This window comes from Jaculus jaculus, chromosome 12 (assembly GCF_020740685.1).
Source record: "Jaculus jaculus isolate mJacJac1 chromosome 12, mJacJac1.mat.Y.cur, whole genome shotgun sequence".
In the NCBI taxonomy this organism is placed as follows: Eukaryota; Metazoa; Chordata; class Mammalia; order Rodentia; family Dipodidae; genus Jaculus; species Jaculus jaculus.
This window is the reverse complement of record NC_059113.1, coordinates 14091153-14161991: the sequence shown is the minus strand read 5'-3', so window position 1 is coordinate 14161991 and position 70839 is coordinate 14091153. Positions and strand designations below refer to the sequence as shown.

The 70839-nt window shown below is 47.5% G+C and overlaps 1 protein-coding gene across 3 annotated transcripts; it reads left to right on the top strand.

The window, feature by feature from the left end:
- Positions 1-31815: 31815 nt before the first annotated feature.
- Positions 31816-68105, top strand: Entpd4 (ectonucleoside triphosphate diphosphohydrolase 4). Of its 3 annotated transcripts, none has more exons than XM_045131063.1 (13): positions 31816-31919; positions 41664-41773; positions 43119-43316; positions 44425-44630; positions 46808-46958; positions 47992-48095; positions 50017-50076; positions 50299-50453; positions 53474-53640; positions 56525-56849; positions 59094-59179; positions 60336-60497; positions 64468-68105. In XM_045131063.1, the coding sequence occupies exons 2-13, from the start codon at positions 41766-41768 to the stop codon at positions 64685-64687; spliced, it is 1842 nt and encodes a 613-aa protein (XP_044986998.1). In that variant the 5' UTR covers positions 31816-31919; positions 41664-41765; the 3' UTR covers positions 64688-68105. The 3 variants fall into 3 exon arrangements, with proteins under 3 accessions (XP_044986998.1, XP_044986999.1, XP_044987000.1); XM_045131064.1 differs by having other exon boundaries at positions 31828-31919; positions 41669-41773; XM_045131065.1 differs by having other exon boundaries at positions 31877-31919; positions 50299-50429.
- The last annotated feature ends 2734 nt before the right edge of the window (positions 68106-70839 follow it).

The window sequence follows — 70839 nt, the reverse complement described above, 5'->3', positions numbered from 1 at the left end:
TGTAAGACCGGGCGTGATGGCGCACGCCTTTAATGCCAGCCCTTGGCAGGCAGAGGTAGGAGGATCACCATGAGTTCAAGGCCACCCTGAGACTACATAGTGAATTCCGGGTCAGCCTGGACTAGAGTGAGACTGTACGTAGGGAAAAAAAAAAGAAAAAAGCAAGCAAACAAACAAACAAGCAATGTATCATAAAAATAAACATCATCTTTGTAAATAATAATTGTCCACAAAGCACAAAGACACTCGAGAAATATTTCCAGGCTGAAAGGCACATGCTGACGCCCGAGAGACAAATGAATAAATTTCTTTTCCATTTCACATCCAAACCCAGTGGTTGACATACAATGTTTTCCTTGTTATAAAACTTAGAATCGCTCACACAAAGGTGATCAATGACACATGCAAGAAGGTATATACAACTATGTAAACATGTTCAATATATGACTGAATATTTTTTTTCTTTTTCTGTGTGCCCCGATGATTCTCAGGTCTCTGCTCCTCCACGGGACTATGACAAATGCACACGAGCTCACAGTGCTGTCTATGTGAGTCCTGGGGCGCCATTGGAGGGTTTGCTCCGGCGCTCTCGGGCCCTCGGCTTTCCCAGGAAGGCTCCTCATTGCTGAGCCACATTGCCAGCGATTCTTCACCATCGCGGAAGCAGTGTTGGTTGATTTACTATTTCTGTCAGCCTTGCTTTGTTGTATGTGCTAAGGATCCTTTCTTCATAAATACATTCAGAATTAGAAGTCGTACACAGAGACTTTGCAAGTTACTTTCAAATACAAAACAAAATCCAGATGTCCAACACAAAGTCAGGCTTGAAAAGCCAGGGTTAAATATTTTGTTGTTTTTTTTTTTTCAAGGTAGGGTCTCACTCTAGCCCAGGCTGACCTGGAATTCACTATGGAGTCTCAGGGTGGCCTCGAACTCATGGCAATCCTCCTACCTCTGCCTCCCGAGTGCTGGGATTAAAGGCGTGCGCCACCACACCAGGCTTTTTTTTTTTTAAATTTAATTAATTAATTAATTAATTTAAGCAAGAGAGGCAGAGTGAGGAGCGGTGAGAAGGTGCACCATGGCCTCTGCCCACTGCCAACGAACTCTGGACACATGTGCCACCACGTGCATCTACTTGTACTTGGGTACTGGGGAATTGAACCTGGGTCCTTTGGCTTTGCAGGCAAGCACCTTAACTGCTAAGCCATATCTCCAGACCTATTAATATTTATAATTATTTGGTTTTACTTATTTCAGAGAGTATGGGCATGCCAGGGCCTCCTGCCACTGCAAACGAACTCCAGATGCATGAGCCACTTTGTGCATCTGGTCTACATGGGTAATGGGTAATCAAACCCTGGCTGGACAAACTTTACAAGCAAGCACCTTGAACTGCTGAGTCCCCCAGCCCCTATTTTGGCTTTAATTGTAACTTAAAAATGACTTTTAATTCAAGTATCTAAGAGCCAACATAAATAGGCATGGTCTTTGCTTGCAGTGGGGTAGTGTTGACTATATATACATAAAAGGGGACCTCTTGGGCTGGAGAGATGGCTTAGTGGTTAAGCGCTTGCCTGTGAAGCCTAAGGACCCTGGTTTGAGGCTCGATTCCCCAGGACCCACGTTAGCCAGACGCACATGGGGGCGCATGCGTCTGGAGTTCGTTTGCAGTGGCTGGAGGCCCTGGCACGCCCATTCTCTCTCTCGGTCTCTCTCTCTATCTTTGTGTCTTTCCTCTCTCTCTCTCTCTCTTTCTGCCTCCTTCTCTCTCTGTCACTCTCAAATAAATAAATAAAAACAAACAACAAAATTTTTAAAAAGGGGGGGACCTCTTTAATTCTCGAAGTACTTTTTCTCCCTTGCAGCTAAGTAGTAACTGTTTAGGTTTTCTTTTTATGACTGTTCTAGAAAATTGCTACAAATTGACATCTTAAAACAATGCAGCCAGGCTGGCAGACTAGGCCTATAATCTCACTACTTGGAAGGCTGAGGCAGGAGCGTCATAAGTTCAAAGCCAACCCTGCACATAAGGAGAGACAGTTTCGAAATAAAAAGTAAACCGAAGGCCAATGATATAGCTCAGTGGAAGGGTGTTTGCCTGGCAGATATGAAGCCCTGGATCAGTCTTCTCGACTAAGACAAAGCCAAAACTAAACCAAAATGACAACAGAAGCAATAGAAACAGGTTCCTGTCGTACAGCTCTGGAGGCCACTGCTGGATGGGTGGCACTGGGCTAAAGTCAAGGCCCTTGCCTGGAGGTCCCTTCTAGAAGCTAAGGAGCATGAGCCCCTTTGGCAGCCGCCTGAGGTCCTTGCATCTGGCTTACGTGGGTCTTGGGGATTGAACCTGAGTCCTTTGGCTTTGCAGGCAAGCGCCTTAACAGCTAAGCCATCTCTCCGGCCTTGAACTATGTACTTATAAGTGACAAAGTGGCTGCTGCTCACCATCTACCATGCCATGTCTCTCCTCGGCTAGGAGAGCAGAGGTCTGAGTAGAGAGCTATGTAGGCATCTCCACGTCATTAGTATGAAGACAGAGCGGACCTTTCTGTGTAGAACAGCTTTCAGTATAAAGTGCTGAGGGAAGGTGAAAGAAAAGAAACACGAGACCATAGGTGCTCATGGGCTTAAGAAAACACAGAGGGTCACGTGAGCTTGCCTGACACCTCTATATCACCCTGGTTGATCTGGCCATGTCAGTTCCTTTAATTTCAGTGTCCCTATCATTTATAAAATGGCATTGTAAAGTATATCCCATGTCACTAATTATACACAAGTAGTAATTATATACAAATCATGAGTATTGTAATATTGTAACCAGCTATCATGAGACCTGGTCAGGAGGTTAGAGACCTTCCATTCCTTGTCCAAACATGAGGGAAACACCTGGGGAAAAAAAAATTCAAGAGACCTGGCTGAGAAAAGACTTTGCAGCTAAATAATGCAGACATGCCCCCTGTCTCTCCCCGTCACTTCCTGTCTTTCCTCTATAACCAACACAGGCGCTTCCTTCCCTAGATCACCCAGTGGCCTGTGCCTGCGAGTCTGTGCCCAGGCCACAAGAAGCAAAGGCAGCTTTCCAGGATGAGTGAGTCTTCCAGCCCCAAAACTACATAAAGGTGTCACGGGGGTCATGGCTCAGAACTCAGAAATGTTGCTCATTTCAAAGGAAACTCAGTCTCGGGGATCTTGTAGAAGTGAAAGGTCTGAGAGTGGGCAGCTCACCTTCCCTGAGCATTCAAGATCTACAGTGAAAGCCGGGCAGAGCAGCTCATATTTGTGATCCCGGCACCCAGGAAGTGGAATCAGGAATCCAAGGTCATCCTCCACTACATAGTGAGTTTGAGTGCAGTTTGGATGAATGAGAGACTCTGTCTCAAGAAAACAACAATGGAGCTGAGCACGGTGGCGCACGCCTTTAATCCCAGCACTCGAGAGGCAGAGGTAGGAGGATTGCCATGAGTTCAAGGCCAGCCTGGAACTACATATTGAATTCTAGGTCAGCCTGGGCTACAGCAAGACCCTACCTCAAAAAAACCAAAAACAGAAAGAAAACAATCTAAAATGGGCTGAAAGTGAACCACTTAGCAGGATGCTTGGTCAGAACAGAAGAGTGAGGGTGAGTGAGTCTCTGCCCATTCACAGAGCGCAACAGAGCTCCTTCTTGTGTGTAGAGTTCTAGTCTTTTCTTTTCTTTTTTAACTTTATTTATTTGAGAGAGAAAGAGGTAGAGAGGGAGTGAGAATGGGCATGCCAGGGCCTCCAGCCACTGCAAATGAACTCCAGACACATGCACCACCTTGTGCATCTGGCTTACATGGGTCTTGGGGAATTGAACCTGGGTCCTTTGGCTTTGCAGGCAAGCGCCTTAACTGCTAAGCCATTTCTCCAGCCCTAGAGTTCTATTCTTAGTAACAAAACAATCTGTTTCAAAGGATCAAATCTCCATTGGATCTCTTTCCTCCCTCCCTTCCTCTCTTTCTTTTTTTTCCTTCTCTCCCTATTTCTTTCCTTCTTTCTTTCTTCCTTCCTTCCTTCCTTTCTACCTATCTTTCCTTTCTTCCCTTCCTTTCTTAATGCAGGGTCTTACTCTAGCCCAGGCTTCCCAGGAACTCACTCTGTAGCTGCAGGCTGGCCTCAAACTCATGGTGATTCTCCTACCTCAGCATCCCTAGTGCTAGGGACTAAAAGGGTACACATTGGGCTGGAGAGATGGCTTAGCAGTTAAGGTACTTGCCTGTGAAGCCTAAGGACCCATGTTTGACTTTCCAGATCCCACGTAAGCCACATGCACAAAGGTGAGGCAAATGCAAGGTCGCATATGCCCACTAGGTGGCACAAGCATCTAGAGTTCTATTTCAGTAGCTGAGGCCCTGGCATGCCAATTCTCTCTCTCTCTCAAATAAAATAAAATTAAAATTAAAATAATAAAAGGGCACAGTCCCATGCCTGGCTGCATTTGATTTTATTTTCTAGCTATACTCCAGCTGCTAATCCCTGGTCCTCAGTTACCCACCTTCCCCTTAGGTGAGGTATGTTCAGTTGAAATTAGACAAGTAAGACATATATACAGTCTCTTAGACAAATCCCCTCATTATACAGATAAGGAAACTGAGGCCCAGAGGAGTCGAGGGCGATGACTCAGCCTTCTTTTGTGTTCTCGTAAATGGCCAGGCCCACGATAAGGCTCTGTGAATACTTACTAACTGATGGAGCAAGGGACCAGTGGACTTTGTTTCCCACGATGCCAAGGAGGATCCAGATTTTGAAAGAAAGGGGGCAGGTCTGGGTGGATGGGGCTCTGGGAAGTTGCTTGCCAGCTGGGTGACCTTAGATAACATTTCTGACTTTTCTAAGCTTAGTTTCTTTGGCTGTAAGATGGGGCAGGAGGGAAAACAGAGAAATAAAATGTTAAGATACACGGAAGCACAGACACCTTGCTGTCTACCACCCCTGAGGCTGAGGAGCCATGCCTTAGAACAGCAGTAAATTCCAGTGGAAATGGGGAGGAGGAGGGGTAGTGAGGTCCTGTAGGAGACCTTAGGCTCATAGGGCTGTAAGTAGCCTCTGCCCCCAATCCCACTGCCAAGGCAGCACGGGCACCCTTCTGGCTTCTGTACACAGCGTCCTGTAGCAGGTGACCATTTTAGAAAACTCCGAGGCATCAGTCAATGTCTGTGTTGACTGGTTTCACCTGCGCACTTCTAGATGTGACTTGCCCCTCCCACGAGTCACTGTTCTTCCGGCAGCTGGTTCTTCCAGGGTGCTGAGCCTGTGACTCGCTACCGCTGCCAGCCAGATGCACACACTAAGGTTCAGCTGGGCTCAGAGATAAGAAGGGCTGGTGCTACCAGCTGGGTGGGCCACTCAACCAGGCGGTGTTGGAGGGGGCAACATGGACCTGGGTGTGTCCTGAGTTGAGTCATGTTGACAAAACCATGGGGGAGAGTTCTCAAGCCTGCAAGAAAATAATGACAAAGAGATAGATTAGGAGTAGGTGAGGATTCCCCATACGCAGGAGGCTGAGGCTGGACAAGCACAAATTCAAGGTCAGCCTGGAGGATTACGCAGTGAGACTATCTCAACACACACACACACACACACACACACACACACACACACACACACTGTCTAAGAAACTGAAGAACTCTCCCATCAGACGTCCTGAACAAAGATAGTCATGTCTAAGTGTTTGGTAACTTTACTGGGGACACATAAAAGAAATATCTATCTACCTCACACAGAGAGGGAGCTGTCACATTCTGCTTGACAAATAAATGGGGTTGGACTGCAGAGGTGGCTTAGCGGGTAAGGTGCTTGCCTGTGAAGCTTAAGGACCCAGGTTTGATCCCACAGGACCCATGTAAGCCAGATGCACAGGGTGGCACATGTGTCTAGAGTTCATTTGCAGTGGCTGGAGGCCCTGACGCACCCATTCTTTCTCTCTCTCTTTCTTTCTCCCTATCTGCCCCCCCCCCGTCTCTGTCTTTTTCTCTGTGTCTAAAATAAATAAATAAATAAAATATTTATTAAAATGGAGTTATTGGGTTTACTTACAAGAGCTTGGGTGACTCACAGGCACAAGGCTTCATCACTGAATTGTCGCGTCCCCAATCAATGTTGTATCTGGGTGGGGTTTTTTTGACAATTTTTTACATGTAATAATGTACTCTGATCATAATTCCTACCATTACCTTCTGTTGTCCCTTCTCCCTATTCCCCTTCCACTGAGCACCTCCTTCCTAGCTCTTCTACTTTTTTTTCTTGTGTGTGTGTGTGTGTGTGTGTGTGTGTGTGTGTGTGAGGGAGACTCAATGAGGATAAAGTTGCCTGCATAAGCACAGGAATGGGGTTGTTAACCAGAGCACATGCCGTTTTCCAGTAGCTACACCACCGAATAGTTTACCTCCCATATACTTTGGTATCTCTAAGAGTATGTATACTGGGGCAGGAGGAAGTAGTGACTGGAATCTCAGGGAAGGGTCTTGTGTAAGGATCTTGTCACCTTCCCTTCCCCTCTCCAAGAGGGAAGGCTAACATTCCCATTAACATAACCTAGCTATGTGCTGTGTAGTTCTGTTTCTCTTATTGTCAAGGCCTCCTGCAGGGTCCCAAGACCCCTCTCCTTCAAGATGGTCACCGTCATGTCAAGCCTGGAGGAAAAGCTCCTGGCGGTGTGGCCTTGGCTGACAGGTGAGGACTGTCAGGAGGCTGTCCTAACTCCTGAGGAGGATTCTCTGCCACATGTCCATCCTCTGAGTCACCCAGGCTGTCCGGTGTAAGGTTTGGGAGTGAGCAAGACCACACAAACCATTCCGAGGCAAAGATGAAAGCTTTTATTCAGGAGCAACACGAGCTGCCAGGACTGGCTCACAAGAGGGGCAGAGCCAACCTGAGATTGCAGAGAGTGGGCTTCATAGGGTTCTTCAGTGGAGGGAGGGAGGGGAGGTAGAGAAAAAGCTGAATAAGAAAGGCTCTTTTAGGGGAGATCTAGGAGAGCCAGGGTGTGACACCAGAACAGTGAGCAGGAGACTTAAGAGATAGATACGAGGTAGGAAACCACGACCTGGGGCATTGTTAGGCCAGGAAGGGATAATGGCTGGGCGGTGTCTTGAGGAATGTGGGTAAGTCTCTCTGTTGCCATCCTGCTGTCCTTGGTGACTCCGTTTTGGGAGCCTGTCCTGAGCTAACATCCTGGACCTCAGTTTGTCTCTGCAAGTGTGAGAGGACAGCAGAACAGGGACAAAACTCTGCAGAAGCAGATTCCACTGGCTGGAGGCAGAAGAAAGAAGCAACTGGGTGATAGGAAGGAAATAGACTCCGGAGTCCTGAAGACTCGGCTCTCACCACCGCCTCAGATCAGCCTCGTTTCCTCATCTGTGGAATGGGAATGCTAATCCTGCCTGTCCCCTCTGGCTGCGGCCCCAGGTTCTTCGTGTCTACTTCTAATCAAAGAATTGGATAAAATAAGACTGAGAAGGATAACTATTAAGTTATTATATTTATGGGGGGAAGTACAGAACCAAGGGAAGGAAAATGCATATAGCCACATAGTGTGAGAAGCCACGTGGAGGGCCTGGAAGAAACATACAAAGAGTTAGAGAGGAAGAAAAAGAAAGTACAAAGAGCTCCCTCGGAAGAGCCCATGTGGGAAGTGGGGTTCAGGGGGCTCTTCCCTCATCTCAGCCCAAGAAGGCTGAGACAAGGGGACCCTTTCCAGAACCTGGAGGTGCACAAGAGATGAATGGCCTCCAAGAGAAGTTGTCCACCCCTGGTAAACATACCCTACCTTTGGGCTGCCAGAGAGACCACTGATTGGTCTGGGCTAGGGGCTGTCTCAGGAGGAGGCCAGCCATAACGCCAAGTTCTGGGGGCTGAACTTGACCAACCCCAATGTTAGGATTAGATCCTAGGAAAGAAGACCTCCCTCCCAGGAGGCTGCAAGAATACTTTCAGGGGCCCAGTCACCCTAACTGCCTAACGAAGCTAACCTGACTCCTCACCGTCTGCCCAGAGGCAGCCATGAGTACTAGTTGTTCCTCATGGGGTCCTTCCAGAGTGCTAGGAGAATAGACAGGTAGAAGCCCTGTTAAAGGCCACAGAGTCACTTTTCTTCCAAAAGAGATTTTAGCCAGTTCTGACACCTTGTCAGACCACCCTGCAGGAGAGACTGAAGCCCAGATGTGTTAATGATGGGCAGGGCCACACCTTGACCAGAACTGCTTAGTCATGCATTTCCTGCCTTCTATGTAAACCAAAGATGGTCCTGAGGGTCACTGGACCCCTTTGTCTATTTTTCCCAATATGGCCACACAGGGGAAAAAAAAAAATCCCCTTTCTCTCCTTTTCCCCATTGCTTGTCTCTTGGCATATTGGGGATGAGTGAAGAACCTAGATTGTTGGGGTTGCCAGAGCCCACGATTTTATTGTTTTGTTTTTTTTTTTTGCTGTTTTATTTATTATTTATTTATTTATTAGAGACAGAGAGGGAAGCATTCCAGGACCTCTAGCCACTGCAAACGAACTCCAGATGCATGTGCCACCACGTGCATCTGGCTTATATGGGACCTGGAACATCGAGCCTGGGTCCTTAGGCTTCGCAGGCAAGTGCCATAAGCGCTAAGCCATCTCTCCAGCCTTACTGTTATTTTTTGAAGCATGCAGGCTCTTACTTAAAAATCTTCTGTTGCACACTGTTATCTGCCTAGCTCCTCTGTGGTTGAAGCATAGATTAAAAGCTCTTTTGTTGAGAAGGGGCATGTGTGTGTGTGTGTGAGAGAGAGAGAGAGAGAGAACTAAAATATCCGCCCCAGATCAGCTCATGGAGCACTTTGGGGAGACGGATGGAAAGTAATACTAGAAACAAAAGCCATAGCTGGTTTAAATCATGGCCTGGTGCCAGCAGGAGGAGAAGGAAACAATATTGTCACTCAGAACATGAGCTGAACCCTCAACCTACATCAAGACGATGATTGACAGCAAGGACCCAGGGATGGTCCATTAGATCTACTGCTACTAAACAGCTCTGTGATCCTGCTTAAATTACTTAGCTTTTGCTTGCAGCTTCCTCCTCTGTAAAATGAGGCAAAGGCACCTGTCTCACAGTGATGGGGCCTGCTGCTGAGCGCTTTCTACTTAACACATGGCCTCACATCGAGACTACTGTCACCCGTCAATCACTGTCAAGAGTGCTGAGCTGACAGCCTTGAACCAGGATGTCTGTGATGGGGCTGGGTGGGGAGGAGTGAGCTGAAAGAAGCGCTCTCCCTCTCTCTCCCTCCCTCTCTCTCTCTCTCTCTCTCTCTCTCTCTCCCTCACTCCCTCCCCCCCCTCTCTCTCTCCCTCTCCCTCCCTCTCCCTCTCCCTCTCCCTCCCTCTCCCCCTCTCTCTCTCCCCCTCTCCCTCTCTCTCTCCCTCTCTATTTCTCTCTCTCTCTCTCACACACACACACACTAGGAGAGACCCTAACCTGAGCTGGGCTGTTAGGACTCAGGCTACCTCTGAGAAATTGTAGTCTATGTGAGGGGGGATGGCCTGGGACTGGGGAGCCCCTTCTCTGGGCTGGGGCCGTGGGGCCCCTGAAGGACAGCACTTTATCAGTCTGTCTCCACCCAACCTCGAAAGGCTCTCCAGAGAGAGAGAAGCTCAATCATCACTCAACTTCTTTGTATTTTCAAATAATTCTACATTTGGTCCTGCTTACATATGTGAAAATGATCATTCTTGGACAAAGTGTTGGCAAAAAAAAAAAAAATAACATCTTACAAATTACCCTGTGACATGCCACCTGAAATAATAACTCGTATTTCAGATTTTAATGCTTTATTTTTATATGTTTAAGATAACATAGTGGTAATGAGATATGACTTTATTCTACATTTGCTTACTTCATAAATTTTCTTTGTTATAACAGATTTTATGGACACAGTTTGAAAGTTTTCCTTTGATTTTAACTAGATGCTGTGTTCTTCTCTAATCATTTCTCTATTGATAGACTATTTTCCAGTCTACATGATATTAAATGATGTCACAGTAACATGTTTATGATATACCATATTCTGTAATTTAGCTTATTTCCTAGGATTAAATCTCCACAATAGAATTCATATAGTTGAAGAGTGTAAACATTTATAAGGTATATATTCTTTAATACCGTATCAGAAACTTCAAAGAACTTTCTAGTTTTCTTCCTATAGTATATGTAATACATTGTCATTGTAAACATGCTAAACCACAGAGATGATATAAAGAATGGAAAATTATTAATAATCCTACCACCAAAACAACCACTTTGACCCTTTCATATGATGTCATCCCTTGGTTTCTGGCACACGGGGTGGTGCAGGAAGTTTCTCTGCATGTCCTAAAATCTACAACACCCAAGTTTCTTGTATAGTACAGCATTTGTATATGATTTATGCTCATTCTCCCACATACCTCAAGTCTCTCACAATACCCAGCATAATGCAAACACTATATAGATGCTGCACTGTGCAGTTTAGGGAACAATGACAAGAAAAAGTCTGCACGTGTTCAGTACAGATGCAAGCCCTTACCCCAAGATCTCCACTCAAGTTGGTTGAATCCACAGATGTTGAAATGTGGTTTTAGGGGTTCAGGAATAGAGTCCTTGAACCCTAAACCCTTAGTTCTTAAAATGTTTTTTAAAAAGAAAATATTTTTAAAAGAAAAAGGACTGGAGAGATGGCTCAGCAGTTAAGATGCTTGCCTACAAAGCCTAACAACTTGGGTTTGATTTCCCAGTACCCACGTAGAGCCAGATGCACAAAGTGACGCATGTATCTGGAGTTCATTTGCAGTGGCTGGAGGACAAGGTAAGCCCATTCTTTCTCTCTGTCTGGCTTCTCTCTGTCTCCCTCTGTGTGCATAAATAAATTAAAAAATATTAAAAAAAAAAAAAAGAATTCTTGAGCTGGGCTATAGAGTGAGTTCCAGGTCAGCTTGGGCTACAGTGACACCCAGCCTCAAAAAAAGGGGGAGGCTAACCAGGCACGATGGTGCACACCTTTAATCCCAGCACTTGGGAGACAGAGGTAGGAGGACTGCCATGAATTCAAGACCACCATGAGACTACATAGTGAATTCCAAGTCAGCCTGAGGCTAGAGTGAGACCCTACCTCAGAAAATAAAAAAAAAAGGTGGGGGGGCGCTGGGGTGATGACTCAGTGTTTAAAGGCACTTGCTTATAAGGCCTGCTGGCCTGGGTTTGACTATCCAGTACTCAACGCGAGATGCACTAAATGGCACATGTATTTGGAGTTTGCAATGGCAAGCGTTCATGGCTCACTGGTTCACCCATAATTCATTCTCTCTTCCTCTCTCTCTTCATCTCCCTCTCTCTTTTATAAATACTTAAAAAAATTAAGGAATTCTAAAAAGCGGTCTTAAATCACTACAAAATCACACACACACACACAAACATATGTCCATGGACATATATCATTTCTTTCTTATTTCCCATTTTCCAAGATTACAAGTGACCCAAAGGCAAATGCTACAGTGGCCATAAGGGTTTTGGTGACAGTCGCTAAGTTTTCAGGAGGACTGCAGGGAGGCCAGTGTCCTGAAGGAAGCCAAGGAAGGGCGGCTGAAGTACTCAGGTAGGAGGTAGAGAGCGCAAGAGCAGGCGCCCATGACAAGGTACACACTCCACGTGACCCAGTGACAAGTCATGCCAAAGGGAGTGAGGAGGGAATGCCATTAGAACCAAGGGTCCTGTTAGGGCTCTCATTTTCAAATGTACAGGTCCCACTGAAACTTGACCAAGCCAAAGATGGAAGAATTTTTTGGTTTGTTTTTGTTTTTTGAGGTAGGATTTCCCTCTAGTTCAGGCTGACCTGGAATTCACTATGTCGTCTCAGGGTGGCCTAGAACTCATGCTGATCCACCTGCCTCTGCCTCCCAAGTGCTGAAATTAAAGGCATGCGCCACCACACCTGGCTTGGAGGAATTTTTTTTTTAATGTTTTTATTTTTATTTACTTATTTAAGAGAACTAGAGAAAAGAGGCAGAGAGAGAGAGGGAGGGAGAGAGAAAGTGTGTGGGCGCACCAAGGCCTCCAGCCATTGCAAACGAATCGAACCCAGGTCCAAAGGCTTTGCAAGGCAAACGCCTTAACTGCTAAGCCATCTTGGGCCAGAGGGATCTGGGCTTAGCAGATAACTGAAGCTCAGGAGAGCTGCCAGTTTGGGCCCTGATGGGGTGTGGGCCACGGATCATGCCCCAGGAACTGTTCTACCCCTACCCTTGCCCCTTCTCTGCTGTCCTCTAACTCAGCGCCGCAGGCCACCCCTCCCCCCACCCCCACCCCCAGCGGCTTTAACCCCAGTGTCCGCCTTGTCCAGGCCCCACCAGAGGCCTTTCAATCTGAATGAGCCACATTGGAGAGCGTGGACACATCTACAAGAAGCAGAACACACAAGTCCCTCAAGCTGGTGGACAGGCCAGCGGTTCTTCCCAAGAAAACTGCTGAGCTGGGTGGGCTGCAGAAACAGCTTCGGGTTTAGGCACTTGTCTGTGAAGCCTAAGAACCCAGGTTTGAGTCCCCAGGACCCACGTAAGCCAGATTCACAAAGTGGTGCATGCGTCTGGAGTTTGTTTGCAGTGGCTGGAGGGCTGGAGTACCCGGCGCACCCATTCTCTCCCCCTCTGTCTCCCTCAAAGACTGGATTTGGGCTTAGCGGGGGTCACGGAAGGAAAGGCTGGCCTTGCTGAGCTTCCTGAGGTCCATACCACCCCAGTCCTCTGTCCCTGGAGCGTCATATGGAGGCATGCCTGTCGCGCCATCTAGCGCTAGGTAGTGGAATAACAGAGTTTTGGAAAAGCCTCTGCTCACCCCTTCAGTTCCCAGACAGGGTAGGTAGAAAGTTGAAAGAGGCATGGAGTTGTGTGACAACGGTTTGAAGGTAGTATTGAAGTTTAGGGGTGAGAACAGCTGTTGGAAATTATGAGGACAGACTCCCACGGGATGGAGAGATGGCTTAGCGGTTAAGGCGCTTGCCTGTGAAGCCTAATGACCCAGGTTCAATTCCCCAGTACCCCTGTTGCAGAAGGTGGCGCATGCAATACATCTGGAGTTCAGTGGCTGGAGCCCTGACCCGCCTAGTGTCTCTCTCCCTCCCTCCCTCCCTTCCTTCCTCCCTCCCCCCCTCCATTTGTATCTTTCAAGTAAATAAATGAAATAGATTTTAAAAAAAAACAAAACTGACTTCTGGAAGAGGGATGAAACTCAGTCTACTACAAGGCTCCGGACAGAATCAGCAACGGCTGGGACGAAAGCACTTAAAACTGCCGCCCGGAAGAAGCCCTTCTCCTGGGTAGAGAGTTCCCTGACACTAAGGTGTGTGAATTGTGATGGGGATGCCTCCAACCCAGCTGGAGCACTTTGGGTGTCTAGATTTAAATTCTACAACTTTATCCCACCATGGAGGTGAGCAAACCGTGAACCAAACAGAACAAAACCATGGGGTTTGGTCTTCGGACATAAGTAGGCAGACGCTAGACTTGCAGGTCACTGAAGGACGGACCCCGCCTCCGGTTTCACTGGTAATGTTAGAAAGGAGAACGTCTCCATCACTCATCCTCCATAGGGAAGAGCCACTTCCTTTGACCAGAGGAACAATCTCTTCTGGTCCTGGGTAGAATCTGTTAATCACTCGCCTGGTCAAGAGACCATACCTCACCTACAGACATGGTAAGGTGAGGGAGGAATCTTTATTCCCTTAATGAAATACTGTACTGTACACCCCCAAAATCCCCTCCCTTGAAGATCTTCCCTATGGAGACTTCCTAATTTTCTGAGCTCTAACTCATAAAGCGCAACTTTTCCTTTTTTCCTTACTTTCTCTTCTTTGGAGAAATCTGAAGCATGCTTATCCTGACACTTTGGGGCATTTCCACTTTTTTTTTTCTTAATTAATAAATATCCTTCGCCTTACTCCTCATCATCTGTGTGACTAATTTTTTTTTTTTTTTTTTTGTGGTCACAAGATACAAGAATTTTAGCTGGAGAGATGGCTTAGTGGTTAAAGGTGTTTTCTTGAAAAACCTGCTGGCCTGGTTTGATCCCTCAGTACCCATGTAAAGCCAAATGCATCTGGAGTTTGTTTGCAATGGCAGGGGGCCCTGGTGCACCCATACTTACTCTCTCTGTCTGCTTCTCTCTCTAAATAAATGAATAAATAAAATATTTTTTTGACAAGATAAGGGATTTGACAACATGAAAGCCTGCAACCCTTCTCTTCCCTTTTCTGAGTCCCCTTTCCTGTCTCTCATCACCCTTGTCTCAGGTCCAGGTGCCTTGTTCCCCCACTGCTGCCTGGACCCCCAGATCTGTCCCCCACATGGGGCACCTCTGTGACAAAATTGGTCCTCTTCTTTCCATACTCCAAGATCTAACATGGTTCACATAATGTCACCCTGGACATCAGAGTCTGAGAAGCAGAGCCCTGTTGGAGGAATAAACTTATTGCTAAACAATTTGCATGTTTCATATTAATTACTTTCAATGTGTTGTTGATGCAAAACACACAGCTCTCGCCTCAGAAGGGATAAGAGGGAGTTTATTCTGTAGCTAAATATGAATGACCATGGCCCGTGAATACAGATTCAGGTTACCCCAAATTCTAGGTCCCAACATGTTAACAATTTCATTAAGGTATTATACTTACAGAACAAAAGAGTCACAGATGAAGGCACTGTTTCAATACATCGTTGGAAACCTCAGGTAGGCGGGTTATAGCAAAGTGGGGAAATCTCTGTTTCAGGTGTTAGATGTTATCTGGTGGCATTCTTAGCCTTTGGGCTGGTGGAGCAGGTGGTTACATTCTGTTATAGCTGTTACTGTTAGTACATTCCACAAAGGGCTCAACTGATTACCCGACAGTCATAAGGATGTTAGGTCAGACACAAAGGTAGCCAATAAATGGCTACTGAGGGGCTAAAGGAAGCCCAAAGTGATTTGGCTCTGATCCTGCAACGTTCCACCTCTCTGTGAGCACAGGAGTTCTGTCCGTCCATTTGGCCTTGTTTTAACTAGATGCAGTGTTTTTCAGGAAGCTTAGCTCACGGTGTTGATTTTTGCATTTACTCTTTACTGTGTTTTGGTCATTCTTGTCTCTTACAGCCAGATTGTTAGAACCACAGCAGAAGTTTTAGGGTATAACCATTTTAGGTGTGGTTTGGGGGTTGAGACAAGGCTTCACATATCATGTAAGACCAGGCTGGCCTCAGACTCAATACATAGCCAAGGATGGCTTTGACCTCCTGGTCCTCCAGCCTCTGCCTCTGAGTGCTGGGATATACCCCCATATGTGGCCTGCTCTCACCTTCTGAACCCGCAAAAGAGTTAACATCGCGGGAATGAAAGAATAGTTAGTGAAATCAGTGTGCCCAAGCTACATTTGTGAGCTACTTTGATTTTTCTGCTCAGCATATGCTTGGAAAATGTCAACCTGCAAATCCCCATGATAGCCAAGAAGAGACAGAGGTGAATAAACAGAGCCTGGATCCCTCCGGAGGAGAAGGGAGACAGAGAGAAAGCGTCTTTGAGTGCTAGGCACTGTGTTACGTGCTATACCATGGTCATATTTGCCCATGGTCCCGTCAGGTAGAAGTTCCTAGTTTCACTTTAAAGACAAGAATACAGGGCCGGGGAGATGGCTCAGTGGGTAAAGATTCCATGTTGAAGCAGGAGTACCCGTGTTTGACCCCAGGCCCCACTTACAAAGCCAGAAGCTATGGTGGGTTTCTGCAATCCCAGCATGCTCATGGTGAGACAGGAGCCAGAGACAAGAAGATTTCCTCAGAAAGCCCTTGGCAAGTGCAGAGAAGGACAGCAGAGTGAGAATCGAGACAGATAAACCCCGCCTCAAAACAAGGTAGGAAGGCAAGAATTGCCCCCAAAGTGATCCTCTGACTTCTACACGCCCACAGTGCTGTGTGTGTATATGCACGTATGCGCACACACGTGCACACACATACACTATAAAAGGGCTTTGCACAGAGAAAAAGACACCAAACTTAAACCCAAATTAGCCTTCTTTTTGATTTTTTTGTTTGCTTCAGTTTTTTAAAAATATTTCATTTGGGGCCGGAGAGATGGTTTAGTGGTTAAGGCATTTGCCTGTGAAGACGAAGGACCCGGGGTTCAATTCCCCAGGACCCACATAAGCCAGATGCACAAGGGGTGCATGCATCTGGAGTTTGTTTGCAGTGGCTAGAGGCCCTGGCGTGACCAATCTCTCTGTGTGTCTGTCTCTCTTCTGTCTATCTCTCGCGCGCGCTGCTTGCAAATAAATAAATTTAACTTAAAAATGTTTTATTTATTTATTTATTTGAGAGAGAGAGAGAGAGAGAGAGGGAGAGAGACAGAGGAAGAGGCAGAAAGAAAGAGAGAATGGGCACACCAGGGTCTCCAGCCACTACAAATGGACATGTGCATCTGGCTTGCATGGGTCCTAGGGAATCGAACCCAGGTCCTTAGGCTTCACAGGCAAATGCCTTAACTGACACCCCCTTTTTAAATTAGCCTTCTTTTTGCTTATTAGTAAATAAACCCAGTACAACTTCAGAACAACTTCACGTTCAGTGTGAAAGATATTCTTTTCCTCTGGGGAACCCCAAGGCACCTCCTATCTCCCCTAGGATTCGCTCCAGAGACTAGAGCTAAATCCTCCCAGGTTCGTCCTGATAGGCCCCACGCTAAGGACCCAAGCGGCTGTGTCTCCTCGGGACAGAACTAGCTTGTGCTCGCAGGGGATCGTGACACTGAGAGCTGTCTAGTGCAGAAGTGGGCTTTCTTCTGGGCAGTGAGTGTCCAGTCCCTGTGTGTAAGCATTGGTTTGGATGCCCTTAGTCGGGGTTGTTACATAAAGATTCTGATATCCGCGTCCCGGTTGGCATCCCTCCCCGACGTGAGACGGAGTCCACCACCTGTCAGACCTCGCTGAGCAGACGCGCAGCGCTGGGAGCTCGCGCGCCCTCTAGTGGCAAGGGAAGCCACCAAACTCGTGGCTCAAAACAAAACCAAAAACCAAAAACAAAAAACAAAAGCAAAAAACCTAGTTGGTACCAAAGATCTGAAGAAGTGTTACAAAGTCCTGAATCCCAGGCCACCTGGACCCGTCAGAGCATCCCAAAAATGTAACCGGCCTGACAGGAAAGAAAATGTTCTAAAGAGACACTTGTACCCATTCCCTATGGCTATCAGACTTTGGAAACAAGGAACTCCAAGAAACTGGAATTTCCCCAGAAATCTCATTCTGTAAGAATGAAAAGGCCAAAGCCTGGTGCCAGCCCAAGGGGAAGCTAGTCTCCCCAGAAGGGGATTTAACACCATGAAGGCAACGTGTCAGACCACCTTGCAGGAGAGCCTGGAGACCAGTGATGGCTGGGACCACACCTTGACCAGGGCTGCTTGGCTGTGCATACCTTTGGCCCTCTACTTAAATCTAAACCTTTAATCAGGACTCCAAAGATGGGCTTGGTGGGGGTGGTCACTGGATCTCTTTATTCCTCTTCCCAATGTGGCCACAGTGAATGAATTTTTTTTTTTTTTTTTTTTTACTATTAATTTGGCTCTGTTAATTGGTTTATTGAGAATAGGTGGCCAAGCCTGGTATGTTGGGGCACAGAAACCTAGTAACAAAAAGAAATTGAGGGGCTGGAGAGATGGCTTAGCTGTTAAGGCATTTTCCAGCAAAGCCAAAGGACCAGGTTTGATTCCTCGGTATCCACGGAAAGGCACACACACGAGGTGGTGCATGCATCTGGAGTGTGTTTGCAGTGCCTAGAGACCCTGGTGCACCCGTTCTCTATCTGGTGCGCTCCCTCTCTCCCCCCCCCCCCGAATACATAAAATATTTGAAAGTTACCTGGGCGTGGTGGCGCACGCCTTTAATCCCAGCACTCGGGAGGCAGAGGTACGAAGATCGCCATGAGTTCGAGGCCACCCTGAGACTACATAGTTAATTCCAGGTCAGCCTGGACCAGAATGAGACCCTACCTCAAAAAACCAAAAACATTGAAAGTTACGGACCAGAGATGGGAAGACTCTGATAGCCCAAGAGCAATAGCTGCTGGGCACTCAGAAACAAACTCCGGCTACCTTAGTTTCCCTGTATGCCAAAATAAATTTGGAAACAGAAATTGGTAATGGAGAAAACGGCTTTGTTTACAGTCTAGGAAGGTGTTTCCTCTTCACATGCATCAGTTACACGGCGTCCCTGCCTTATAGGCTGAGGTGTCGCCGTGGTCACAAGAAAGGAAGCTCTCCTTCACGTGACACACCAAGAGCCGGTAATGGAAGCAAGCTGTGTTGTTAGGCACGGTAAACACTTAATCTTCTTACACGTCACCCTTTCCAGGACGAGGAGACAAATCATGCAGGGAGGCCACCATAAGGAGACAGCAGGGCCAGAAGACATTGTTTAGAGACACAACAAACAACAGCCTGCCAGGTCAGGGGGCCCGCCTGCTCTCAGGCAAGGGGGCAGGAAGCCAGCTGTCCACACACAGGGTGCGCACTCCCACATGGGGCCAGCTTTAGGAGGCCACACTGGAGCCTGGACCGACACCCTCTGGCTATGTGGGAAATGTGTCCACCATATTAAACACAGCCCAAAGGGGGCGGGGGAGCAACACCTGTTGGCACTGATCTCCGCAGCTGCCGGGAAGTTAACTGTGAAAGCAGATGTGCTGCGGCACGTGTGGTTTCTATGCTACTGTCTGTGAAGGCCACGGCGCACACGCCGGCCTCAGTTGCCCCGTGTGAGTCTTCCACGGCCTGCAGCTACCTGGGTTGTGCTAAGCCAAAAGAGGAAACCTTGGTTAAGCCCAGTCCCACAACATTTGAAACCCAAAGACACACTTATGGTGGTGCGCACACCAGGAACATTTTCTTTATGTGTTTAAATTTTTATTTATTTATTTACTTCTTTATGTGTGTGCGCGTGCGTGCCCGTGTTCACATGCCACAGTGTGTGTGTGTGTGTGTGTGCGTGTGTGTGTGTGCGCGCGCGTGCGTGCGCATGCCCATGTTCACATGCCACGGTGTGCGTGCGGAGGTCAGAGGACAACCTGGAGGTGTCTGTGCTCCACCTTCTTTGAGACAGGGTCTCTTTCCACTGCAGAGAAACCGCCAGACGGCAGAGGAGCAGCAGACAAGCTGGCCCACAGGCCTGACTCCTCTGGCTCGGCCAGCGTCCCATTGCCACAGGGACATTGAGTAACGGGTGATTGTGGCACTTCACATCCAGCTTTCCATGGGTGCTGGAGAATTGATCCTGGGCCAGGTAAACTTTGCAAGCAAACACCTGTAACCACTGAGCAATCTCCCTAGTCCCTCCTTTGATTTTTTTTCATGTGTATGTGCGTGCTGTGTACGTGTGCAGGTGTGCGTGCATGTTCACGTGTGTATGGGCGCATGGGTTCATGTGTATGTGGAGGAGGGAAGCCAACATTGGGTATGTTCTTCACCCATTCTTCATCTTTTTAAATTTAGTTTTTATTTATTTGTTTATTTTTAAATATTTTATTTGTATTTATTTATCTGAGAGAGAGATACAGAAATAGGCAGGTAGAGAGAGAGAGAGAGAGAGAGAATGGGTGCACCAGGGCCTCCAGCCACTGCAAATGAACTCCAGATGTGTGCGCCCCCTTGTGCATCTGGCTTATGTGGGTCCTGAGGAGTCGAACCTGGGTCCTTTGGCTTTCAGGAAAGCACCTTAACCACTAAGCCATCCCTCCAGCCCCCCTTTTTTTTGCGACAAGGTCTCTCACTGGATCCAGAGTTCCACCCATTCAGCTAGACTAGCTAGCAAGCAAACTCTGGGAACCCTCGTTTCCACCTCCCCACCTCTGGGACGCAGGCCGTTGTAGTCAGCTCCACGTCGCTGGGATGAACATCCCAACCAGGCACCGTGGATAGAGGGAAGGGTTTACTTCAAGCTTACAGATCCAAGGGGAAGGTCCATCAGTGGCCGAAGGAACTGGCTCCCACTCATGAGTCCAAGCACAGAGAGACACCCAACAGCCAGAGCCACAAGCAAACACCAACTGACAGCAAAACAGCAGGGAGCTGGCAGCCAGCAACGGGGACCCAGGCACGGCTCAAAGCCTCTCCGCGTACGTTTGGGCTGGAAAGCAGACCAGCCTTGGTGGCACATCCGAGTCTATTGGGAGACATACATGCAAACTATCATACAAGTGCAGAACACCATGTCCAGCTTTTTAAAGAATATTGTATTTTTATTTATTTATTTGAGAAAGAGAGAATGGGCACGCCAGGGCCTCTGGCCCCAGCAAACGAACTACAGACACATGAGCCACCTTTTGCATCTGGTTTACATGGGTCCTGGGGAATCAAACCTGGGTCCTTTGACTTTGTAGGCAAGTGCCTTAACCACTGAGCCATTTCTTCAGCCCCCATGCCCAGCTTTTACATAGGTAGTGGGATCCAAACTTAGGTCCTTGAGCTCACAAGGCAATCACTCTATCCACTGGGCAATCTCCCCAGCCCCACCAGGAATATTTAGAGAACCAAGCCAAGCACCTAACGACGGTGAAAGAGAGGCAGGCATGGTGGTGCACACCTTTAATCCCCGCACTCAGGAGGCTGAGGTCGGAGGGTTGATAGTGAGTTTGAGGCCAGTCTCTGGGGCTACAGAGTGGGTTCCAGGTCAGCCCCAGAGTGAGACCTTGCCTTGAACAAAACAAAACAAGTGAAAGAGAGACCTCGTTAGCAATGAGCGTGAGCTGTCCAGAGAGTATGCGTAGAGCTTGACTAGAAAGACGCTTTTGGAAATCTGTGGAGATTTGTTCTCTTGCCTCAACATACCTTCCACTGCCAACCCAGCTGGCACTCATCAGCAGTCATACACTGCTGGCTTTGCTCCATTCTTTTTTGCATGCCAGGCTCTCCCCTTGGCACTACACTTGCATCATTGCATTGAATCCTCACAGCAACTCAACAGGTAGGTAATATTATCTCCACTTTACCTTAGAGAAAATGAGAGTTTCAAAAACCAGTAGCATGCCCCAGGCCTCCTAACGTACAGTTCTTAGCAGCCCAGGTCAGGCCTCTGGGCATTATCATTGTCATTGAAACCTTGTGTCCAGTGAGATTAAGACATTCTGTAGGGGCTAGAGAGATGCTCAGCTGTTAAAGGTACTTGCTTATAAAGCTTGCAGGCTTGGGTTCAATTCCCCAGCCATCCATGTAAAGTTGAAAATGGGCATTCATTTGCAGTGGCAAGAGACATATGCACACACACACACAAGTATACACGTACAAATAAATGAAAAATTTTTAAATATTTTATTTATTTATTTATTTATTTATTTGACAGAGAAAGAGGGAGAGAGAGAGGGCACGCCAGGGCCTCCAGCCACTGCAAACAAACTCCAGAAACATGTGCCCCCTTGTGCATGTAGTTAACATGGGTCCTGGGGACTTGAACCTGGGTCCTTTGGCTTTGCAGGCAAATGCCTTAACCACTAAGCCATGTCTCCAGCCCTAAATTAATTTTAAAAAAATTCTCCAAATCCAGAAAATGAGGCCGGCTGCTTTCCCATCCCCACCACCTCCCCTCTACCCAGTCTCCAGCCTCCTGGGTGCTGAGTCAGGGTGCCACAACTGCTGCCCCTGCAAAGCCTCCCATAACTGGCTTCTGAGCTCCAGCTCTCATTTTTGTTCCAGTTCTTCTCTTCCCCCATCTTCCCCCTATGAGCTTCCCCCATGCGGCAGCTTCATACACCAGCATCCCCTGGAGGTTTTGCTGGGCTGCTTCCTTTGAAGCCCTGACTGTCTAGGTCACGAGCAGCAGCGGGCACTGCTGGTCCAGGGGCCCCACTTGGAGCTCCTCTGCTTCAGGCGCTTCTGTTTAATCTTGTCTCCCACTGTGGCCACCCTTGCCTTGAACATACTCTCCCCAATGCGTAAAGCAGAGGGAAGCCAGGCCGCACGGCAGTGTTTGCACAGGGTCTCCTTTCCCTCGATCGCTGACCGGAGCGAGGAGAAGGCGTCTCACTGACAATGCAAACACTCTCATCTCACAGTTCCTTCATCCATCTGCTGTGGTTTGAAAGGTTACCCTGCCCCCAAAGGCTCATGTTTCCCCAGCTAGCAATGCTATTTTGGGGGACGGTAGAACCTTCAGGAGGAGGGATCCTGGATAGCAGAAGCACGTAGTTGGGGGGGAACCTTTGCAGGTCATAGCTGCCCCTAGCTCTGACCTCCATTACCATCTGAACAACCGCCACCAATACACTGCCGCTGCCAGGCACTGGGCTGTTTTGCCACACAAACTTCTGAAGCCAGGAGCCAAAATTAATCTTGACCCCCTTAAGTTGTTTCGGTCAGCTATTTTACAGAGAGCATAGTGAATGTTAACTAACACGCCCCTCCCATTCTAGTAACTATTTGGACACCAGGGACTCAGAGCAGGAATGGTAAGATCTTAGTTCCTTGTCCCTATCATAAATCAAAGGAGGACTTCTGGACACCGATCCAGGTAATTCCACAGTCCACTTGCCCCTTTCTGATTCTGTGCTACTGGGGACAGTCACAAATGAGGGCTGGTCCCACTCTGTATTCAAGTCTCCTGACCCCACATGGGCCAGCACTTTGGCTCAGGTATCTTCCCGATCTACGCCAGGTGATTCACCTGGCAAAATCCCTACTGATCTCTCTCTCTCTTTAATATTTATTTGTTGATTTGCAAGCAGAGAGAGAGAGAATAGAGACAGAATGGGTATGCCAGAGCCTCCAGCTGCTGTAAACAGATACATGTGCCATCTGGTACATTTGGCTTTATGTGGGCACTGAGAATTGAACTTGGGTCATTAGGCTTTGCAGGCAAGCCCCTTAACCACCAAGCTATCTCTTCAGCCCCTGGTTCTTATTTTAACCCCCTGCCAGCTTCCTCTGCCCCCACAAGCTCTCTCCTCTCCTTGCACCAAAACAGCCAAAACACAGAAATTAGTCATGAGCTACTTCAGCATTCTTCTTAAACTCACGCCCAAATAGCCTTATTCTACATTCATTTTCCCCTCCTTCCCTCTGATCTCAAAAGAACTGGAGTTTTCAAACCCATAAAAAAATGTTATCTGGGGCTGGAGAAATGACTTAGAGGTTAAGGTGCTTGCCTGTGAAGTCTAAGAACCCAGGTTTGATTACCCAGGACCCACATAAGCCAGATGCACAAGGTGGCACCTATGCCTGGAGTGCATTTGCAACGGCCGGACGCCCTGACACATCCATTCTTTAATACATAAATAACTCCTTTTTTTGTTTATTTTTATTTATTTATTTGAAAGTGACAGAGAGAGAAAGAGGCAGAGAGAGAGAGAGAGAGAGAGAGAGAGAGAGAGAGAGACAATGGGCGCGCCAGGGCCTCCAGGCACTGCAAACGAACTCCAGACGCGTGCGCCCCCTTGTGCATCTGGCTAACGTGGGTCCTGGGGAACCGAGCCTCGAACCAGGGTCCTTAGGCTTCATAGGCAAGCGCTTAACCACTAAGCCTTCTCTCCAGCCCCATAAATAACTTCTTTAAAAGGGAGCGACTTCAGTCCCTTCTCTCTTACAGCCTCTCATGCCTTTCCTCATTCTGCTGTAGCACACGCCAGTCTCTAAACTTCTTACTACTAGCCAGTTCATTACAAGTTACCTATCTGTGCTATTCTCTTACAGGTAGTATATAAACAATGGATTAGGAAATGTCCCCGTGTTCTGGCATAAATCTAAAAGACCACCAAGCGAGGTCTTGAAAAGATATTTATAGCTATTACAATGCCGAAAATGCCCAGGCAGCCCACGTCTCCATCCACAGAGGGATAGATTAGTAAGATGGGGAATGTCTGTGTGAAGGACTATCCATCCTTCAGCCTTCAACAAGAACATCATGACCTACACTACAGCATGGATGACCCCTGCCCCCCACCCCGAGCATTATGCTAAGTGAGGAGACCTTTGCCAGAACTGACACGTGTGTATGGCTCCACCGGCCGTCTCCAGAGCAACGACAGCATCAGGACACAGAAGAATGACAGCTCCCAGCCGCAGGGGAGGGAGAAGGGGAAGTGCCTTCAATGGGGAGAGAGCATTAGTCTGGCAAGATAAACGTTCTGGAGACTGGTTGTACGTCAGTGTGATCATGCTGAACACTAGTACACGGTGCACTTAGAAAGGTGAGCAGTGTGTAGAGTTTGCCACAGTTTTGAAAGCGGCACCTTCCTTCCTCCTCCCATTTGTGAATCTCTTTGTGTCCTCAGCTTCCTTCAGAGCTCTTCCAGGGTAGTCGCAAGCATTTGTTAAGGGCAGAGCGAAGAGTATATGCACTTTTTCTTTTGCTGTTGTTTTTTCGAGGCAGGGTCTTGCACTAGCCCAGGCTGACCTGGTATTCACTATGTAGTCTCAGGGTGGCCTCGAACTCACAGCAAGACCCCCTGCCTCAGCCTGCTGGGACATGCCTGGCTGCAAGATTTTTTTTAAACTTTATTATTTTTAAAATTTATTTCTTTGAGAGAGAGAATAGGCGTGCCAGAGTTTCCAGCCACTGCAAACAAGCTCCAGACACATGCGCCCCCTTGTTCATCTGGCTTACGTGGGTCCTGGGGAATCAAACCAAGGTCCTGTGGCTTTGCTGGCAAACACCTTAACCACTAAGTCAGCCTGGATGCAAGTTTTAAGATGTTTATGATTATAAATTAAGTTAGACTGGTTACTCAAGATTTATAATCCCAGCTGCTCAGGACGCTGAGGTTACTGAGCAAGTTCAAGGCCAACCTGAGCCACTTAGTGAGACTCTGCCTCAAAATATAAAGTAAAAAAGAGGCTGATGTGCTAGCTTCAGCAGTGCACACACTAAAAAGAGGGATGAGAATGCAGTTCAGTAGTAGGCAGCTTGCTTGACCCTAGGTTCAATCCCTAGTACTGAAAAATAATAACAAGACTACACATTCTGTGTGTGTGTGTGTGTGTGTGTGTGTGTGTAGGTGGTGGTTGAATCAGATGTCCACCATAAGTCATGTGTTTTGAATGCCTGGTCCCCAGCTAGTGACAATTTGGAAAGTGGAGCCTTGCTGGAGGAGGTGTGTTGCTGGGGATAGTCTTTGGGGTGTTAGAGCTAGCTCCCCCTTGCCAGAATTTAGCTCATACTCTTGTTTCTGTTTTCCACTTGCTGTGGCAAGGAGGTGACACTCAACCTCTGCTCTACTATCTTCTCCTGACATCATGAAGCTTCCTCTTGAGACTAGAAGCCAAAATAAACCCTTTCCTCCCATCAGCTGTGTTTGGTCTGGTGTTGGGTTCCAGCAATGAACAGGTAACCACAGCAGTGTGTTTCTAATAAGAAGAAATATTGGTGACACAGTGTGTTCCTCTAAGACAAATTGCAAGTTGGCAATCAGCAAGGCCCAAATTTTGTCCCAAAGCAATGCCTTCCCCATTTCACAACCATTTCTCTAAGCTTCTGGAACCAGCCCACACCCTCACTCAGCAGGACAAGCTTCCTACCCTGGAGGCCATCACGCTAGGCATCCCTGGATAGCCACAGAGCTGCTCCAAGGCACCTGCAGGTCACTGACTGACAGCCTGGCATTTACAAGAGGCCCACACTTGGTTTTCTGCCCTGTGGTCTTGAAATTCTGAGCTATTCTTGGACAGGACACCTAGCCTCATTCCACACTGGGCAGGCAGGTTAAGCAGCAGGTGTCAGGCAACCACACTCTCTTGAGGAAGGTGTGAATCTCTGGAGAGATTCGGGGTGTTCTCTCCCACCCCAGTCCTTTCAGGTCCCCTCTCCTGCTGCCTGGAGCAGGAAATGCTTTGCAATACCTGCTCTATCTGGATTCCTTCTGAAGTCTTCTTTGGCAGTGTACATGCCATCTTTATTTCCTGCACAGCCTTCTTTTATATTATTCAGTAACAATGTGATGAGCACCCCAAAACCCACCATCCAACTTGGAGCCTGAACATGGACAATTACCTAGATAAACCTATGTGCCCAGACAGGAAACTTTGCATACTGGTAATTGCTTACAAGCCCCACAGTAACTTGTTAAGTCTCAAAAGAAGGGCTGAGGGTGTTTGGTTCATCATTATATTTTACCCTGAAGTTACACTGCGGTTACCTTCTTGTTCCTGGGATAAAACACCTGGCCAGGAGCAACTTATGGAAGGAAATGGTTTTGAGGGGGGAGACTCATGATGGCGGGGAAAGTATGCCCCAGCAGGCAGCGGGAGCATCACAACGTGCCAAGCAGTGGAAGAAGACATCTGAGTGAGCCAGCTCTCACCACCCAGCAGGGCAGGACTAACCACCCCCGGAAACACGCCTCATCTAGCAAGGCTCCAGCTCCCAAAGACTCCACCACATGAGGACCATATAGAAGGCGTAATCACAAGCGTGTGAGGCTAGGGGGAATACTGCACATTCAAATCACCACAGGTTAACAAAAAGGCTGATACATAGAAGACATTATTAACTTAAAAAATTGAAATGTGATTCTGATAAAAAACAATAAAATGTATTATCTTGACCACTTTTTATTTATTTTTTATTGACAATTTCCAAAATTATAGACTATAAGCCATGGTAATTCCCTCCCCCCACTGTCCCCTTTGAAACTCCACTCTCCATCATATCCCCTCCCCCCTCAATCAGTCTCTCTTTTATTTTGATGTCATCATCTTTTCCTCCTATTGTGATGTTCTTGCATAGGTAGTATCTAGGCACTGCGAGGTCATGGGTATCCTGGCCATTTTGTGTCTGGAAGAGTGCATTGTTCCTTGGGCTCTTACATTCTTTCTGCCACCTCTTCCTGAGCCTTGGAAGGTATGATAGAGATATTTCAGTGTTGGGCACTCTTCTGATCATGACCACTTTTAACATACATACTTTTTCCCACTCAAGCCCCATTATTATTCCTTGTGTCTTCTTTTTTTTAATTTGAATTTTATTTCTGTATTTGAGAAACAGAGGCAGATAGAGTGAGAATGGGTATTCCAGGACCTCTAGCCACTGCAAACAAATTCCAGACCCATGCATCACCTTGTGCATCTGGATTTATGTGGGTCCTGGGGAATCAAACCTGGGTCCTTTGGCTTTGCAGGTAAGTGCCCTAACCACTAAGCTATTTCTCCAGCCCTGCTTGAGAAAACAAGGACCCAGACAGGTATGTGGGGTAATGTCTCAAGAGTCACAGAAGCTAGTGACAAAGCCAACTCTGGCATTTGACTGGGCGAGTGGACTCAGAGCTACACTTCTGAAGCAAAGATAAGCTAGTTTTACAGTGTCCTTGGAGGAGGCTCTGGGTGACTGGAGATGAATGGTTTTCAGTTCCTCCCATAACAGCAGATCCAGTGCATTCACACTGCTGAGCAACAGAGCCCAGGAACTTTATTGTTTTTTGTTTGTTTGTTTGTTTGTTTGTTTGATTTTGGTTTTGCAAGGTAAGCTCTCACTCTAGCCCAGGCTGCCCTGGAATTCACTATATAGTCTCAGGGTAACCTTGAACTCACAACAATCCTCCTACCTCTGCCTCCCAAGAGCTGGGATTAAAGGTGTGTGCCACCATGCCCAGCTTTTTGTTTCATTTTTAAAATTTTACTTATTTGTGTGGTGTGTATGAATTCCAGGTCAGCCTGAGCTAGAGTGAGACCCTACCTCAAGAAAAAAAAGGGGGGCTGGAGAGATGGCTTAGTGATTAAGGCACTGGCCTGCAAAGCCAAAGGACCCAGGTCCAATTCCCCAGGACCCACACAAGGCAGATGCACAAGGTGGCACATGTGCCTGGAGTTCATTTGCAGTGGCTGGATGCCCTGGTGCACCCATTCTCTCTCTTTCTCTCCTTCTCTCTGCCTCTTCCTCCCCTCCCCACTCTTTTTCTCAAAATAAATAAATAAAAATATTTTTTTGAAAAAAAGAAAGTTTGACAGAGTCTTGAATTTTACTGATTTGTCAGTATCATGACTCTCAGGTACTGCATAGTGAAAAAAGGGCCTTCTACTTTTTATATTGACTTTAAGACTAGGCATAACAATCTACTCTATGCTGTATTACTCATGTGGTCTACTATCTCAGATACTGACATTTTTTTTTTAATTTTTATTTATTTATTTATTTGAGAGCGACAGACAGAGAGAAAGATAGAGGGAGAGAGAGAGAATGGGCGCACCAGGACTTCCAGCCTCTACAAATGAACTCCAGACGCGTGCGCCCCCTTGTGCATCTGGCTAACGTGGGACCTGGGGAACCGAGCCTCGAACCAGGGTCCTTAGGCTTCACAGGCAAGCGCTTAACCGCTAAGCCATCTCTCTAGCCCAGATACTGCCAGTTTTGTTCCAGATTCCTGTAGGATTATCAGCAGAAGAGGACTGAACTATGGCTCCACGCTGTCACCTTCAGCAATCCGAGGAGTTCCACTAGACTTTTAGGGATCTCAATTCTGAGCTCTGACACAGGAAAGAATTCCACAGAGAGCTGGCACGAAGCCAAGTTGGAGGTTTGATTTTTATTTATTTTTGGTGGTGGTGTGGGAGGCAGGGTTTGGGATGGGTGCATCAGAGCCTCTTGCTGCTACAAGTGAACTCCAAAGACCAGATGCATGCATCAACTTTATGTGAGTATTGAGGAATTAACTGCTGTGTTATCATCTCCCTGTCCTGGAGACTTTATTAAAGATAGTTTAATACAAGCTTAAGCACAAGTGTTAGGCAAAGAGAAGGAGTGCTCAGAAAGAGAAGAAAAGCATGCCCAAGACCATGGATATGGGCTCCTCTAAGGGACAGAGCAGCATTCAAGTGTCCTGGTGGTGACTAGAGACAGGACTTTAAAGTCCTTTTGAATTCCACTGTTCAGTGGGTTTCTAGGGGCCCTTCCCTCTTCTATCTCTGTCCCTTCTTGATAATTGTGATTTATCAGCGGCTCTGGAGATGCCACAATCTGAGGAGATAAAACCAAGAGCCACCAGGTTTGCACAGGGATGTAAGATACAACTTTTATGATAAATGAGGCTCCAGGTAAGATTATTGGGAAAGTGTAGGTTTACAGCTAGCTGGGAAAGAGAACGTCCTTAAACAGTTGTTAATTGTGCTAGACTTCTTGCTTCTCTGCTGGTGAGAGGATTCAATCAGGTCGGGGGCTCTTTTCCCTTCTCAGGTCACCATAATTTCCCCGTCTTCTATCTTGCCTCAGAACAAGGGTCTGGATCTCCAGACCATACACAGACGCTTCAGAAATCCATCTTCAGCCATTACCAATCCTTAAATAAGGGACTAAAGTCTCAGAGGGAGAAATTGAGGGCAGGAACTAATTAGGAGATGAAGGGGATGTGAGGATGGAAGGGCCCCTTCACTCTCCTAGTTCTGATTTCTGATTTCTACAAAACAAACCAGGCCACTTGTCAAAGGACTGTGGTCCCCTTCTGAGAAGCATCACACCTAAGATTGTTAAAAATTGGGAGGCTGAGGTAGGACGATTGCTGTGAGTTCTCCAGTCAGCCTGGGCTGGAGTGAGACCCACCTCTAAAATGACAAACAGGCAGACAAACAGACAAAAATGGCCCGAGAAGGCTGGGGAGATGGCTCAGCAGTTACAGATACTTGATTACAAAGCTCACTGGCCAAGGTTTGATTCCCCAGTTCCCACATAAAACTAGACGCACAGAATGGTACATGTGTATAAAAAAGTTTGTTTGCAGGGGCATGTGGCCCTGACATGCCCTTTTGTTCTCCCTTCTCCTCCTCCTTCGTCTTCTCTGATTGCAAATAAATAGACAAAATATTAAAAATAAAATACTCAATTTTAAAAATGTCCAATGATCTGTTTCATTTTAGTTTTAAAGTTTGTTTTCATTTTTATTTATTTTTTAAACACAGAGAGAGGAAGAGAAAGAGGGAGAGAAAGAGGGAGAGAAAGAGGGAGAGAAAGAGGGAGAGAATGGGCACACCAGGACCTCCAGCCACGGCAAAGAAACTCCGGACTCATGTGCCACCTTGTGCATCTGGCTTATGTGGGTCCTGGGGAATGGAACCTGGGTCCTTAGGCTTTCCAGGCAAGTGCCTTAACTGCTAAGCCATCTCTCCAGCCCCAATGAACTCTTTCTGAAGTCCAACCTTCTTGTGACCTACATATAAGTAAGGGTATCTCTGGTCAACATGTTGGTTTGTTTTTGTTTTAATCTCTACTAGCATTGTAGATTTTCATACTGTTGAGTCTTGTCTCATGACCATGAAAAGTAAGGCATTCTGATAGCAAGAGGTGTGTAAAACTGAGGTGGCAGATGTCCATAACCTAGGTACTGGAATGGAGAGATGGCTTAGCAGTTAAGGCACTTGCCTGTGAAGCCAAAGGACCCAGGTTCAACTCCTCAGGACCCATGTAAGCCAGATGCACAAGATAGCAAATCCATCTGGAGTTCTTTCACAGCATCTGAAGGCCTTGGCACCCCCATTTTCTCTCCCTCTCTCTCAAACAAATAAAATAAAAAGGGTTTTTTTAAAGAATCTAGGTACAGGGTTGTAACGTTTGCTGCTGTCTGGCTAAATGTATATACTATGCTCACCAAACTGCCCAGTAAGCATTTCTCTTAATGTTTATATCCATATATTAATGCTACTCTCACTTTTGGTTAGAGAAGCTTCTCTTTTCAGATGGCAGTGACCTTGGGATGCCTCAGAAAGCACCATGGTGCTGAGAAGTGACAGAGGAGTGCTCAGCAGTGAACTATCTCTGGCTCAGGGTCCACTGCGGAAGAGGTAGCAGAACGAATGTAAGAGCCAAAGGAAGGGTAGGACTCCTTACAACGTGCTCCTCCAGACACAAAATGGGTCTGGATATCCATGACCCCACAGTGCCTGACACTACCTACACAAGACCATCATAATAGGAGAAAAAGCTCCTGACATCAAAATGAAAGAGAGACTGATTGAGAGGGGGAAGGGGTATGATGGAGAGTGGAGTTTCAAAGGGGAAGGTGGGGGGATGGAGGGAATTACCATGGGATATTGTTTACAATCATGGAAGCTGTCAATAAAGAAAGAAAGAATCTAGGTGCACCTGAGTAGAGCTCCCCCTCACACGCAGGCTGTGTGGCGGACTCCTCAGACTGACTGAAGTGTCATCTGGAGTTTTATTTCTTGCCCGTGCGTTACAAATCCGGTTGCACAATATCATCAGGAAGGGTAGATGGGTCCTAGACCAACCTGGACTCTGTCTTAAAATGTGCAACTGTCAGTTCTAATCCCGCATGTTTTTACTTGGTAAGCCGAAAGGTGGTAGGCCTTGTATGAGAGGCTCAGAAGGTTAAAGGAGAAAGCGCTCCTAACCTCGGAGCCATCTCTCCAGCCCGCACCTGCTGTCTCCTTGCAGCCATCGCGTCCGCGGGGGCGAGGGTGAGTGCAACCGCTCACCTGGCCACCTGGGCAACAGGGACAGTCACTGGCAAACTTGAAAAACGTCTAGCATTCAGCAACAAGGCCCAGGTCTGCGTTCGGCTCTGTTACTTCCACATCCCTCGGGGACGTGAAAGAAAAGGTAAAGCCGGGCTGAGGCGCACCTTTGGGCCACCACCTCCGGATTCCTGGGAAGCCAAACGGCGGCGGCGCCCGAGCGTGCAGGAGGCCTGTCAATCATCCGACAGGCCCCGCCCCCGCGACGCGCGCGCTCCCGCTGCCCCCCCCGTCCCGTCCCCTGGCGTGCGCGCTCCGCCGGCGGCGCGCGCGCTCCCGCTCACCCCCCCCCCCCCCGCACCCGTCCCCTGGCGTGCGCGCTCCGCCGGCGACGCGCGCCGTGCGGCTGCCGGAAAGGAGCGGAGCCTCCAGGGAAGCCGGTTCCCGTCAGGGTGATGCTGCGCGCTCGCGGGGCCCCGCGCCCGGTCCCGGGCCTGCCGAGCAGGTGAGGCCGCCTTCCCGGAGCGGGGAAGGGGTGGACCGGCGGCCGCGGTCGGCGGGAGCGGCGGGCGGGCCGGGACGAGCCCACCGCCGAAGGCCGGGTCCTCCGCAGCGCCCGCGGTCACATCCGGGAGCCCTGCGACCCCCGGCGGCAGGTGCACGTCGCGGTGCCCACGCGGCGTTCCGCCCCCGGCGCTCGTCCTGAGAACGGATCGTGGCCGGGAGAGGCGGCCTGTGGTCGGGGCTCCTGCCTTCCCGCCCCGCGAAGTCCTGCTGGGACACGTATCGCATCCTTGCTGCGTCGCTCTGCTTTTAGGAAGTTTCCTGTTAAGATTTCTCCTTGGGAAAAACGGAGCTAATTGGGCGGTAGAGGGATGATGCACAGTTCTGTTTCTTAAAGAGTCACCCCTGGACACCTTTTAAAGGGACAGCTCTCTAGGATATGCCCCAGGACACCCCCACTCCCAGACCCCGTTTAGATGGACACAGGAGCCAAGGACATAGACATCTCTAGGAAACAAAATAGATGCTTTGTGATTTCAGGTCTGCATATTGGAAAGCAAACTAGAGAATCCTAAACTAGACACTCAACTCCCACCTTAAGTTTACATTAGTTTTTTTCATTGTATCTCGCTTTTATGTGAGGGAAAAATACCTAGTTCTCCAGCCTTGGCAAGGCCTAAATTCATATTCTCTGTGTTATATTTTATCTTGCCTTTGCCTCTGGTTTGCTAATTCGCCTTCACACATTCGCAGAATTATGCTGATTTGCATATTTCTCTGCCTACCTTAATATTGATTGATTACCTGTTTTTGTTGCATAGTGAGTCCCTGACTTAAATCCTTTCCAGCCCTGGGAGGAAATGTGTGATCTCAGGCTCTGAGAATGTGATCTAGGAAGGAGAGACAAGAAATGAAAGTTGATCTAAGGATTTATCCTTCCTGTCTATTTATCTAGCAGGTTTGTTTAATATAGATAACCCATGAATTCAGAAAAGATTCCAAGGGTGGGAAGACCTTAGGAAGTATGTAACAAGTTAAATCTTGATTTTTTAAAAAAGTTTCCCCATGACCTTGAAAGAAGTAAAATACTGAGAGTAGGGTTTCGGGAGGAAGTAGCCTTAGTGAAAGCCAGAGCAGTCATAAAAGTTGTGTGGGAGAGAAGAGACCTATCTTGCCACAGAACAAGATGTGATTTGGGAGCTAAGAGAAAACCGGTTGTTGGGATGGAGTGGGGACATTTAATGGACTACAAGCGTCAGGTGCTACATGGAGAAGTTAGTACTGATCTACAACTTCCAAAAGGTTTTTTTGGTGGTATTTTGAAAGCAGTATTTTACAAAAAGGATTTACAATCGAGGCAGAAGTGACCCACCACAAGATCAGTTTTGAAGTAATGATGTCTGCTGTGGTCATCCTCAGTGGGCGGGATGTTTGATGAAGAATTAGCAGGACATGCTGCTGGAGTTACTGCTCAGCAGTTAAAGGAGCTTGCTTGCTCCTGGTGGTGTGGGTTTGACTCCCCAGCACCCACTTAAAGCTGGATGCAAAAAGTGCTGCATGCGTCTGGAATCCCTTTCAGTGGCAAGAGACCCTGGTGTGCCCACACACATGCAAATAAATATTTTTAATTAATGAATTTATTTATTTGAGAGAGAAAGAGGATGACAGGAAGAGAGAATTGGTAGCCGGGTGTGGTGGCGCACGCCTTTAATCCTAGCACTTGGGAGGTAGAAGTAGGAGGATCACCATGAGTTTGAGGCCACCCTGAGATTACATAATGAATTCCAGGTCAGCCTGGGCTACAGTGAGACCCTACCTCGAAAAAACAAAAAAAAAGAGAGAGAGAGAGAGAGAATTGGTGAGCCAGGGCCTCCAGCCACTGCTAATGAACTCCAGATGCATGCACCACCTTATCCATCTGGCATGACTTGGGCACTGGAGAATAGAACTCAGAGTCCTTAGGTTTCACTGGCAAGTGCCTTTAGTGTGAGCCATCTCTGCAGTCTGAAATAATTATATTTTTTAAATTATTTTTAATGAGAGAGAGAATTGGCTCACCAAGGCCTCCAGCCACTGCCGTCAAATTCCAAACGCCTGCACCACCTTGGGAGCATGTGCGACCTTGTGCTCTGTGTCACCTTGTGCGTCTGGCTTGCATGGGACCTGAAGTGTCGAATACAGGTCCTTATGGGGCCAGTGCCTTAGCTGCCAAGCCATCTCTCCAGCCCCTAAGTAAACATTTTAATGAAGAGAAGAAGAACTGGTAGGACTTAATGAGTGACGGAGCGTTGGTACAGCAGAAGTGCGAAGCAAAGCTGAGCGTGAGACGTTGTCAGGAGTGCAGCCCGCTTACGCCTGCAGAGTTTGAAAGTTGGTGCTGTGGCATGATTGTGACTTCCTGATTTTAATGACAGGGCTTTAATAAGCTTGAGATACAGGACTGGAATTTGAGGAAAGTCATTTTGGGGAGACTGCAGAGCTGATGCAGGAGAAGGGTGGAGAGAAAACCGTTCAAGATGAGGGCCAGAATGTCACAGGTGATTGGTAGAGGATGGAGGAGCTGGGTCTGAACTTGAAATTTAAAAATAAACATTCTGTGTGAATAGTGAAGACAGTGCTGATCACAAGTACAGTTGCACGCATTACTCAATCGCTTCAGTGCATCTTTCACCATAGCTGAGTCATGGTGGCTTACAGCAGCCCTCAGTGCAAAGCTTAGACAGTTACATCTTGCAAGCTCTGCCAGTATTTGCACGAGTCCTAGCTCCCTCCCGTAATCCTTTGATAGTTAAATGATCTTTTTTTCCTATTATTTTTATTTTTATTAGCATTTTCCATGATTATAAAAAAATATCCCATGGTAATTCCCTCCCCCCCCCAAAATGATTAATTTCTTAAGATATTTTTATTTCTTTGCAAGCAGAGAGAGGGGGAGATAGTATGCATATGGGTACACTGGGGCTTTTTGTGCTGCCAGTGAACTCCAGATGGCATGTGCCACCTTCTGCATCTGGCTTTATGTGGTACTGGGAAATCAAACTCAGGCCAGCCGACTTTGCAAGTGGTTTGGCCCCTGAGCCATCTCCCCAGCCCCAAATGAATAACTTCTGAAGCACCCTTAATGTTAGCTTGCCGTGTCTCTCTCAAAGTCAGGCTGTCGGGATCTAACCTGTATGTGATTGTTTGCATTAAGAGTTCTGTGGTGGTTTCTCTTGATTGTCAATGTAATTGGATTGAAAAGTGCCTGAGATGAGTAGAGTGTACTCCTGGGTGTGTCTGTGAAGGAGTTTCTGTAGAGGATTAACTAAGGGGTAAAGACCCTACCTTGAGTGTGGGACACCATCCCATGTAGGCTATAGCACTAGCCCAAGCATTCTTTCTCCCTGCTTCCTGACTACTATGATGTGAGCTGCTCTGCTCTTCACACTCTCTGAAATCATGAGCCACAATCCGTCCTTCTTCCTCAAAGTCATTTCTCTCAGGTACTTATCCCAGGAATGGAAAGTCTGACTGACACGCACCTGCTTCTCTGTATCTTGCATTTTCCACCAGAGTAGCCATTTCCCTTCACAGTTGATTTTTATTGTCTTCATTGATGGTCTTAAGTCTATCCCTGAGAGACTTTTCACTATTGGCCTTAAGTCTGTCACTGACCCATGGCCAGATGGGATTTATTCCCCTGATGACTGTTCAACTTAGGAGCACCCCACCAGCTAAAACCATGAAGGTTCGAGAATTAGGACTTTTTAAAATGTGGCAATTGTAGTAGTACAGTTACCAAGAGTTTGTCTGCCTCAGCTTTGCCGCTAAGATTCCTTGATACAAGGACAATTGGAATTTACTTTTTTTAAAATTGTTTTTATTTTTGAGGTAGGGTCTCCCTCTCGCTCAGGCTGACTTGGAATATACCATGTAGTCAGGGTGGCCTTGAACTCATGGTGATCCTCCTACCTCTGCCTCCCAAGTGCTGGGTGGGATCAAAGGTGTGCGCCACCATGCCTGGCTTTTTTTTTTTTTTTTTTTTTTTGAGTTCATATTACCATATTGTTGGCTGGGTAACAATCAGCTATATGTTTGTTCTGAATAAAAGCAGTTAAACAATTATGAATTGCCCTTTTCTGTCTCTAAAATTTTTTTGACTTATAACATCTATCCTTTTTGTCAAAATCCTAATATATATCAAAAATAAAGTCCTAGCGGTCGTGGTGGCGTACACCTTTAATCCCAGCACTCGGGAGGCAGAGGTAGGAGGATCACCGTGAGTTTGAGGCCACCCTGAGACTACAGAGTGAATTCCAGGTCAGCCTAGACTAGAGTGAAACCTTACCTCAAAAACCAAAATAAATAAATAAAGTCCTGAGGCTAGCACTAGTTCCCCCAAATTGACTGAGTATTCGGTGCCCATGCCTGAGGTGTTCCTTTGAAATGTACTCTCCTTCCCCGCCCCCACCCCACCTCTCCCACCTCCAGCTTCTTTCCCGTTGTCAGTAGCCTTCTCTGTGCTTGGCTCTGAGCTCTTCCAGCAAGAGTCCATTGACTTGAACCTTGTCTGTACTTGGTCTCTTGATCATTTCCTGGGTATTAGTATTTTCTCAATGTCAGTCCACTAGAGTTCAGTTTGTTATTCCTTCTCTGCTTTTACATTAGATTACCAGTCATTAAAAGCCCTTTCTTGGGCTAGAGAGATAGCGTAGTGGTTAAAGCACTTGCCTGTGAAGCCTAAGAACTCATGTTCAAATATCCAGGTCCCACATAGCCAGACACGCAGTTATACAGCATGTAACGTCGCACATGCGCCACAAGGGGCTCACACGTCTGGAGTTTGTTCACAGCAGGCTGAAGGTCCTGGTGTGCTCATTCTCTCTCTCTGCCTCTCTCTCTTGCTCTCAAAAATAAAAAAGAAGGCCTTTTTTCCCCCAGGATCAGTTCATCTTTCATGTCACCATTACCAACATTTTCTTTTTTTGTTGTTGCTGGTGTTTTTTCAAGGTAAGGTCTCACGCTAGCTCAGGCTGACCTGGAATTCACTCTGTAGACTCAGGGTGGCCTCTGATGACGATCCTCCTACCTCTGCCTCCCGAGTGCTGGGATTAAAGGCATGTGCCACCATGCCCGGCCAACATTTTCTTTTCTTAATTTCTTAGTTCAACTATCACACACTTATAATTGATTCTTGAACATATTCAGATTGGAGTTCCTAGGACATGGGTTTTTAGAATAGTCTTTTGTCATATTTCCAGAAGAGGCAATGCCATCAGCCAACGATAGCTTGTTAGAAGTAGGTCTGTGGTTTGTTCTGGTGATCAAATGAGGATATGCCCTTGGGAAAACATAGGCAAGCCCAGAGAAGAGAGTCCAGAGAGCCATGTGTGTGATCACTGCGCAGATAGATTCGGTTTCTCTCCATTTTCTTCTATGCATACTGCAGTGTTTTCTCTTAATATATGTTGGGTATCTTTCCATGCCAGAAAGCATATTGTGCCATCACCACCTTTAGTAGTCACACTGCGTTCCATTGCATAAGCACACCCTGTTTAATTCTGCCCACCCCCCACGATTAGCATGTCTGTCTGAGTCTCTGTAATGGTTCTCTTTGTTTCTGAATGCTGGGAATGGGACCCAGGGTCTTGCATGTGCTAAGCAAGCACTCTTCAAATCACAAGTGTTTGTCACCTGAGTTTGGGGTACATGACACAAATTGGGTACCACATTAAACTTGGAGCTTATTATTAAAGTGATTTTCCCCTTCATCGAGTAGGCATGATTAATACTTCTACTCTGCGGGTGTGTATCTTTTAATTTTTACGAGTTGGGTTCATATCTTATGTTCATCTTTATAGCTCCCATTTCTAGCCAGTCGTGAAACGACTGGTTCATAGCTTGTGTAGTTGGCGCTGGTCCTTGGGGAAACCGTAGCAGGCAGTCCCTGCCCTGTGGGGTTTGCCATGTGACGAGGAGGTAACCACAAGTGTAATGCCATAGCCCACTGCTGGGATGCACAAGCCCTCGGGGGCCTTGGGACTGTGGAAGCTCTCAAGAGTCATGTTCCATGTGTGTCCTGAGGGGCCCAGGAATGCCAGCTGACAGACACCCCTCCCCCAGAGGGACAGGCTGAGGAATGAGAGGCTCTTCAGGGATCAGGCTTCACAGCTTGCCCTCTGTAGAGCTCTGCTGGGAGGCGAGCACCAGAGGAGAGGCAGGGCTTGGTCAGTGCTGTCCTAAGTACTTCCTGCGGTGACGTCACTGTCCTTGGCTGCACTGGCTGACACAGAGGCCACATGTGGCTTCGGAGGAGCTCTTGAGGCCAAGGCAACAAAGAACTTAACATTTTTATTTAAACATTTTATTTGTTATTATTTGCTGTACTTAGGAACTGAATCTAGAGCCTCGCTCTTGTTAGGCAAACCATCACTGAGCTTTTTAATGTTTTATTTTGAGACAAGTTCTAAACTTCTCACGCTGCCCTTGAAATCACTATGCTACTCAGGCAGGCCTTGAACTTGCAGTCCTTCTTGCTCAGCCTCCCAAGTAGCTGGAATTATAGGCCTGCACCACCAGGCCTGGCTGAAAAGTTTTGATTTTGTTTAATGGCTGTTAGCTGCTCTGTGAGCCACACAGGACTAGTTCACAAGGGCCCACTTTCTCATCTGAGGGTAGGACCTTTTCCCTAGTGAGAGAGAAAAATTGGGGACCAGATGCTGCCCTTGGTTATGAAAGCTCATTCTAGTGTAGAGGTCTTAACCCCCCTCAGCCTCAGAACTTTGAACCCTGTCACCTAGCCAGGCCTTTCCCATAGGTCTGTGGTGGTGGGACACAGCAGTTAACCAAGCCAGCCGAAGCCCAGCTCTGTGTGACATGCATGCTGGAGGAGGAGACAAGGACAGGAGTGAGCATTGCACACTCACACACAGGACAGGGCTGATGGTATGGAACTGTTGCAGTCAGGTTTGCATTGCTGGTAGAAATCACCCAACCAAGAGTAGCTTCTGGGAAAAAGAGGTTTATTTTGGCTTACAGGCTCGAGGGGAAGCTCCATGATGGCAGGGGAAAACAATGGCATGAACAGAGGGTGAACATCACCCCCTGGCCAACATTAGGAGGACAATAGCAACAGGAGAATGTGTTAGACACTGGCAAGGGGACACTGACTATAACACCCATAAGCCTGCCCCCAACAATACACTGTCCCCAGGAGGTGTCAATTCCCAAATCTCCATCAGCTGGGAACCTAGCATTCCAGAACACCTGAGTTTATGGGAGACGCCTGAATCAAACCACCACAGGAACCCACACGCGAATCCCAGTCCTACCTTTCGTTAGCTATGACCTTAGACAAGCAATTTAGATCTTTTCTCATCTGATCAAGGTCATGATAGCAGTCCCTACCTACAAGGGTGTTAAACTATAAAGCATTTGGAGCAGAGCCTGATGCATATTTAGCACCAGTATTTAAAGTATTTAATAAAAGTAAATGCTTAGGCTGGGCATAATGTCACACACCTTCAACCCAGCACTGGGGAGGCAGAGGTGGGAGGATCGCCGTGAGTTTGAGGCCAGCCTAGGCTAGAGTGAGACCCTGCCTCACGGGGGCGGGGAGTAATGCTAGAAAGAAAAGCATAATCCCAGAAGTCAGCTGGGTGGAGGGTATGTTTATATTTACCGATCCCTGAGAAGGGACATTTGAGGGAAGGGGCAAGACCTGCAGATCCCTTCCAAGCAGAGAAGCAGCCAGGCACAGACGCAGAGTGCCTGACTTGTTGGAGCCTGCAAGGGCCGCCCATGTGGCCGGAATGCAGGGAGGACAGACGGTGAGGTCAGTGCAGAGCAGGTGGCCAGAGCCTGCGGGCTGGAGATCACAGTTAAGCTCTGGCATTTGTTTGACGTGCATGGGGCCACTGGGGACTGAAGTAATGTGATCAGGGTTCTTACTGGAGAGGGGTAAGTGTCAACTTCAGAGGACAGTCCCCACCTGGGATGATAAGGAAGCATTGGAGGACCCCTGGGTGGGACTTCAGGAAGAGGGCAGCAGGTACAGGGTAAGAACCTGGCTTGGGAAGGGATATGATGAAAAGGGATGAGTTTAAACTGTCAATTCAGAAGACACAGCTCTCACCTAGAAGGACATAAGAGGTAGTTTATTCTGGAGCCAAGTATGAGTGACCATGGCCTGGGAATATAGATTTAGGTTACCCCAATTTCATGAAGGTTGACAGCTACAGAACAAAAGAAAAGTCATAAATCAAGGCACTTTTCAAATACATTGGCTGACCATCAGCAGGCGGGTTACAGCAAAGTGGAGCAATCTCCACCATAGGTTCTAGGTGCTATCTGATGACATTCTTGGCCCTTGGGTTGGTGGAAGCTGGGGTCTGTTAGTACATTTCAGAAAGGTCGCATCTGATCAACTGATACGTTCAGTCAGACACAGCGGTGGACAGTACATGACTCTGTGGGGCTAAAGGCAGCCCAAGGTAATTGGGCTCTGACCCTTCACCATCCCGTCTCTGTGGTCACAGGAGTTCTGTCAGTCCACTCAGCCTTGTTGGAAGTAGTGCAGCAGATGCATCGCTTTTCTGGGAACTTCGGTTCACACAGCTGAAGTTAAATGGAAGGACTCTGAGCTGGGTATGGAAGAGGCCTGCAGGCCGCGGCGGGCTGGACTACTTTCTGACTTGAGCTGCATAGTGGAATGAGACTGAGCGAATAGAGAGTGGGGAGTGCAGTTTTAGAAATGCAGCCATGGCCCGGCAGCACTCAGGTGGAGATACCAGGGGTTGAAGGTGGCCTTGCACATCACCAAGAAGAGGAGCTGGGGTTGTCGGTTGTCTGATAAGTGCTGCTGCCATCACGCAGCTGACTAGGAGAGGTGACTGAGTTAGAGAACAGACTGGGCAGAACCAGTAACTCAGGAGCAAACAGGATTGGTACAGGACCAGGAGACACAAGGACCCTGAGCAGGATTCCAGAACTGGGGAGCGGTCCCAGGCAGGGAACTCAGGAGAGGCCAGAGACATAGAGCAGTGCCCTAGACCAGGACAAGGAGAACTGGAAGCCGTCCTCCATCCCCAGCAGTTGGGAGGAGGCTCTGGGCTTGGTGATGTGAGGGCTGGGGCCAGAGGAAGAGAATGGTGGAAGTGACCGAGAACTGCGTAGGAACATAGACTTTATTTCTATGCACAAAATGCAAAGCAAGGTGCTAATAATCACATGTCAAATGAATAGAGACTTAAGATTCCCATTGAGTTGATCTCTGTATGATCTCCTTCCTTTCCCCACTCCAAATCCTCCTTAACATTTCAGTACTATAGATAAACTTAAGACCTGTTAGACATCCTAATATTTTGAGGTCATAGAGATGCTTAGAGTACCAGACTCCTATAGTCTGTCAAAAAAAAAAAAAAAAAGCCACAGCCGGGCGTGGTGGCGCACGCCTTTAATCCCAGCACTCGGGAGGCAGAGGTAGGAGGATCGCCAAGAGTTCAAGGCCATCCTGAGACTACATAGTGAATTCCAGGTCAGCCTGAGCCAGAGTGAGACCCTACCTCAAAAAAAAAAAAAAAAAAAAAAGCCAGAAAACAAACAAGAGGAATATTCGGGTCAACAGCAGACTTTCATGGGGCATCCTGAGAAGGGCTCTGAGCAGGCAGGTCAAAAAGATGCCTACCTTACAGACTAGGGGATACTTAGGGGACAGTGGGAGTTTTCTTTGATTTGTTTGTGCTGTTCTTGATTTTTCTTACTCTAGAACAGGAGAGCTCTAACTCCATGAAGACCCCAGCCCAGGTTCTGTCATTGTGTGTGACAAGCACCGACTCCCACAGCATTGCCTGGCCACGGGCCTTTCACTATGGGGAGGTGAGTACTGGGCCTCATCATCGCCCCATCAGAGCTGAGATTTTGGTGCTGAGAAAAATGAGTCACAAGGGGAAGAAAAAAAGATCTAAATCCCCGAAGTGTTTGAAGCTGTGTTCCATTAATTAGTCTAGCCTCTTTGGTCTTCCAGGACCCAGTGGGTCACCTGCCACAGAAAGAGTCTGATAACTGTGGGGTTAGGGTTGATTGCAGCGACCTGAGCCTGCACGTCATGACTGCATGGGCGGACATTAGGGGAGGAGAGCTGCCTGAGGCCTCTGAGGTGCAGAGGGGATGAGAAATGACAAGGGGGAAGTTTCATTGTGTTAACAGCAAACCTCCAGCAAGGGATTTGAGCCCGTGAAGCAATCTTCAAAGCAAAGAGGATAAAAATTGACTGCAAAATAATCAAATTCCTATAAAATGTAGTGCTTGATGATGATTGTAGAATGTACCTCTCATTCCTGACTAAACTGGAGTTTCCTATTCCTTTGTAGAAATGTCGCAGAGGAATTTCTCTAAAAACACTAGACATAACAAAATTCCCTCACGGGGGTTTTGGTAAAAGATACCATTTTCTCCCATGACTGAGTCATCTTGGAGAAATTTGCAGAAGTGCATGTCAGGAGCTCTCACTCTGCTATTTCCACATGCATGCCCACTGTTTTGCCCACTGGCACTTACCTACTGGCACTTACAGGCCTAGTTTACAACAAGGATTCATCTATCCCCACCTCTCCTTCATTTTACCCTCCTTAAACTGAATTTCATTATAGGTTTCTGTATTTATCTGATATAACTTATGAACTATGTATAATTTCCTTTTGGAACAAAGCAGTGTAAGGTAAAAATCTGTATAATGACCTCAAGAAAAAAGAGGCTGGGAGATAGCTCAGTGGTCCAAGGTGCTTGCTGGCCTGGGTTCGATTTCCCAGCTCCTATATAAAACGCCAGGTGCAGAGTGACCTCTGCATCTGTGATCCCAGTTGCCTATGACAGTGGGAGGCAGAGCAACAAGAGCCCAAAGCTTGGGCAAGCTAGTGTGATGTTTAGGTCTGGTAGTTGATAGTAGCAGAGACCCTGTCTTGAAGAAGGCGGAGCACAGACGCCTCAGAGTGGTCCTCTGACCGCCACACCCAAGCTATAGTGTTCATGTCCACACATACACAAGTTTCTGAGAAAAGGGGGAAATGCAAAAATGTTGTAACCATCAAGGCCTAATTCTTGTGTATACCATTTTAATAATGATGTGTCCCTTTGTGAAATAGCAGCGTAGTGAATTAGAATTGTTCAGGTGAGGCCAGTTCTCTTCAGAGCATTTAAAGTTTTTGTTTCCTTGGAATTTCAGGATCGGCATTTCCTGTCTTTTCCCTGCTTCCTGGCATTTTAGCATCTCTCCAGCAGGCTGTCCTCGAATTCTAAATACCAATTTACGCCAAATTATCGTCATTAGCACCCTGGCGGCTGCTGTCTCACTTTTATACTTTTCTGTTGTCATCATCCGCAATAAGTATGGGCGGCTATCCAGAGACAAGAAATTTCAAAGGTAAGAGAAAGATGATTGTATTCCACAGGGAATACCTCTGGCTGACCTTGATTAGGCAGCTGTAGCAGAACACTGGGGCACTCACAACGAGCAGAAATGTGGTTCTCATAGCTCTGGAGCTTAGGAAGTCGAAGAGCGAGGTGCCTGCAGAGCTAGTGTCTGGTGAGGGCCCTGTCCTGGCTCACAGTTGCCCTGTCTCACTCGGCCCTCACGTAGGGGGAAGGGGTGGGAGCGCTGTCCAAGGCCTTCTTCCTCTTGACCTGACAGTTCTGTGCAAAGTGACAGAGGACAGGAAAGACAAGACCACTCAGCTCCTGCACTGCCACTTTCTGTCTAGGTTAGGATGTTAGGGCTGTAGTCTGCTGACTATAGGCGGTATGAGAAATTAAGTTGGCTGGGGACATGACTCAGCATTAAAGCCATTCGTTCCCCAGTACTCACATAAAGCCAGGCGCACTAAGTGGTGCATGCATCTGGAGTTAGCTTATAGCAGCAAGAGGCCCTAGTGTGCCCATGCCCTCTCTCCTCTGTCTCAACACAATTGATAAAATATACATATAGATATTTTTGGTTATTCAAAGTAGGGTCTCAACTCTAGCCCAAACTGACCTGGAATTCACTGTGTAGTCACAGGGTGGCCTTGAACTCATGGTGATCCTCTTACCTCTTCCTCCCAAGCACTGGGATTAAAGGCCTGTGCCACCATGTCCAGCTGTAAGTGAAATACTTTTTAAAAATTAAGCTGTGTAGAAGCGATTGACAGATGGCCACCAGTCCATCTCATTAGAGTCCCAGGATAATCACTTAAACAGGAGCTCCTCATGGCTGATATCTTGGGCCAGCTTCTCAGTTCTCTGTACTCTGCAGAGTTTGCTCTTAGAGCCCATGCGTGAAGGCCTGTCCAGGGTGGTGAGTATGTTCCTGAAGTTGATAGGCCAGCACCACTCACTTTGTCTTCTGACTTACCACCTAGCCTTGGGGGCTGAGGGTTCTCCAGAGTGATAGCACACGCAGCATGAGGTCACTGACCGGGTATTTATACATTGCTTCTTCTCTGTTGCAGTAGGGTGATAATTCCATTTAACTAACCTGGGTGTTTCTAAACAAGGTACCTGGCCCGAGTCACTGATATTGAAGCTACAGACACCAACAACCCCAACGTGAACTATGGTGTCGTGGTGGACTGTGGCAGCAGCGGGTCTCGGATATTTGTCTATTGCTGGCCGCGGCATAATGGCAATCCTCATGATCTGCTGGACATCAGACAGATGAGAGACAAAAACCGAAAGCCGGTGGTGATGAAAATTAAACCCGGTACGTGAACGAGACAGCTGAGGACATGTGACCACACACTGCCTTTTCACTTCCTTCCCTGTGTCCACACTGTCTTCAGGCTCACACTGGGGCCTTTTCTGTCTGTCCTGTGTATAGTGGCCAGCTCCTGATAAAGCATGGGGCCTCAGGCTTGGTGGCTGCTCAGGTGTTGGCCACTCAGCCCCCACACTAGTGGCCATTATCAGAAGGGTTTTGTTTTCCACCTGGAAGCTCTTTATCTCTGTCCTTAAAAAGAAGACATTTTCTGATAGCTTACAAAAATATATTGTTTGATGCCAGGCTTGGTGGTACACACCTTTAATCCCAGCACTCAGAAGGCAGAAGTAGGAGGATCACCATGAGTTTGAGACCAGCCTGAGACTACATAGCAAATTCCAGGTCCACCTGGGCTAGTGTGAGACCCTACCTAAAAAAAAAAAAAAAAAAATTATATATATATATATATATATACACACACATATATATATATATTTTTACACACACACACACACGGACACGGACACGGACACACTTATATATGTGGCTAGAGAGATGGCTTAGTAGTTAAGGCATTTGCCGGTGAAGCCAAAGGACACAGGTTTGATTTCCCAGAACCCACATAAGCCAGATGCACAAGGGGCACATTTATCTGGAGTTTGTTTGCAGTGGCTAAAAGCCCTGGCATGCCCATTCTCTCTCTGTCTGTCCCTTCTCTTTCTCTCTGTGCTTGCAAATAATTAAATAAAAATTAGGAAAAAAAATGTATGTCTTTTGAATATTGGCATATGTTTATGATACTAAAAAGTTTTCTATCTAGATATATTCATCTTTGTTTGTGTAGTATTGCAAAGGCAGGTGGCCTGCTACTGAGCTATATACCCAGCACTCTGTTTTTTATTTTCAGTCTCACTAAGAGGCCCAGCCTGGCCTTGAGCTTGTGACCCTCTTGCCTTGGTCCAGTTATCTATTTACCCAGATATATTGATAAGGGTGACTTAAAGGGAATTAAAGGAGTCAGTAGCCAGCAGCAGGGTGAGCTCAGATGGGTGAGAGCTCATCACTGTTGGGGCTCTGCATAGACTAGCAAGTGCTTATCTCTGTTGGGGTTCTGCATAGACTAGCAAGCGCTCATCTCTGTTGGTTCTGCATAGACTAGCAAGTGCTCATCTCTGTTGGGGTTCTGCATAGACTAGCAAGCGCTCATCACTGTTGGGGTTCTGCTAGAAAGGACTTCTGTGGAGAAGATAAGTGAATGGACACACAGGAGTTGACCAGGTGAAAGGGGTAGGGAAGAGGAGGTTCTTCCTGGTACAGGGCAAAGGCCCTAAGGCCAGAGTAGGGTACATTACTGAAGTGTTGGCTCAGTATAGCAAGGTGAGAGGAAGGAACCTAGGAGACAAAAACGGGCCAGTGTGTGGCAACTGCTTCTCTAGAGCTGAGCTTTGTCTTGGTGAGATAAAAGAGCTGCAAGAGTTTGAAACCGAGAAGCCACATCCTTGGAGTAGGGCATGGTGGGCTGAAGGAGGCTGGAGGGTAGGGTATATTATGCCAGGCCAGCCAAAGGTGGTGGCGTCCCAAAAATCAAGTTGATGGGAAGTGAAAGGAATCAAGGAGAAGTGGTCTGTGGAAAGCAGACACGTGGGGGATCCAAGAGGGACTTGATCCATGATGCCAGCCCTGGCTGATGTAGGTAACAAGCAGGAGAAGCAGGTCTTCAGTAGAGCTCAGTTCAGACGTGGGTGTGTCGTGTTCTGGGTTGTCCGTGAGGACACAGCAGCAGTGTACAGCGGACATTCACCACGAGCTCATCTGAAGGCTGGAAAGGAGCAGTGGGGGGCGGGGGGAGGCTGGTAGCAAGATCTGGAGACCTGTAGTATGTTCAGGGTATGCCATCAGTGTGCTGGAGCGTGCCCACGGAGACAGGTGCATTTCTCAAAACAGGGATGAGCTCTTGTGAGGGGCACAAGATAGGTGCTCCATCGGGTTTGTGCCCTTTGATAGCAGAGAAGAAAGGGGCATTAGGGCTGAACCCTTCATGCCCTGGCAAGGTCTATAGAAGCAGAGGAATAGAGGAGACTAGGAGATACAGAGTACAGGTTGAATTTCCCAGATTCACCACACGGAAGAGACATACTATAGCAAAATGAGCTGTTAACGGGCTTGTCCTGTTCCTCCAGGCATCTCAGAGTTCGCTACCTCTCCCGAAAAAGTCAGCGATTACATATCTCCACTTCTGAGCTTTGCTGCGGAGCACGTGCCACGGGCAAAACACAAAGAGACCCCTCTCTACATCCTCTGCACAGCTGGAATGCGTGTCCTTCCTGAAAGGTGATCCTCCACAAGGGGCAAGGGTGGCCCTTGGAGGAGTGGCTCCCTCTCTCCTCTCCTCTCCTCTCCTCCCCTCCCCTCCCCTCCCCTCCCTGTGGGCGTGTGTGTGTGTGTGTGTGTGTGTGTCCCTCATAAATAAATAAGCTAGGCTGGGCATGATGGCCCACACCTTTAATCCCAGCACTTGGGAGGCTGAGGTAGGAGGATCACCATGAGTTTGAGGCCACCCTGAGACTACAGAGTAAATTATAAGTTAGCCTGGGCTACAACGAGACTCTACCTCAAAAACCAAAAATAAGTAAGTAAATAGAGCTGGAGAGATGGCCTAGTGGTTAAGGCCCCTGATGGCAAAGCCAAAGGACCCAGGTTCAGTTCCCCAGTATCCACATAAAACCAGATCCACAAGGTGGCACATGTATCTGAAATTCGTTTGCAGTGCCTAGAGGCCCTGGTGCACTTATTCTCTCTCCATTTGCCTCTTTCTCTCAAGTAAATAAGTAAAATATTGTGAAAATAAAGAAACTGCCAGGTGTGGTGGCACACACCTTTAATCCCATCTCTGGAGGCAGAGGTAGGAGGATCTGTGAGTTCAAGGCCACCCTAAAACTACATAGTGAATTCCAGGTCAGCGTGGGCTAGAGCCAGACCCTACCTCAAAATAAACAAATAAATTAAAAACTTTTAAAAAGCAATAAATAAACTCTTCAAGTCTAGTCTAGTCCCAGAACTATTCCCTTAGGCAAAACCTACCAAATAACTTTTAATTTACTTATTTGTGGCTATAAATTAGGAAGTTATCATTTAAAAACTCATAAGTTTTATTTAAGTATAATAGTTATAGTTTTATATGCAGGAAGCACATAATTCACAGCATTTGTTCTTTCAAGAAAATCAATAAATTAGGTTTGGTTTTGAAATTAAGTATTTCATGTAGGGTATGCCTACATGAAATACTTTTTGTTTTGCTCTTCTTTCAAAACCGAAAAATTGTGAGTGTAATTTTGACTTGTACATTTTGGTGTTGCTTTAACAGCCAGCAGAAAGCCATCCTGGAAGACCTTCTGACTGATATCCCCGTGCATTATGACTTTCTCTTTTCTGACTCCCATGCTGAAGTCATTTCAGGGAAGCAAGAAGGTGGGTATCTTGGCCTTCAACTTGAAATTTTGGAAGCTTGTCTTTTAAATCCTCCCCATTTTCTCCAGTGTATGTTTTATCAAATCACTCATTGTCAACATTTTAGAAATCATAGCCCTGAAATAGTATTTTAAAATAACTTGGTTTCTTTTTTTAAATTTAAATTTAATTTAATTATATATTTATTTTGATTTTTTTCAAGGTAGGGTCTCACTCTAGCTCAGGCTGACCTGGAATTCACTATGTAGTCTCAGGGTAGCCTCAAACTCATGGCAATCCTCCAACCTCTGCATCCCAAATGCTGGGATTAAAGATATGTGCCACCACACCTGGCCATTTATTTATTTATTTGTTTATTTGTAAGAGAGAGAGAGATTGGGTATGCCAGGGCCTCCAGCCACTGCAAGCAAACTCCAGACACATGCACCACCTTGTGCATCTGGCTTATGTTGGTACTAGGGAATATAACCTGGGTCCTTAGTCTTTGCAGGCAAGTGCCTTAACCAAAGCCATCTCTCCAGCCCTAATTTAGTTTCATTTATTTATTTTTTTATGAGAGAGAGAGAGAGAAAGAGAGCGAGCGAGCGAAAGAAAGGGCACACCAGAGTCTCCAGCCACTGCAAATGAACTTGAGATGCATATACCACCATATGCATCTGGCTTATGTGGGTTCTGGGAAATTGAACCCGTGTCCTTAGGCATCGCAGGCAAATGCCTTAACCACTAAGCTATCTCTCCAGATCCCTGACATAGTTTTTTATTTGCCTTATTATTCAACAATTAAAGCCATTAAAAATATTCAGTTTGTCTTTCCCACATATAGGAACATGTTTTGAACACAGAGTGGTAAAAAGGTGTGTGTTCCTTGCTCAACTGATCCTAGCTTTTTAGACTATGATAAGGGCTGACTTGCTGGCCAGGGCAGTTCTTACCTTTGGTATACTGAGAGAATACTAGTTCTGATGGGAAAGTGATTTCTCCTTGAGCCATGAAATGGCTTGGAGATGTGTCTGCTTGCAATGGAGAGGCTGCTGTATAATACTTATTCCCATATCACCTGTCACTCCAGCAAAGGCTGTAGAGAGGCACTGAGGGAAATTGTTAAGAGGTCACTTTTAGTGCCAAAAGGAAAATAAGGAAAAATAGCCTGAGATTTGGAAATGAGTTCCCCCTATCCCCACCCCAACTGCAACCATCATGGAAGCATTGACCCTGGAACTGCAGGTCAGGGGATGGTTCTACATGGGGAAGAGGGGGTATCTGGAGAAGGAGGGAAGGAGCACAGGTCAGGCAGAAGGTGAAAGGTGTCACTCATGTAGGTAGAAGGACAGCACTGCTGGATCATGGCCCTGCGGGAAGGTGGTGGTGGAATTAAAGTGGGACAGGTCTTGAATTGTCAGCCCTTGAGTTTGGAATTGTTCTGTAGCCTAGGGTGGAGGGTTTGCCGGGGAGGATTGGGAGGTGGCCTAAGAGGACTGATGAGACTGTCACCTCTTTATAATAACATAATTAAGGCAGTGAAAAATGGAGACAAGTTAGGTGCAGGAAATGTTGAAGATACAAGATCAGGCTTGGCCTGTGACAGACTGTGAAGGAGAAAGGAAAGATGAGAGGAAGATAACTTGGAACTTCAAAACTGGCAATTGATAAATTTAACTACATGCAAAAGTGAAACCTTTAGCATGTTGAAACTAGCTCCCAAAGAATTTATATTTTCAACATATATAACTGATATAAAGTATGAATAATAACTTGAGAGTTCTTAGAATAGCTGTAGGAAGAGAACAAAAACAGTAGAATTGTGTTTAGGTGGTACTTTCACAGGTGGTTATGGATTGAAATAAATGAGATGCTTGTACAGACAACCTTGATAAGAGACTTAACAATGTAATGTTTCTTGATTTTGCTCTGAACTGTCCAGGTGTGTATGCTTGGATCGGCATTAATTTTGTCCTTGGACGGTTTGAGCATATCGAAGAGGGTAAGTCATGTCTCCAACTCCCGAGACAAGGAAACTATAACGATAATTTATGTTCAATCCGGCAGCCAGAAAAGGAACTGAGTTTTGTGAGGTGGTGTGGGAGCTAGAGTGCAGTCTGACTGCCGGGAGGGAGTAAGCCGGCTGGTCCTGAATCCAGAGGACCCCTCACACGCCCCAGTGTCCTGCATGCTCTCTGCTCAGTGGATCTTTCTTCCTCTGCAGACGACGAGGCCGTTGTGGAAGTTAACATTCCGGGTAGTGAGAGCAGCGAGGCCATCATCCGCAAAAGAACAGCGGGTATTCTCGACATGGGAGGCGTGTCCACCCAGATAGCATATGAAGTCCCCCAAACCGTAAGCTTTGCCTCCTCACAGCAGGTTATTATCTGTACAAACTGCCTTCAGTTTGGTTTGGTTTCATTTAACATGTCTCCATCCATTTTTGTTTTGTCTCCTGAGTGTGAACACATCTGTACTGTGCTTGCTGAGGTCTCACCTTCTCAGCCCCGGAGGAAAGAGGCGGGAGCTTGCGGCGGGCCCTGGCTAAGCTCATTGCGTTTGTGCATTGAGCCCAGCTGGTTTGTTTTCTGAACTTAGAGGTTTTCTGTTATGTCTGTGCCAGTCGCATGCTTGAGTTTTTGTTCATATTTTCTTTTCAGTTACTTCTTTTCTCAACAGGCTTTAAAAGCATACAATAGCATCAGGTTTTTAAAGTTATAATTGAGGGATTCCTTTGTTTGAATTTTTTAAAATTTAAATTTGGTTTCTTTTTCTTAATGGCTCAGTGGGCTTTGAGCTTTCTGGAAAGAATTACATTTTTTTTGAGAGAGAGAGAGTGACATGCTAGGGCCTCAGCCACTGCAGTCAAACTCCAAATGCTTGCACCACCTAGTGGTCATGTGTGAATTTGAGCCTGCCTCATGTTTATGTCTGGCTTATGTGGTATCTGGAGGGAGAATGAACATGAGTCCTTAGGCTTTGCAGGCAAGCCACTTATCCACTAAGCTATCTCTCCAGCCCAAGAATTACATTATTTAAAAAATGTTTTTGGCCAGGCATGGTGGCACATGCTTTTAATCCCAGTGCTTGATAGGCAGAGATAGGAGGGGATCACTGTGAGTTCAAGGCCATCCTGAAACTAGTGAATTCCAGGTAACCCTGAACTAGAGTGAGACCCTACCTTGAAAAACCAAAAAAAAAATTTTTTTTTGTTGTTGTTTATTTTAGAGAGAAAGAATATGGACATGCCAGGGACTCTAGCCACTGCAGATGAACTCCAGATGCATGTAGTACTTTGTGCATCTGGGAACCGAAACCTGGCCATTATTAGCTTTGCAAGAAAGGCCCTGTAGAGCTGGGCGTGGTGGAGCACACCTTTAATCCCAGCACTCAAGAGGCAGAGGTAGGAGGATTGCAGTAAGTTCAAGGCCACCCTGAGACTCCATAGTGAATTCCAGGTCAGCCTGAGCTAGAGTGAGACTCTACCTCAAAACAAACCTCCCCCCCACCAAAAAAAAAAGGAAGAAAAGAAAGTGCCTTTAACCACTGAGCAATCTCCCCAGCTTTAAAAATCAAATTTTGAACTCATGGTTCACTCCATATTTCCTTCACATTCAGTGCTCAGCCAAGGCCTGTGTCCTCAGCAGGTTGGGCCTTGTGCAGAGAACCCCAGAACAGTTTCTAGTTCTGTTTCTGTCCCGTTGTAAGTCAGCACTAAAGCCTGATCTCCTACCTTGTCTGCCAGGAAGTAGAGACCCAGCCCTGGGTGGTGGTTCAGGGTCAGGCTCTGGAGGTAGACAAAGCCTAGCTGGTGTCATCACTGTTCCTCCTCGTGGTGGGACCTCATGCAAACCCTGAAACCTTAATTCCTTTGGGCCAGTTTCTTCATAGGGTTATTGAAGGTTCCGATGAGATAGAGCACATCTGATGTGCTGCCAGGCATCTGGGTTGTGCCCAGTAGATGTTACTGCTCTCTGTGTTAAACTCCTTAGAAAGATGCTTTGTACACTCAAGAATCCGAATCTGTGTGTCCTACTTTCTACCCCAGACATGCCTCTGGAGATCGCTGTTTACGTTTCCCCTTCAGTAAAAGGAACAAGCACATACAAGGAAGTTTAGGAAAAACAGTGAAAACTAAAGAACTGGAAACTCTTCATGGCTTTATCATAAAAAAAGAAACAAACAAACAAAAATAATCTTTTGTTGTTGTTGTTGTTTTTGAAGTAGGGTCTCACTGTAATCCAGACTGACCTGCAATTCACTGTGATTTCAGGGTGGCCTTGAACTTCATGGAAATCCTCCTACCTGTGCCTCCCAAGTGCTTGGATTAAAAGTGTGTACCACCATGCCTGGCCCCTTGTTATTCTTTTGATGAATTTATTTTCATTCTTTTTAAAAATATATTTATTTTAGCCAGGTGTGGTGGCGCACGCCTTTAGTCCTAGCACTCAGGAGGCAGAGGTAGGAAGATCACCCTGAGTTTGAGGCCACACTGAGACCATATAGTGAATTCCAGGTCAGCCAGAGCTAGAGTGAGACCCTACCTCAAAAACAAAACAAAACAAAAAATTATTTTATTTGTTTATTATTTGAGAGAAAGAAAGAAAGAAAGAGGAAAATAGATTAGATAGATAGATAGATAGATAGATAGATAGATAGATAGATAGATAGGGCTCAATCCACTGCAAATGAACTCCAGATGCATATGCCACCATGTACATCTAGCTTACATGGGTACTGGGGAATTGAACCTGGATTCTTAGGCTTCGTAGGCAAGTGCCTTAATTGCTAAGCCATCTCTCCAGCCCCATTTTCATTCTTTTTTGTTTGTTTGTCTGTTGTTTGTTTTTTTGAGGTTGGGTCTTGCTCTGGCCCAGGCTAACCTGGAATTCACTATATAGTCTCAGGCTAACCTTGAACTCACAGCATTCCTCCTACCTCTGCCTCTCGAGTGCTGGGATTAAAGGTGTGCGCCACCACTTCCAACCCCATTTTCATTCTTTTCCCCCCTGGCTTATAATTTTTAAAACTATAGTAGTTATAGTTTTACTGTTTGTATGGATTTGTGTCCTTTATTGAACAGTACATGAGCATGTTCCTGTGTATATGAGTGATTACTGTAGTTAACCTTTCCTGTGTGAAACTGTCCGGCCATCTTGGTGTATTGAGACTTTACTGTATAGGTCTGTTTGCACAGCACAGGTTTCTGTGGGTCAGGGTAGGAGCAACATGACTTTCTCTGGGAAATCATAGCACCACCACGTGTGGCACTGCACATGAAAGTCCCTCAGTCAGAATTGTAGGGCTGAGTTATGGAGGAGTGCTGCTCTGTTCAGACTCTATTAACAGGAGCCAGAGTTGCTTTAAAATACTGAAATGTATCATCCTTGCGCTTGCAGGAGGAAGTAGCTAAAAACTTACTAGCCGAATTTAACTTGGGATGTGATGTTCACCAAACTGAGCATGCGTACCGAGTCTACGTGGCCACATTTCTTGGCTTTGGTGGTAATGCTGCCCGGCAGAGGTATGAAGACAGAATCTTTGCCAGCACAGTTCAGAAGAACAGGTATAGCACCGTCTCCCCACGGCAGACACTCAGGCCTAACTCTCTCCATCAGAAGCAGGTCCAAGCCGAGCAGCAACAGCACAGGCCCCTAGTAGCTTCTCACTACCTACCAGCCGAGCTGGGAGAAGGAGTGTGCGGCCCGTACGATCCTGCCACCAGCTGTCTGTCCACCAGGCATCAGAGGAGGTGCCCACGTGGCCCACACCCCTCTCTCTCTCTCTCTCACTCCCCGTTTTCTCTCAGACCTGCATCTCCCCTAATAGAGTGGAAACATCTCTGTCAGACCATAGTCTGGTGTGGGCCTGGAAGGTGCTACTGCTGATGGCAGCCCTCAGGTCAGGGACACTGTCAGTGCAGTCCAACGTGCTCTTGTCCTCAGGACAACGCCAACAGAAGATGTTCCAGAGACCTTGGACACCAGTAGATGAAAGTCATAGTGAAGGAGGTTATTCAAAGTTAAAAAATTAGTTTACGTAAAATTCTGATGTAAACATTATGTAAGACAAAAGTACCATTCTTATCAGCATAAATGTATTTTGTTAGTTTAATTGTGTAACAGTTATTTCTTAGAAATATGTTCATTAAAAAGAAAAGTGGAAGCTGGGCGTGGTGGTGCACACCTTTCATCCCAGCACTCGGGAGGCAGAGGTAGGAGGATCGCCATGAATTCGAAGCCACCCTGAGACTCCATAGTGAATTCCAGGTCAGCCTGGGCTAGAGTGAGACCCTACCTCGAAAAACCAAAAAAAAGAAAGAAAAGAAAAGTGGTTTGAATGAATTGAAACATCAGAATCTGGTATTATGTAAGATATAATGTTATGTTAATTACTGTCTCTTGATTATTATTTTTTTCAAGGTAGGGCCTCACTCTAGCCCAGGCTGACCTGGAATTCACTATGTAGTCTCAGGGTGGCCTTGAACTCACAGTGATCCTCCTACCTCTGCTTCCCAAGTGCTGGGATTAAAGGCATACGCCACCACACCCAGCTTCTTTTGCTTTTGCTCTTTTGAAAATTGATATCTAGAACATTTATTATAATTATTTTATAGTAATTTTAAATAGAAATATAAATTATATTTGAATCTTTGTAGATTTACCAAACACTTTGTAATAAAATCCTGATTTTACTAACTGGTTTTATTACCAATTTGAAAGGTAAAAACCTCTGTATAAGGCATTGTTCAGTGTCGCTTTTGTTGCTTTTTCTTGGGGAGATGGTGTACAATGATGTGTCTGTTGTACACATGGGTGTGTGGAGATCAGAGGACAGCTTAAGGCATCCACCTCATTTAAGGCGGCTCTGTTGTGCACCGCCTGTGTGAGCGCCCTCTTGCTGCCACACTGAGTTATAGACGCTCTACGGCATCTGGCTTTAGTGGGTTCTGGGGTCCCAAACTAAGGCCCTCACAGTGCAAAGCAAGTTCTGTATCCAGTTAGCCATCTCCCCGGCCCTCTGCCCTCTGGGGTGTGCAAGTGGGACAGCTGAAGTAGTGGCATCAGGCACACATCTGACTACCCGTGCACTTTTGTAGGACTTGTAAGTGTTTCACATGTCATGAATTAAGCCTTAAAATTCATAGTTATCTCTATCGTTTATAGTAGTGGTTGAATTTTTAAATTTTTTATTTATTTGCAAGCAAATAGAGAAAGGAGAAAGACAGAAAGAGAAAGATAATGGACAAGCCAGGGCCTTCAGCTGTTGCAGATGAACTCCAGATACATGCACCACCATATGCAACTGACTTTACGGGGGTACTGGAGAATCGAACCCAGGTAGTTAGACTTTGCAGGCAAGTGCCTTAGCCACTGATCCATCTCACCAGCCCTGAAGTAAATATATTTTATGACCAAGACCTTTATTAATTCCATTCAAGTACTATGAGTAGCCCTGACCTGAGGAATACATGACTTGTTGATCAAGAAGTGTTGCCAGTGGTGAACAGTGAAGTCTGTAGTTAACTCCTCACAATTGAACGCGTCAGGCCCACGTGAGTTAATGATGTCTGACCCCCACATTCCTTTCATTTCTGTGAGATTCTTTTTCTGTTTGATTGTTTGAAAGTACATACTCTGTAGGAAGACAGACTAATTCCAGGAAGTCTCCCTGGGTGGTGACGAGTCTAGTGTATTTTAGCTAACAAGATGAATGGTTCTTTTCCCTAGGATCCTCAGAGCCTGTAGCATATAAGCTGCTGTCTGCTGCCATGGGACCAGTAGTTGACTAATACTAATAATCACAAAAGCAGATGAAACAGGATTATAAAAAGAGACTTAACATTAAACACTGTGTTTTCACTCCCGCGTTCACTGGGCCATCTTCTCTTGAACTCAAGCTCTTTTAGAGCTCTGTCCTTTGCTCCTCATACACTGCAGTCTCATTGAGCCGCCAGAGTGGCTTTCTTAAAGAATACCGATGTCTTTTACATTTCCAAAGCAGTTTGGTACCACATTTTTCTAGAATTTACTAATTCTCCCATTATCTGATCTCACCCACACCTAGTTGACAGTAGTTTTTTAGTAATGTGAATGTGTCATGTTTTTCTAAAACATCTAACTTGGTTTTTCAGAACCCGTTGACTTCTTTTTCACAGTTCTTGCACCTGTTTCTCCACAGTAGTGGGGGGTACGGGTGGGGACCACACAGGTGCAGGTGTCAGGCTTTGCTGCCACAGTCACAGTGTCAGGTGGAGCTTAGGGACAGGTTGGTCTCTGTTGCTGTGTGGGTTGTGCGTGGCTGCAAGAGGGATTGGATGCCACTTCTCCACCCTTGTTTTTGGAACCCTTGTGTTCCCATACACCGAGCGACCCATGATAGCAGAAACGCCAGCTTGTCCCAAGCAATGTGATGCCAGTCTCATGATTCGATGGTTCTTTGTGCCACAGGCTTCTTGGTAAACAGACTGGTCTGACTGCTGACGCCCCATACCTGGACCCCTGTTTGCCCCTGGATATTAAGGATGAGATCCAGCAAAATGGGCAGACCCTGTACCTGCGAGGGACAGGAGACTTTGACCTGTGTCGAGAGACCCTCCAACCTTTCATGAACAAGACCAATGAGACGCACACTTCTCTCAGTGGGGTCTATCAGCCCCCAATTCACTTCCAGAACAGTGAATTCTATGGCTTCTCGGAGTTCTACTACTGCACTGAGGATGTCCTGCGAATGGGGGGCGACTACAGTGCTGCTAAGTTCACGAAGGCTGCAAAGGTGAGGTGACCTGCTGTCACATTGCTGGTAGAAATCACCTAGCCAAGAGCAGCTTGTGGGGAAAAAGAGGTTGATTTTGGCTAACAGATTCGAGGGGGAAGCTCATGATGGCAGGGAAAACGATGGCATGAGCAGAAGGTGGGCATCAACCCTTGGCCAACATCTGGAGCAACAGGAGAGTGTGCCAAACACTGGCAAGAGGAAGCTGACTGTAGTACCCATAGGCCCTCCCCCAACATACATGGACTCCTGGAGGTGCTAATTCCCAAATCTCCATCAGCTGGGAACCTAGCACTCAGCACACCTGAGTTTATGGGGGACATCTGAATCAAACCACCACACCTGCCCAGGGGACACTTGTGCCCCACATGCTTTGGAGAGACCTGTGTGGACCGGCAGGCCTGCCCTCTTGTCACGCCAGGAGAGACGGATGTACAGTTGTGTCCAGCACTTGGGTATCTCTTTCCCTTTGGTTATGGGGAGGGCAGTGGTCTCAGAAGAGGGCAAACCTACCGTGAGCTAACTTCCTCTCGCCACTCCACTGACTACACTGTTCACCCGAAGCCTCTGCGTCACAGTCTCGGGTTATTTGGGGACTTTGCCTTGTTTCCCAGCCCTTCCAACAGCCTTCCCACTCCCTTCGCTGTCAGGTCGCGACTATACTCTTGTCCCCTGCCTTTCCACCAGTGTGTTCCTAGGCTCTTTCAGAAATGTCCACCTCTCATGCCCTTGAAGTCTTGAGAACCTCCGCCTTCTACCCATGGCCCACTGGCCTTGCCATTCATGGATGAGCCCACCATGCCATATTTTACTGCTTCATCCCAAAGAGCAGTCTTTTAAAAGTTTTATTCATTAATTTATTTGACAGAGAGAGAATAGACATGCCAGGGCCTCTAGCGACTATAAATCAACTCCAGACACATGCATCACCTTGTGCTTCTGGCTTTGCATGGGTACTGGGAAATTGAACCTGGGTGGTCCTTTGGCTCTGCCAGCAAGCACCTTAACCACCAAGTCATCCGTCCAGCCCCCAGAGTGGTCTTTTAAATCATGGCCACTGCCCGCTTACCTGCTAAGTTTCACAGCTTCAAACAAGCTACCACCTTCTCCCCATTTTCTGCCTCCTATTGTTCCATCTTGGTAAATGGCATCACCAACCGTCCAGTCCTGCCCCAAACCTCTCATGGCTTTTGTAACTTTCTTGTTGTTTGTTTGTTTGTTTTGCAATGCTGGGGATGGAGCCAGAGCCTTGCGCATGCTAGGCAGCTGTTCTGCCGCTGAGCTATATCCCTAACCCCTCAGCGTCTCTGTCCCTCCTTCAGCCCTCCTGTGCAGCCATGTGACAGTGAAATGTCTGTCCCCTCAGAGACACTCCTCCATCCTCCCTGCTTCTGTCCTGCTGTCACTGTTCTCGTCAGGCCTCTGCTGCCAGCCCGATTGCAGAGCTGCCCAGCTGCTCCTCTTGAGCCTTGTTCTCCCAGCGTTCGCTCTCCTCTCTCCCACGAGGTCACGTCTGACACTTGTGTGCACGCATCCCACCCCCGTACTCAGAAGCTTCGTGCAGCAAGACCGAATCCCGTGATCTTACCTCTTCCCTACCCAGTGTGCTAATGGCCTGGCGGGCACATGAGAGCCCTTGTCTGAGTTTGCTCTCTGGGGTTTCTTCATTCCTGCTGCTTCCTCTTCCTGACCCCTCCCCCAGGTTACCGCCTCTCTCAGCCTCAGTTTCTCCATCCTGTGGAGAGATAGGAGTCAGGTGTCCCTTCAGAAGAAGCACAGTGTGCCCTGAGCTGTTAGCATCACCCAGCTAACGTCAGGAGGAAGAGGGCCCTTGCCTTCTGCCAAGCACCAGAGTTTTCCAGACCCAGCAGGCTTAAATGGTGCTTCACTTTGCTGAAGTTTATGCTGGTACCAGGCTTATAGACAGACCTTAAATAGGTTCAAAGAGGTCAGTGTGGGCAGGACTTGAAGATAAACCATGAACACTGCATGTACTGATCAGTGGGTCAGTAAGGCTCCCTGAGCCCCGTACTCATTGTCGATGGATGTGACCAGCGAATCCTTACTGAGGACCCTGTGTCTCACACTCACTGTGCACAATCCTTACCGAGGACCCTGCGTCTCACACCCACTGTTCACAGACATATGTGAGACTTGTGTGTTTCCTATGGACACATTTATTAAGCCATTTGTAAGTGAAGAAAGCCTTTAGCAGTGATTTACCTTGGGTGAAATTGCTTTCAGGATTATTGTGCGACGAAGTGGTCGATCCTGCGGGAGCGCTTTGACCGTGGACTCTATGCCTCGCATGCGGACCTCCACCGGCTTAAGTAAGTAGTGAAGAGCCGAGCCCCGCTCCCCGTTTGTTTTTCTCAATCAGTTTCTCGCTCATCTGCCCTTGGCCTCTTTCAGTGGGACAAGTTCTTGTTCCCAGACATATCCTACGGGGGGTTGTTCACTTCTGCAGTCCTTGCTCCTGAAATTCCAGTGATCATGCCTTTCCTGGCTCAGGCTGTACCCTGACACCTCCGTCATGGCGGGTGCAGTCCCCTCATCCAGACTACATCCTTCCCCCAGCCCTGAGGACACGTAGGGTACTCCTCTTACGCATTGATATATTTGGTTTTTACCTATTTGTTGCTTTTTTTAAATTCTCTTTAATTATAAGTCACTTACATGCCGTGCCCAAATCTTTAAGTATTTATTTACTTATTTATGAGAAAGAGGTAGAGAGAATTAATATGGGCACACCAGGAGCTCCAGCCACTGCAGATGATCTCAAGACACATGCGCCACCTTGTGCATCTCGTTTTTGTGGGTACTGGGGAATTGTACCTAGACCCTTAGGCTTTGTAGGCAAATGCCTTAACTACTGAGTCACCTCTCCAGCCCAAAATCTTATTTTTTGTAAATATTTATTTACTTGAGTGGGGAAGAAAGAGAGATAGCAAGAGAACAGGCATGCCATGGCCTCTAGCCACTGCAAACAAACTCCGGATGCATGCACCATTTTGTGCATCTAGCTTATGTGGGTACAAGGGAATTGAACCTGGGTCCTTAGGCTTTGCAGGCAAGCACTCTAACCACAAAGCCATTTTTCCCGTCCATCCAAATCTTACTTTTTATTAACATGTCTTTGCAAATAGGATCATAAAATATCAGAAATGAAAATAATCTTTTTGTCTTTTCATTTTGTTGTAAAGATACTGAGGTCCAAAAAGGTTGGAACTTTCTTGGTATTTGTTAAGTAAATAAATGACGGAATACCTAAAGTCTGGGTGGTATGTCACAGAAATAGGTTAAATTAGACATAGTTGCATGAGCAATTGTTTTAAACTGGTGAACCATTCCATGTTGAGGGGCAAGGAGGTGCACTGGCTAAACCACTTAGAATTGCCTACAGGGTGGCCTGCTCAGAGCTGGCCTGTGTCTGCCTGGCGCATTCTGGCAAGGGCACCCCTGACGTGCTGTGCGTGGCCTGTGCAGGTATCAGTGCTTCAAGTCAGCCTGGATGTTCGAGGTGCTGCACCGGGGCTTCTCCTTCCCGGTCACATACCGAACCCTGAAGACGGCCTTGCAGGTGTATGACAAGGAAGTGCAATGGACCCTGGGTGCCATCCTTTACAGGACCCGCTTCTTGCCCTTGAGGTAGGCCACAAATTGATCAAGGAAAATCAGAAAGGATGCCTTTCTGCAGTCAGCCTGTGTCCTGCGTGTATTTGGTGAGCGTTGCTGGCAGAGCTGGTGACGGACGAAAGCATGAAGCCAGCAGGACTCGGCTCGGCCCGGCCCGGCCGCTGGGCTCCCGAAGCTCTTCCTTCCCGTGTGGCTTCGGCTCACCCCACAGCACAGCGCACTTGTTTCTGCCACCCTGTGTCCCCACTGTCTCTTCCTGTCCAGTGTGCTTGTTTCTGCCACCCTGTGTCCCCAGCTGTCTCTTCCTGTCCAGTGTGCTTGTTTCTGCCACCTTGTGTCCCCAGCTGTCTCTTCCTGTCCAGTGTGCTTGTTTCTGCCACCCTGTGTCCCCAGCTGTCTCTTCCTGCCCAGTGCGCTTGTTTCTGCCACCCTGTGTCCCCAGCTGTCTCTTCCTGTCCAGTGTGCTTGTTTCTGCCACCCTGTGTCCCCAGCTGTCTCTTCCTGTCCAGTGTGCTTGTTTCTGCCACCCTGTGTCCCCAGCTGTCTCTTCCTGCCCAGTGTGCTTGTTTCTGCCACCCTGTGTCCCCAGCTGTCTCTTCCTGTCCAGTGTGCTTGTTTCTGCCACCCTGTGTCCCCAGCTGTCTCTTCCTGTCCAGTGTGCTTGTTTCTGCCACCCTGTGTCCCCAGCTGTCTCTTCCTGTCCAGTGTGCTTGTTTCTGCCACCCTGTGTCCCCAGCTGTCTCTTCCTGTCCAGTGTGCTTGTTTCTGCCACCCTGTGTCCCCAGCTGTCTCTTCCTGTCCAGTGTGCATGTTTCTGCCACCCTGTGTCCCCAGCTGTCTCTTCCTGTCCAGTGTGCTTGTTTCTGCCACCCTGTGTCCCCAGCTGTCTCTTCCTGTCCAGTGTGCTTGTTTCTGCCACCCTGTGTCCCCAGCTGTCTCTTCCTGTCCAGTGTGCTTGTTTCTGCCACCCTGTGTCCCCAGCTGTCTCTTCCTGTCCAGTGTGCATGTTTCTGCCACCCTGTGTCCCCAGCTGTCTCTTCCTGTCCAGTGTGCTTGTTTCTGCCACCCTGTGTCCCCAGCTGTCTCTTCCTGTCCAGTGTGCTTGTTTCTGCCACCCTGTGTCCCCAGCTGTCTCTTCCTGTCCAGTGTGCTTGTTTCTGCCACCCTGTGTCCCCACTGTCTCTTCCTGTCCAGTGTGCTTGTTTCTGCCACCCTGTGTCCCCAGCTGTCTCTTCCTGCCCAGTGTGCTTGTTTCTGCCACCCTGTGTCCCCAGCTGTCTCTTCCTGTCCAGTGTGCTTGTTTCTGCCACCCTGTGTCCCCACTGTCTCTTCCTGTGCAGTGTGCTTGTTTCTGCCACCCTGTGTCCCCAGCTGTCTCTTCCTGTCCAGTGTGCTTGTTTCTGCCACCCTGTGTCCCCACTGTCTCTTCCTGTGCAGTGTGCTTGTTTCTGCCACCCTGTGTCCCCAGCTGTCTCTTCCTGTACAGTGTGCTTGTTTCTGCCACCCTGTGTCCCCAGCTGTCTCTTCCTGTCCAGTGTGCTTGTTTCTGCCACCCTGTGTCCCCAGCTGTCTCTTCCTGTCCAGTGTGCTTGTTTCTGCCACCCTGTGTCCCCAGCTGTCTCTTCCTGTCCAGTGTGCTTGTTTCTGCCACCCTGTGTCCCCAGCTGTCTCTTCCTGTCCAGTGTGCTTGTTTCTGCCACCCTGTGTCCCCAATGTCTCTTCCTGTCCAGTGTGCTTGTTTCTGCCACCCTGTGTCCCCAGCTGTCTCTTCCTGTCCAGTGTGCTTGTTTCTGCCACCCTGAGTCCCCAGCTGTCTCTTCCTGTCCAGTGTGCATGTTTCTGCCACCCTGTGTCCCCAGCTGTCTCTTCCTGTCCAGTGTGCATGTTTCTGCCACCCTGTGTCCCCAGCTGTCTCTTCCTGCCCAGTGTGCATGTTTCTGCCACCCTGAGTCCCCAGCTGTCTCTTCCTGTCCAGTGTGCTTGTTTCTGCCACCCTGTGTCCCCACTGTCTCTTCCTGTGCAGTGTGCATGTTTCTGCCACCCTGAGTCCCCAGCTGTCTCTTCCTGCCCAGTGTGCTTGTTTCTGCCACCCTGTGTCCCCACTGTCTCTTCCTGTGCAGTGTGCATGTTTCTGCCACCCTGAGTCCCCAGCCGTCTCTTCCTGTCCAGTGTGCTTGTTTCTGCCACCCTGTGTCCCCAGCTGTCTCTTCCTGCCCAGTGCGCTTGTTTCTGCCACCCTGTGTCCCCAGCTGTCTCTTCCTGTCCAGTGCGCTTGTTTCTGCCACCCTGTGTCCCCAGCTGTCTTTTCCTGTCCAGTGCACTTGTTTCTGCCACCCTGTGTCCCCAGCTGTCTCTTCCTGTCCAGTGTGCTTGTTTCTGCCACCCTGTGTCCCCAGCTGTCTTTTCCTGTCCAGTGTGCTTGTTTCTGCCACCCTGTGTCCCCAGCTGTCTCTTCCTGTCCAGTGTGCTTGTTTCTGCCACCCTGTGTCCCCAGCTGTCTCTTCCTGTCCAGTGTGCATGTTTCTGCCACCCTGTGTCCCCAGCTGTCTTTTCCTGTCCAGTGTGCATGTTTCTGCCACCCTGTGTCCCCACTGTCTCTTCCTGTCCAGTGTGCTTGTTTCTGCCACCCTGTGTCCCCAGCTGTCTCTTCCTGTCCAGTGTGCATGTTTCTGCCACCCTGTGTCCCCAGCTGTCTCTTCCTGTCCAGTGTGCTTGTTTCTGCCACCCTGTGTCCCCAGCCGTCTCTTCCTGTCCAGTGTGCTTGTTTCTGCCACCCTGTGTCCCCAGCTGTCTCTTCCTGTCCAGTGTGCATGTTTCTGCCACCCTGAGTCCCCAGCTGTCTCTTCCTGTCCAGTGTGCTTGTTTCTGCCACCCTGAGTCCCCAGCTGTCTCTTCCTGTCCAGTGTGCTTGTTTCTGCCACCCTGTGTCCCCAGCTGTCTCTTCCTGCCCAGTGCGCTTGTTTCTGCCACCCTGTGTCCCCAGCTGTCTCTTCCTGTACAGTGTGCATGTTTCTGCCACCCTGTGTCCCCAGCTGTCTCTTCCTGCCCAGTGTGCTTGTTTCTGCCACCCTGTGTCCCCAGCCGTCTCTTCCTGTGCAGTGTGCATGTTTCTGCCACCCTGTGTCCCCAGCTGTCTCTTCCTGTCCAGTGTGCATGTTTCTGCCACCCTGTGTCCCCAGCTGTCTCTTCCTGCCCCCGCCCCCCTGCAAAAGGGTAGGTTTGGGGATTGTGGCTTTGGGCCCTTTTCTCCCATGCTGTCTTTCATTGTACTGTATAGATGTTAGGCAGTTCAATTTGACAGCAGAGCCACTCATTTCTATCATTGCGCTGTAACAATAAGTGATATTCTGTGGCATCAGCCACCATAATGGGCTAGAAGATACAGATTGGTCATTGTCATTAGTTACCACAACGTGCTAGTTATCAGGCCCTGATAATAACTGTGACATTTGTTGTCTAATGCATGACCAACAGAAATACTAAATTTCAGTCTTAAGACCTACAGCTTTCACCGTTCAGGTTCACAGACCCAACTCAAAGGAGCCTGCATTAAGCACTATGGTGAGCTGATAGGTCATTGAGATACTAGCATCCCCCCCACACACACACACTTAGGTGTGTTGATGTAGTCGACTACAAACGCTGTGTGCGGTCGCTGACGCGGAGCACATGCTTGCACATCTACACTGGGTTCGTTCCACATTGACTTCCAGGCATTAGAAAAACCCTTGCAGTTCTAAATTTCTCTGTTTCCACTTTCTTTGTTTGTTTTGCCTACATAATTATGCTGGTAACTACTAAGGACTTACAAATGCACTTTTTCATGTGTCATGTTAATATTAACAACACAGGGCTGGCAGGTAACCCACCTTCTACCTCCTGCCCCCATGTCAGAAGAGAGGAAACGGATTAGCTTCCTGGCTCTGCCCTGCCTGTGGCCCTCACCCTGTCTGTTTCTGTCGTTTTGTCTCGGTGTCTGTAGAGACATCCAGCAGGAGGTTTTCCGGGCCAGCCACGCACACTGGAGGGGCGTGTCCTTTGTCTACAATCACTACCTGTTCTCTGGCTGCTTCCTGGTGGTCCTGCTGGCCATCCTGCTGTACCTGTTGCGGTTGCGCCGCATCCACCGGAGGGCGCCGCGCGGAGGCCCGCTGTGGATGGAGGAGGGCCTGCCCGCCCAGAAGGGCCCCGTCCCCTCGTGAGCCCTGACTCCGCTCCGGGATGCTGCTCTTCGGGAAAAGCCATTTTTGCCTCAGGGTTTCTCTGTATGCTTGGACAGTTTTGTTTCTCCCATTCTTTACGTTAAAGCAAGTTCATTGTATGCCCTGTTTGGAGGCATGGCCGTTTTCAATACAGCTTTAAAAATGGAGTAGGGAAAAGGGAAACTCACTTGATCTGTGCTGCAAAGGGTATGTGCCAAAAATTAGTAAAATTTTTGGTTTTCTTTAAGGTATGCTAAATTTTCGATGAATGCACTTTAATACTGGGAAGAAGTCAAAAAGCTACGTTCTGTCAGTGTTGATGGTACTTTTACAGAAGCAAAAAGCAAATTATAATCTCCCGTCTTCTCTCAAAAGCTCCAACCTAACAGGAGTGATTTTTTTTTGTTTTGTTTTTTTTAACGTGTTGCTCAGGGTGTCACTGTATTTTCTTTGCAGATTTAAAAATTCAAAATCATCAGTTACCAAAATTGATTAAAAAAAACAAAACCATGCACCCAAAGGGAAGGTTTGGTGTGAGGGACAAGGGCTGCGGGCCCAGGACGAGGGATCTGGAAACACACACTTCTGACCTGACCCCTCTTGTCACTGGCTTAGGAAACTCCATCGCCCTTCACTTCTCCTGACCACACAGTTACAGTCTTCATGCTGTCTGACTGAAGTCATAGAGCACTTTTAAAATAGAAAATTTCATCAAGTTTCTCTGGTTCCACCTTTACCAGAACTAGAGCTGACATCACCTGCAGGCGCCCCAGCACATCTTAGGGTGCTATCTGCCTGTTCAACTGAGCTCCCCTTGGCTTCCTCCACCTTCAAGTTGGTACATCCCTGCATCCTTGGCCAGGCTCCTTGTCACCACTCTGGGGGCTGTCATTGTGCCACAGTAAATCCACAGCAGGGGAGGACTCTGATTTTAATACAAGTGAGCTGACATGTTGAGGAAAACAAATTAGACAGTTTAAGCAAAAGCCTAAAAAGAAAAAAGAAAAAAAAATTTTTTTTAAGCCTAAAAAGGACAGAAGCTTGGCATACGTGAGGCCAGCAGAGGGCTTGTTCACTTGGTATGTTTGCTTGGTTTTAGACTACTTAGTTTAGAAATTTTTGTAATTTTTATACTTTTTTTTTTTAGAAGATTTTTGTTTCTTTTTCCTCTCATCCAGTGATGAGAAATTACCGGTGGAGAGTTAGAGGTGCCTGGTGTTCCAGCAGCCACCGTGTAGAACTTTCTCTGGAGGAGCATGACCAGGACCGTGTCCTGTGGACGTGAGAGCCAGCTTCTGAAGAGCTGCCCGGCTGCTGCTGCAGGCCAGCCTCAGTGGGCCTGCTGTTGAGATCCCAGCAGCGCCCCACGCAGGCCAGCTGTTCCCGGAATCCTTAGGAGGGGTCTTTCCTGTTACACTTTGGCCCTTTTCCCTCCAGGCAGGTGGAATAGCAAGGCCTTAGTAACCTGTGGATGAAAATCTGTACACGCCTAGAATATGGGGCCTCCTTGCCTCTGAAGTCAGGACAAGCAGAATGAGAAAAGACTTTAGTTAGGAGTTCCTCTCCTGCAATGAGAGGTGTTGGTTTGGTGCAGCCGTGTGCGGTCTGAGGGATGGAAAGGAAGCAAGCCGTGCTTCCATCCTACCGTGAGGATCCCGGCTGCGAGGACCTACCTCACTCGCCACAGAAGGCCCCCAGCTAGGGTCCCACGGCCCTGCAGCTTCAATAAGTGGTTTTTGGTTTTTGTTTTCTTTAAGGATTGTTTTGGAAAAAAGGTAACTAGGCATGGTGACACACCTGTAACCCAGTGTAAGGAGGCTGAGGCAAGAAGGTTGAGAAGGCCAGCTTGTACTGCATAATAAGAGCCTGTCACAAAAAAGAAAATAGTGGAGGTGTATACAACAGACTGCAAGGCCTAAAATATTTATAAATGTCCTTTAGAGAAAGTTTGCTACGTTGGTGTTTTGTTACTGTAACAATTCCTGAGATGATCAACTTATCATGAAAAAGGGTTTATTTTGGCTCATGGCTTTAGAGGTTTCTGTCCTTGGCCACTTGCTGTTTGGGGCCTTGGAGCGGCAGTGCATCAAGGCAGAAGCACAAAGCTCACGAACGAATGGCGCCTGCCTGCCTCAGCCTAGAGCAAAAGCAAGAGGAGCGCGCCGGCCCCCCACACTCTCCTTCAGGAACACTCTCCCCACAGCCTGGAAACATCTACCCCCACCTTTTAAAGGTTCTCCTACTTCCCCGTAATGCCGAGCTGAGGCCCGAGCCTTGACCACACAGATCTCTGGGGAACATTCCAGATCCAGGCTGTATCACTGACCCTGTGAGAACAGTCTGACTGCACAAGGGAAATACAGATAGCAGGAGAAACAACCAAACAACAATCTTAAAATAATTGTAGTACAGGTACCAGAATTCCACTCACTTGCATGGAGATGGTTTTCAAGGTCAGCTTTCTGCCAGGTCAGGAAGCCCCTTCTTCCAAGCTTACCTGCTGAAAGTGCTCTTCGGGAGGCACATTGGGTCGTGGTGAGGAGTTCTCAGACCTAACCGTTCCTGTTCACAAGGCCTGCTGACGTTCCTGTTCACAGAAGGCCGCACAGTGCTTTCTCTGAGTAACGTGGTCGAGGGGCGGGGCACGGAGCCAGAGCTGGCATCACGCAGGGCAGCCAGGAAGCAGCGCACGGGCTGCAGTGGAGTGTGGGAGCAGCTGCTAGCAGCTTACTAAAGCTTAGTCAAGCACGTGGCTGTGAACCCTTGACTCCAGCAGCGTGTGCCTATCCCGTAGCCCTCCTCCGAGTCGCTCTATTTTAACTCTCAGGATGATCTGAGAGTTCAGGGGTGTCCTAGGAAAGGATGGGCGTGGCTGTGCACCCTCGGGCTTTTCGCATCTCGCCCTGAGCTGCTGCCACCCACCTCCAGGGTCACGCTGCAGTCCCCTCAGCCTTCACTGATCCACTCGTGAAGAGCAGGTACTTAAACCCAGGCCTACCTAGGACAGTTTTCCTTACAAGAAGCGTGCTTCAGCAGGAAGCAAAAAAGGGCAAATGTGTTTGCCAAGCTTTAAAACAAAAACAACTCAGCTTTAGAATTCTGCTTAATAATGTGCAATACAGCAAGACTGCTTTAAAGTAAATTATTGATTTATTTCCATGTTTGTTTTTCTTGATGTTAAGTGACAAGACCAACCTGGAAGAAGTCTTTGCTCTGAAAATTCTGTTTGACAGTTAGGAATGACAAAAACAAAAGGAGCATCTTTCATGTTTCCTAAGTGACGCTTTTCATCACAGTGAGAATGACTGTCTTGGGAGGCGACTGTGGTGTCATCTTTCCACATCAGGCAGCCTCTTGTTGCACACTTGGACATGGATGGGTGTCCAAAAAAAAAAAAACACCAAACAATAAATAAAGGTTCACCCAGCTGCCCTTGGCCTGTGTGCTTGCTTTCTTGGGAGTTAGAGATTTCCTTCTGATACCTGAATCTTCATGTTGGAATGACTAGCTAATCTTGAGTCTCAATTTAGCAAGATGTAGTGAATGTGAACAGGCTCTTCGTAGTTGGTGTAGTGACTCCGCAGTGAGAGCGGCGGAAGGTTGAGGGTCCGCCGGCCTGCGCCGCAGGAGCCGATGTGTCACAAGGAGAGACTTGCCAGCATGCAACGTGAAGACGTTCACCAGCGGCAACAGCCAGACTGAGACAGCTATTTCTAAGGTTGCCATTTTGAGGTATCCATTTCTATACCAACAAAGAAATAACCAGTTTTTGTGTTGACTTGGGTCATTTCTATACCAACAAAGAAATAACCAGTTTTTGTGTTGACTTGGGTCAGTTAAAAAAATCGAAGTGGCTCAGCCTTGGCTTGGGACACGTAAGATGGAGTTGGAAGGCCGCAGTCCACCAGACCTCAGCCCCCCACAGCTGAAGTATTTGTGTGTGTGTATGCACACGTTGTACATGCAGAGGCCAGAGCAAGACATGGGATGTCTGCCTCTATCTCTCACCAGCATGTTTCCTTGTGACAGAGTCCAGAGCTGCGTGTTTTTAGGTCAGACTGGAGGCCCAGTGATTCTGTGGAGTTACAGGCATGTGTGGCCACACTAAGCTGTTTACATGGGTGATGGGGACCCCAACTCTGGGCAGATCAGGCCCTCTTGTCCACTGAGCTAACTTTTGAACGAATCAATCCACAGTTAGCCAAAACACTTAACCTGTGCTGACCAATCCAAATAGGACAGGAAACTAGAGACAAGATAGACCCAAAACCTTTCTTACATGACAACTTTTTTTCCAGCACCAATAGGAATTTGATCCTAATTCACCAGGAGAAAGATGAAAACTTGGTATATGGAAGGGATTCTGGTCCAGAAATTCTGGTAGAAGGTAGTCTGCTCTCACAGAAATCCTTCCCACCTGAAAGAATCCATTGGCTTCATTTGTCTAATCACTGAGACTATCAGCACCCCTCACACACACACAGGCATATGGAAAACACTACAAATGTCAATTAAAGGGAGAGAGAAGCCATATTCCAATGAATTTCTGGTTAAGGTATAGTACCATATATATATTTGGGGTGGGGCAAAGTCTCACTGTAGCCAGGCTGACACAGAACTCACTGTAGCCCAGGATGACCTCAAACTTAAGGCAATTACCCTACTTTACACTCAAGTTCTTGGATTAAAGGCATGTACCACCATGTCCACCTTAAATAGCTTGCATTTAGCCGGGCGTGGTGGTGCACACCTTGAATCCCAGCACTCGGGAGGCAGAGGTAAGAGGATCGCTGTGAGTTCAAGGCCACCCTGAGACTACATAGTGAATTCCAGGTCAGCCTGGGCTAGAGTGAAACCCTACTTCAAAAAGAAGAAGAAAAGCTTGCATTTTGTGTTTTTCCTATTTAATGTCTTGTTTTTTTCATTATATACAGTTCTGTACTTCAGTTGTTAAACTGCTGTCTTTTAATTCAGTTTCACGTAAAAAGACCTTCATGGCTGTTCCTTTAGAAAACTTCAAGTTCATTTGTGTTTGTCTATGGGAATAGGTGTATGAGCACCACACCTACACCATTTTGCATCCAACTGTACGTGGGTGCTAGGGTATTGCACCCACGATGACAGGCTTTGCAAGCAAGCATCTTTCCCCATTGAGCCATCTCCTCAGCCCATGAGTTGATTGTATTTTTCAGTCAATGTGGTGGTTTGATTCAGGTGTCCCTCATAAACATGTGTTCTGAATGCTAGGTCCCCAGCTGGTGGCAGTTTGGGCGTTAGGGGCGGGCTTATGGGTGTTTTAGCCAGCTTCCCCTTGCCAGTGATTGGCACACTCTCATGCTGCTGCTGTTGTCCATCTGATGTTGTCCAGCAGGTAATGCCCAACCTCTGCTCATGCCATCATTTTCCCTGCCGTCGTGGAGCTTTCCCTTGGGTCTGTAAACCAAAGTAAACCCTTTCTCCCACGAGCTGCTCTTGGTCGTGTGCTTTCTGCCAGCAATGCAAACCTGACTGCAACAGACAACATTCAAATACTAACAACACGTTTCTAGTTCCTAGCTTGGGACTGACTTTGTACCATTTCTAAAAAGTGCCAGCTGGCTCTACTTGCTTGTCCTCTTGGGTTTGTCATTGGTAGTGTAAATTCTACCTCATATTATGTGCCAAGCTTATATTTAAGCTTAAAGTCTTGAGTTTATTTCCAGAGAATTACTAATTCATTAATATTAATTGTTAATACAAATAGTGCTTTTGCTTCAAAGGAAATGAGATCAATTTTTTTTCCCCTATTTCTTGAGGTATGAGTGACCACAGCCTAGGAACATGGGTTCAGGTTTCCCAGAATGACATGTTCCACTGCAGTCAGTTCTATGAACTAGGAGTCATAACTCAATGCATGTAGCAAATACATTTGTGGGTGCATCAGCAAAGTGGGGAAATCTCTCCTATAGGGTTCCGTTGTAATAACCAGCCTTAGGGTTGATGGGAGCTACTGGTCTGCTAAGGTTAAAAATGCATTCCATGGGCTGGACAGATGGCCTAGCAGTTAAGGCACTTGCCTGCAAAGTCTAAGGACCAAGGTTTAATTCCCCAGGATCCATGTAAAGTGCATGCATCTGGAATTTGCAGCTGCTAGAGGCCCTGGTGCATCCATT

What these genes read in the sequence shown, in the direction of transcription:
- Entpd4 (XM_045131063.1), top strand. An exon ending in GGTGATGAAAATTAAACCCG is followed by an intron (nt 44,631 to 46,807) that starts GTACGTGAACGA and finishes CTGTTCCTCCAG; the next exon opens with GCATCTCAGAGTTCGCTACC. An exon ending in ACCCGCTTCTTGCCCTTGAG is followed by an intron (nt 60,498 to 64,467) that starts GTAGGCCACAAA and finishes CGGTGTCTGTAG; the next exon opens with AGACATCCAGCAGGAGGTTT.